A 69626-nucleotide genomic window follows, 5' to 3' on the forward strand; every position below is an offset into this window, starting at 1 on the left:
GCACCCCACTCTCTCGTTGGCTTTCTATCTCTCTCACTTTTTTTTTTTTTTTTCTCTATGTGATACCACATGTCCCTATCACAGAGACATGTAAGTTATTTTCATAATTGTAATATTGCGACATGGTCTAACTAATCCACGTGTTATAATACTGGCAGACGATGAATTTATACTCTTATGGTATAACATTTATATTATAACATGTAAATTAGTTATAAGATTGAAAAATTTATCTCTTTTTTTTTTTTAATGCATTCATGGTATAATTTAAAACTCGAATGACAATATGGATTTTTTATTGAGAAATTTATAGTGCAGTCCATTTTATGAGTATTTCTTATACTAAGACCGGTAGTGATTTAGGTTTTTTAATCAAGTCATTTTATTTTTCTTCTTTGATGACTTTATGTTATGTTTTAACTCCAGGATTTTGGGCAGAGTTAAAACCTAACATGCAGCCTCTACAAAGCCCACAAAATACCCTTCAAATCAGGGAAGAACTTTATTATGAATTAAAATAATTTTTTTTATAAATTAAAATAACTTTATTATAAATTAAAAAAAATTTCTTATAAATTAAAAGATTTTATTATGAATTAAAAAGATTTTCTTATAAATTTTATAACACCTCCGGTCTTAAACTGTTTTTCTAAACAATAATGCTAGTTGTCCCACATTATTTTTTTTCACATTTGTATCCCATCTAATGTGTCATTACTTTACTGGAAGGATATTTCCTTTTTCTTTTTTAGGTTTTATTTTTTAATTTTTAGTGTCCAATGTATGAATGCCATGTAAGATGGTATGAAATTGTGGTATAAAAATGTGGTAAGTGTAGCATTACTGTTTTCTAAATGACTCAAGCTTAATTATCCCTTTTTTATTTCCTCCTATGTTTTCTAGTTTTGAAAAGATGTACCTTGTTAATGTATATTTGTTTTGCATATACCTAATTAAGAATAAGCAAATAATATATTTATTAGATAGACGCATAATAAGATATATGACATATAATTTTTTTTAATTAGCCATAATTGTATCATCGCCATGTTTGGTCATTATTGCACTATTTCCTGATATTGGTCAATGATTAGTGTTAGAGTCCATGATTTTTTTTGTTACATAATTTTTTGTGTTTTTTTTTTCAATTTTGTTACATAATCTTAATAATCTATTTATTTACCTTCTCTTGACATTTTGACTAATACCAAATATGAGATACCAAGAGATAAATTTATTTAAATTTCTATAGTGAGAGTATAAAGAGTAGATAAGTGATAAAAGAATTTTTTAACTTCTTATTAGTACTCATTTATCTAGTCTTTTAAAATTAATCGTAGGATTAATCAAGTCAAAAATTGTATTTCCAAATAAAACTGCATTTTTCTTGGTATATTTGATACGATCAAATTGTCTCTATAGAGATTTGATTTAAAGAAATTGTATCTTTTAGAATTTAGATAAGTTTACGTATATGGAGAAACTTGGGGACCAAGCATATGGTATACTTGGGGAGCAAGGAAATTGTATTTTCTGATGTCATAGTATCACCTTCGTGATTTTCTCCAATAAAAATCAGGAAAGTGAAATAAGTCAAGACAAAGGCAATCTTGTAAATTTGACAAATATTGATTCCAATTTGAGCGATTAAATAACCCAAATCGCTCGGTACAATACGTTGCTCTTGCTGACTCGCGGCGCTGCATTTCCCAACAAAGTCGCTACTATCCCCACGCTCCTAGAGGCGCGTGAATCGGCACTGACTTGGGAAATGTACAAAGTCGGTGCGCAGTGTGCCATTCCCACCTAACCCCTGTTTAATAGGCCAGTGTATTACACTGCTGTGAAGTGTGTGGGAGTGTGAGAAGGAGTCAGGCCATTAACAAACTTCTCTGGCACAGCATGGCATGATATGCATGAATGGGGGAGATGGAATGGTCATGCACCATGTATGTGCATACCCCCAAGCCCATGCCAGCTCATCAGGCCCTTACCAAATATTGAATTTCCAAAAAGAAAGTTTTTATATCATATTTATTCTGATGCCCACAACCTCCTTTAAATGTAATTTTTTGACTGCTTAGGAAAAGGTGTATGGCCTTGGCAGCAGACAGCCAGAGAGAGTGAGAGCACACACTGAATCTGGAAGTCTGGCAGGCAGAGATAGAGACGTGAAGAGTAGAATATAGAGTGAGAAAGCACAGCAAACAAAGGTATCATCTATAATATCAAAAAATAAATTGTTTTTCTTTCTTGTCTGGGATTTTCGATAAATGGGTTTTTTAAAATCAATAATTTATTTGATTTTCGGCTATTTTTCTTTAATTTCTCTGTTGTTTGTATGGAGATTTGCGTCGTTGAATGGTTGAACGTCATTTTACTCTGTTTTTTATTTAATATTTTTAATTTTCCTGTCTTTGTAGTCGGTAGTCTGGACTCTGTAAAATCGATAATAACTATTTAACTACTCCCTGTCACGTCTTGCGGAGAGAAAATCGTGACCATAGATTCGTAATCCTCTCTCTCACTTTTTGACCCACCTTCTGAGCCTTTTGGGTTTTGCTCTCGACTATATCAAGTTCTCACTGCCTCATTGATTCTTCTTTTTTCTTTGGCTCTCTATCTCTCCCAGGGTATCAAGAACGGATAGGGGTTTTGTGTTTGCTCTGAGGAACAGAGAGTAAAAGGAGGCTGTGTAGAGAGATTTATGTCGGCTAGCTTTGATTTGGTGGTGATTGGGGCTCTGTTGCAGCTCTGGATTTTGCTTCTCTCCTTGTTCTTGCAGAGATTCAACCTGGTGTGTCTGTACGTTTCGATGAGTTTGAGACCAAAACGGTATGTGGGTTTTGTTAATTTCTTCCCACTCTTGGTTAAACCCTTGTGGGTTTTGTTAATTTCTTGTCACTCGGTTAAACCCTTATGGGTTTTTAATTTTTTGGTTGTAAATCTCACATGGGTTTTGGGTTTGCGTTTTGATTTTGCAGGATTTGTTCTGGAATACAGTGCTTTGTGGCTTTTCATATAAAACGATTTTCTTTTCTCTTCTTATTCCTGAGAGGGGATCTTACCTGAGACCACCACCCTGTTCTTTAATTTCTTCTTTGATTTCATTTTTCACTTTCTTTTGTCTGGGTAAATTTTGAGGGGTTCTGGAGAGAGTTTCTTTTTACCATTTTCTGAAAATGCCTGAGCCTCGGAAGCAATCTCTGAATCAACGAAATAGTAGTTTCAAGAAGTCTAAGAGTAACCCATTTCCTGCTGAAGACTCCAAAATGTTGATGAGGAAAGTCCGCATAATCTGTTGCGATCCTGATGCTACTGATGACTCATCTTCGAGCGAAGATGAAGGGAGGGCTAGAAATCATGACAGAAAATCAAAACGCATCGTTCGGGAAATCAATCTTCCTTCTGTTTTCGCTCATCCACATAAGGCCGTTGAACCCGAGACTTCTTCTCAAGACAGTAATTATGGAGGAGTCAAAACCCTTAAACCCAAGAAGGGGTTTTTGGCTAAACCCTCAAGAAAACAATCCTCTTCACCCTACAGAGGTGTGAGGCAGAGAAAATGGGGCAAATGGGCTGCAGAGATTCGTGACCCTTTCAAGTGTGTTCGTCTATGGCTGGGTACATACAACACCCCTGAGGAGGCTTCCAAGGCTTATGAGACCAAGAGGCTTGAGTTTGAATTGATGATGACCATGTCCTCAGCCATTGGCTCTGAGAAAAGCAACAGCAACAACACCTCATCTTCTTCAGCAGTTGTATCTAACAAGTCTTGCAACATTCAACAACCTGTTTATTCCGAGGACTCTGACTGCGTCTTGTCCCACAGGTCTCCGGCTTCAGTTCTTGATTTGGAGACTTCGGCTTCGAACAACATTCAGAATGGTGGTGCTGATTTGGAGAAAGAGGGTGTCCAGAGTGATGAGCTTGGAGAGGAGCTGCAGTTACCCGACTTGGGTTTTCTGGATGAGGCATTGGGGTCTCTCCCATTTGATCAAGAGCTCGACTTTGGACCAGAGCTTGACTCACTCTTGTTGGAGGATATTGGGCAGTACTTCAACGATTTCAGTAACATTGATGAGTTCAATGTGCAGATTCCTGGGTTTGAAGGTGATGAGCCTAGCAGTCTTCCTGATTATGATTTCGGGGACCTTGAAAAGGATGAAATTGCTTGTTGGATGAATGAACCCACCAACATACCATGCCTATAAGTTTTGCAGTTAGGAATGTCCAGTTTGATCTTTATTATTATTACAATTTTTAGTCGTTAATCTAAGAAAAATAGGTGAAATCTCAGGAACTGTAACATGGGTTTTTGAGAGAGTTGTTTAATGCGAGAGTTTAATTGTTTTATTTGTTAGAGATTGAGAGGGATGAGACTATGAGCTGCATTGTATTGTCAATGTGAGTCCTTGGGTTTTCTTGTGCTATTAGAGCCGTCCAAGGGTTCTCCAGTTGCAGAGTGGGTTTAATGGTTTATGTTTATCTGGAACAGAGTCTTTGCACATGTCCTCTTGTATCTTTATCCGTACGTTATTATATGAAATTAAGTTTTGCAATGAGTTATTGCTTTTTCGAATTCCTAATTCAGATTTCATTTTAAATGTTGTGCTTTGAGCATATTGGAATTTGATTTGTATAATTTTTATATCTGCAAGCTCATTTATGGGTTGAGCTTTAAGTGATTCATGGCCCCTGTGTGAATCGCTGTCTGTTGAAGGAGCACAAACCTCGTGCCTACTTTATTCTCATGTCTTTTCATTACTAATTTGATACCCAGGGAGATGGTGACTTCTTTTTTTCATAGTTACCGCTTCTCCTTATGTATGGGTATGGGATGCAATACACTGAAGTTGGACTAGTAATACTGTCTAGTATTGAAAGTATAGTATATAGGGGCAATAGGGCTGAGGCTGAGGCCCTAGGGTTTGGTTGTATAATTCTATTCTTCCAGCTCCAGAGACAAGTACTGAAGGTTGTACTAGCAGGGAAGAAGGCAGAGGGGGTTGAGGTGGGCCTGGATTGGATTTCTTTTGCCAAGCAAAGCATTAAGCATATCTTCAACAAGAGGCAGTAAAAAGATGTTATCCTGGAGGTCCTTTTGAGCTATTAGCTGTATACCAATTGCTACACACATCCACCTTTGGTCCTTATTTTGTGGCGCTACTCACTATATAAAGGGTGTTTGGTGACACAGCTTCAATGCGCCTGGTTCTTTGGCACGTGCTTTAGTGTTACTAGCATCACGTACCAGTTGCTACTACTAATTTCCACACTACATGAATGATTCATGCCTTCCTATATCCTTGTGGACCTTGTGTGCAATTGAGATGACGTTACAAGCACGCAATTGGGTTCTTCTAATTAATTGTCTTCTCCAATATGTTATTAGACCAAATTAATGGGCTTAAACCAAGTCAAATCCTGTTCAAGGTGGACTTTAGTGTTGACAATTCGGGTGAGAGAACCAATTATGTGCACATTATACAGTGAGGACGAGGACAGAGGACCTACATCATATCTATGAAGGATGCACCCCATAAAGTAAAATACCAAATAAATAAAGAGTCTGTGTGTTTGGTTCAATCTCGGACCTAACCAATGCGTTGTGAGTCACTAAGCTTAAATTTTGTCTTAAAAATCATTAGGCTTAATCAAATCATAAAGACTAATTAAAATCAGGCTGTGGATTCGTTGACTTTCTTTCAATTGGCGGATTATCTTTGTCATATGAGTTCTTTACAAAAGAAGGAGAAGAATCCTTTCCCATTACTTTTGAATAAGTGAACGTCCAAAAATGATTAATCACTAGTGTAAGGTTTTTTTGCACGGGCTGTACAGCCTGTAGGCCCTGTACCCTTTGTGAACTGAAAGGCAAATAAATTAGTCTGGTCAGGTCTGGTGCTTATCCCGTAATGTAGATGCATTATTGTGCCACTTGCTTTAAGCATCCTTATTTATAGCATAAGGTGGCGGCCCAAAAAAAAAATGTTTAGGGCTTATTATTGCCAGACGCAGAAAATAGAAGACTGTAGTTTATTTTTCTGGGTAAGGTTTTAAGGCTAAAATCTTTTCATAATGGCGGTCAAATAAGTAGATTTGTTGATGAAGTGGGTCAAGATGACATATACAAAGTGATATATTCTAAAATGGGTCTATGTGGATGTCACATTGTATTTTACTTCGCCTAATCAAGTCAATTGCCACTATTGGCAACATAGATTATTGGGTTTAGCTTCTGAAAAATTGGAGAATTGCACCAAATTTTAATTTTCTCAAAAGTGACAATATTTCATTTATTGTGTGTTGTTCTTTATTTTGAAACGCTAATGACGATTCTGTAATATATGGATAGTAACGTAATTTACAATTGTCTGAGGTTGAACTCAAAGCGAGGAATGTCTCTTTCTTTTGATACTCTATAAGTCTATATTAGAGGCAGCTGAGCACAAGTGGGTGATGGGATTTTATCAAAATTTCATTGTATTAAATGAAGAATGAAGGAGACGTCTCTGACCGTTGATCTTTGATTGGGAGAAAAACTTCGACCAGCTGTCTCCCAAAAGGCCAGGGATTTCAGATTTGGTCACACTAAACTGTTTTATGAAGACTTTTTGTCTTTGGTTTAATAGGGTAATGTTTATGAACATTCCAATTTAGGAACAAATTTATATTTTCAGTGCAATTGGGTTTTTCTTTGTGACCCTACTTATTCCTCTCCTCATGTCAAGACTTTGACCCTTAAACTCCATTTTTTGTCAAGTATGGCAGCTTCATTTTTCGAACTCTAATATTCCTCAACTTAACAATGGAGAAAAAGTGAAAAGAAACTGAAAGCCATGCATGTCAATACATGTTATTGAGCAAAGGTGTTTGTAGAGGGCTGAAATGATGAAACATAGCTCATCTGAATGCACAGACCATTTTCGGACCCATCAAATATTGTTCATCCTCTGTTTTCACACTAAAAGGGTGTGCCTTAAGAATGTAACTCTAGAATATAATCTAAAAAAGTGCACTTGGAGAAGTTTGCTGCATTAATGTGGAATTCACAGAAATCCTTTCTCTTGGAAACTTGTGATGCAGTCATCAAACATCCTTTCAAGCGTTTTGAAAGGAGGAAGCCCCAGCTGAGCAATTTTGCTGGTATCCATGCTATGTGGGTTGTTGTCTCCTTCCTGGCTGCTACACCTACAACATTGCCATAATATTCCATATTAAACAAAGCAAAACATCCAGATGCCACACAAACTATATAGGAGGTTGAGTTGCCTTTTCCATTATACTTGAGGACATGAGATAGTGTTTTTATACATGCTCTTCCACTTACTTGTTTTCATATGGATAAGATGGATATTTGGCTCTCAGCATCTCAACGATCTGTGACCAGTGTGCTACTGAGCTTGAACATATAAGCCTGCCTGATGCTTTGCTTTCTTCCATTGCCAAAATATGTGCAGCTACCACATCATCTATGTGCACAAATCCCACGGTGGTATTCGGGTATTCACCTCTTAAACCTAACATAGAAATTGCAAAACTCATTCACCCCAAGAGAAAAAAAAAAAAAAAAAGGTTAGGAACTTGCACAACGTAGTATTCTAACATAGAACTAGCTGCAAGAGGGCACTAATCTTCCATCTACTTAATGGCAAGTCCAATATACTTCTCGTCAAATTGGGATTTCCTACAACCAGTAGTTTTTGTCCTCCTTTTTGTTCCATTGGTGCAAGAGAGAGTAGTTTTTAGATAACAAAAAAAGCAGGGAAATTCCAAGTGCTCAGTTAATTAGCTTTTTTGAAGTACCCATTTCATGACAGAGAGCCAAACTGAATGGAATATCACTTTTAAAAGCCATGCAAGTGCTTCAAAAATTATTTACCAAAATAATATCAGCACAATCCACCATTCCTCCTTTTTTTTCCTTTGTCAAAATGATACATAATTAGGAATATTGCCTTCTATGCTGTAATAAGGGAAAGTGTCACTGAAAATTGGACTCCTAGAAAAAACAATGAACAAAAGGCAATCTTCCCATCACTTTAAACTTGTGGAATCATTTTGCTGATGATGGAAAAACTAACCTTTCATTATAGCCAGTATCATGAGTAGTGTGCTAGTTGGTTGTGGTGCTAGCAGAGGACCAACCACGAAAGACGGATTCACCACCACGAGATCCATTCCACTCTCCTTGGCAATTCTCCATGCCTCTTTCTCCGCTGTAGTCTTTGCATATGCATACCAAAGCTGTATGCAAACAACAACTTACACAATTAAGAATGCACTAATGCAACCACCCAAAATTAATAATGTTAGTCACAATTTGCATTGATACAACATGTATGTGTAATGTGTTAACATGGAGGGAGTTGTATTTAATTACATTGTAGTGTTTGCAGTATTCAGGGTCGCTCGAATGTGACTCATTGAGAGGAGAGACCTGTTGGACATCGTAACGATATCTTATTGAAGAGCAAGAAGAGGTGAGCACAACCCGGTTCACGCGTGCTTTTGAGCAGGAAGTCAGCACATTCAAGGTGCCCTTTATACATGGATCAATCAAAGTCGCCTGCCATATTAACCCAAGCAAAATTTTATCGAAGATTCAAGGTTTCCTCTTAGCCTGAATTTCATGACTCTACCACATTTTAGCACTCTGCAGTTCTGTAAGCATCAAATTTGCTCCCAAGAACCCAGTCACTTATTTGAATCACGTAATGGGCCTTAAATTGAAAAACAAATATGATTGAACAACCCAAAGAAAAGAGTGACAAGAAGACTCAAGTAAGAAAGTAATGACTAAATGACTATGATTGGTTCAAGTGGGCATTTGCCTGAACATTATCGTCGTATGGAACGAGCACAGGTGATGCAGTGTGGAAGACCCCATCAACGCCTTGTATAGCCTCGTCAAAGCTTCCCTCTACCATTAAATCAGCTTTCATTATCTTAAGCCTTTCCTTGGCTCCATCGAACTCCCACAGATAACCAACTTTCCTCACATCCTCTGCGATCGAAATTCAAAGTAGTAAAAGCGATGTGTATTGCAATTGAATTTACATGTATACATATACTAGCTTTTGAATGTTCCATGCACAATCATAATTGAACATATATACCTGGGTCTCGCACTGTGGTCCGCACAGCATGCCCCTTTTCTAGCAAAGCCTTCACTAAGTAAGCAGCTATGAAGCCTGTTCCTCCAGTTACACAGTATTCTGGCATCTTTCTTTTTCTCTCTCTGGTCGTGTGTGAACTTCCTTCTCAGAATTCTTTATCTATGAAATGGTGATAGTGATGGTTTCAAAGAATAAAGACAAAAATAGTGTCATGCGCAATGCATTTTCATTTGATTATTGGTTTATCTTGTCTTATGTGGAAAACAATCTTGGTAGATAACTCATTCAATCTACGAGGTGGCCATAGGCTGATTCATTACATTTTTAATATGAATAATTTTCCACCTACAAGTCAGTAAGTCACCACCCTTTTTTTCTGCCAAGAAGTCCTGGGTTAGAGGCTTAAATGGCCCGATCGAGTTGGCTAGTCAGCCCATTTACGTATAGTCTGAACCATGATCACTTCCCCAGCCTCTGGGTTTGGGCTCAACTGACCCAAATTGGGTTTGAGGCTCAGCCATCCTGAGTGGGCTTAGTAAGGTCATTGTCCAATAGACACTTCTCTTCATACATTCTTCATAGTTCGTAGTTTCATACTCTTTTTGTGGTTTAAACTTTAAACTATCTTCTCTTTGGAAGATGGATAAAGCTACTGATCCCAATAAGACTCTACTTCAATCACCTTCTAATGCATTAAACACATAACTGATAAATATATATGATTCATTCTTGTGCCATCCTTTTCTGTTTTTGCACCAACTACCAACCAATTTTAGTTCGACAAAATTAAGTGTAATTCACCTAAAATTTAGTTAATTCACAGTGCATCACTCTGACTACCCAAAAATGGGAGCAGTTGGTAAAGTGATATGTCCACTTTGCTATTTTGGTAATATGTATATTGGCAGAAGTTTGCGTGAAGTACTCAGATTAGTGTCATGAACAATCAAGTCAAGGCTTGAAACTTGAAAGGGCCTGTTTTTTTTTTTTTTTTTTTTTTGAGGGAAAGGGGTGGTGTCCTAAATTGTTAAGGTAGATTCGTTGAAAGCTGAAAGAGAAGAAAGTGGGGTGGGACATACAATTATACTTGTTGAGGTGAGATTGAAATTGAGATTGAGATTGAGATTGAGATTGGGATTGGGATTGGGATTGAGATTGAGATTAGAGGGTAAGAAAGGTGGTTGGGCGCTGGTTGGTTCGTCTCCCCAATTAGATCTATTTATTCGTGGTATAATGACAGCTACCAATGAAAATGCGATTGCAGTTTGCAGTCAAACTTGTTGGATTCAGTAGTATTCAGTTTTTACGATATCAATTGTAGTGATGTGAATCATGTGAGATTTGATAGAATTAGAGCATCCAACCCAAAACCAATTGGCAATGGGTGAAGAGGCCCAAGACTTATAAGCACATATGCTAAGCCTTAGTTTTCCGATGTGGGACATTGCTCCACATTACTCTCAACACGCCCCCGCACGTGTGGCGATATTTTGAGCCTTACACGTGAACAAATTATATTGGGTGACGTGAGAGCACGTGTGACCATTGGGCCTTACACGTGGATAACCTGGCTCTGATACCATGATAGAATTAGAGCATCCAACCCAAAACCAATTGGCAATGGGTGAAGAGGCCCAAGACTTATAAGCACATATGCTAAGCCTTAGTTTTCCGATGTGGGACATTGCTCCACATTACTCTCAACAAGATTCATCTGCCACATGTCTCAATCTGAATGCGGGACCATGACCCACAATCCACATGGTGATCACATACATGATTTTTATTCACACATGGTTTCATTGTTTTGCCTACACTCTCCAATCCATGCATGCATCTCTTCAATTAATCAGCGCTTTCAGGCTCTGCAATACGTAGCCCACATGAAATTGCATGTCCAGAAATGGAAAATAAACTTTGAGTTACAATCAAGAAACGTTGGTTATACTTTTGGATCCCAACATTTGTTGGTTCCGTACTTAACCCAAATGCTCTTTACTCATTTAAGGCCACGTTTGTTTGGTTGGACTAGACCGGATTGTGTTAAATAACCCAATAAACCTATGTTTGGTAAGACCCAATATTATTTTAAGTAAGACTATCTATCACCGGTTCTTCTAAAACAGCGGACTATACGTTGGTAAATAGCGATGGTTGAAGGTTTCAACCCTCACTATCTAAGAATTGGATTACGCCTTGCAAAATAATAAAGGACCTGGATCCTCTGCCTTGCTTCCCTGCAAGGCTGGTACCAGGTTCAATCTGAGCCTTTGAAAGACATAGTGTCAAGGGCTCATATTTGAACATGGTACCTGCCTTGCAGGGAAGCAAGGCAGGGGATCCAGTTCCAATAATAAAAACCTAGAGGTAGCTCGTGCGTTCATCCTTCATCTTTAGTTTGTGGGTAATCTTTTTCTCTCTCTCTCTCTATGCTTCTTTCCCTGGTAATTTTGTTTTGTTTTTTGTTTTTGTTGTCTTTTTTGTTTTCATTGCTACCATTCTTGAAACTATATTTAAAACTGGAAGCCATTGGTGGCCATTGGTGGTGGTCACCAATCTCGATCCTACCGGAAAAGCACGATTGCTGGCGAGGTTGACTTTTAGATTTCTCGTCCTTTTTTCATCGTTGGTGACTGGATGAACAATCGAAGTCCATGGTTGGACTTGACAAGGTGAGGAGATGAGGACCCAGGTAATTCGGAGTCACAATGTGGTTGGAAAACGCAGATTGTCGGCGGAGAGGCTCGGCTCTATTCTACGTCAGCGGTGATGGGATGGGCCAGCGAAGACCAGAGGGAGAGAGAAAGGGAGGAGGCGAGCAAAACCCGCCAAGAACCTCTGACATTGGTGACACGCGTCGGTGCAGGTGCGCGGAGGAGAGAGTGTAGAGGAGAAAGGGTGTCGGGGAGAGAGAAGAGAGAAATGTGAGAGAGAAGAAAAAAAAAGTGAGTGAGTGAAAGTGAGATATATGATTTAATGAAATCATAAATTTGACTTGGAGTTTTAAAACCCATGGTTGTGAAATGGCAAAATTTTTAAATTTGTTTATTAATTTAAAAATTAAAATAATTATAGCTTAGTCCAACCATACACCAAACACCAAACACCAAATACATAACAGTGTTATTTAGCTTATCCAGCTTCATAGTTCGACACATCACAAAATACAGGATAACAATTAGTCTAGCTTACTCCAATCTAACACAGTACAACATAATACATAAGAATAAACCAGTCCAACATAGTTGAACATAACAAACGGGCCCTAAGAGTATTAGATGGCCCCTGGCTTCTGTATCAACATTTAACATATATGAGACCAATTTGAAAGATTACATTAATGTGGAATAAACACAGTAAACAAATTTTTTTTAGAAATGATATCTACCTTCTTTTTTTATCTTCTTCTTTATTATGTTTATTCAACGGTGTATTTTTTAAAAAAAAAAATTTAGTTTTGTAGTTTTGATCAAATAAAATGACGATTAGATTCACCATATGTTTATTTGTTTAAAGGTTGATTTGAAAAATAAACGTTTCCTATCAAAAGCCTACACTGCAAAGTAAAAATAATAATATAAGAGAAAATCGATAAATATATATATATATTTATAAAGTAGATAGCATTACTTTCACTTTTTATTTAATTCTCTAGGTTTTCGAAATTTCTTGTTTTCTTTTGTATAATAGATATAGTTTTAAAAGTTTTAAGAGGAAATTACAGATTTAGTTCACTTATTTTATACCTAGTTCAATTTTAGTCCATAATCTTTTTTAAGTTCTATTTTGGTTCACTAATTGTTTTACTTGTTCAATAAAGGTCCAGATTTGTTTTCTCAAATTTGGCTTGCCTTTTACCTTATCAAATCTCACCCAAACTCAGCAAACATATATTTGTTTTAAAGCTATGCATTTCTTCTTTACAACCGTATAAAGATCATTCAAATTGGAGTTATAAAACTCAAGATAATTGACCCCAAAGTAGGATACTGGAAACTGCCAATTTTTCAAATTTCACCAAATCTCAATTCTCTTAGATTCTAATATTTCAAATTTGTTTTTTATAACTAAGAGATGATGAAATATAACTTATACTTCAATTATAATTGAAGAAAACATAACCCAAAGGATTTAAAGTCACAATTCTGAACCTTTATTAAACAAATGAAACAATTAGTGGAATAAAACAGAACTTAAAAAAGATCGTAGACCAAAATTGAACTAAGTATAAAATAAATGGACTAAATCTGTAATTTCCTCTAAAATAATATTTAAAAAGATATAATTAGAATGCTTCTATTTGCACACTTTTTTTTCTTCTTTTTGTACACCTTTTTCTGCTACACACCTGTTTCACTCTTTTAAAATTTGAATTTTCTCTTTAACACACCCTTCTCATTACCAAAATATCCAAAATTAATCATCTCACCAAATTCCTCATTGCACACCCCCCAATCCATCAAATTCTACACATCCCACCCAACATCGAAGCCACCCAACATCCCAGCAAACACACCCCATCCCCACCCCCGACCCCACTTCCCATCTCAGCCACCCCGCACCACCGCGTGCAGCACCACCACCACCACATATCTCTCTCTTTCCTTCTCTCTCATCCATCCCTTTCTCTCTAGCTTATCAACCCAGCCACCCCGCCAAGACCAACTACAAACGCAAACGAGCTCTGACACCTAACCACAACGCCAATGCTGCCACACTGTCATAGGCCGTTTGGCACTGGAGAGAGAATGGGAGGGTCGGCGCGTGGCTGGGTTGGGTTGGGCGCGGGGTAAGGCTAAGCTGGGAGGGCTGAGGTTATCGCCAAAGAGAAAAGCCAGAGAGAGGAGAGAGAAGCTAGGCACGGGGTTGGCTGGGAGGGTCGGTGCGGGGCTGGGTTGGGCGCGGGGTAGGGCTAGGCTGGGAGGGCGAGGTTCTCGTCGCTAGAGAGAGGAGGAGAGGGTCGGTGCAGGGCTAGACTGGGAGGGTCAGCGCAGGGCTGGGCTGGGAGGGCGAAGATGGTAATGTACGAGGTCGGAGAGAAAATTGGAGATAGGAGAAGAACATGAAAGAGAAGAAAGATGAGTGTGAAATGAGTTGTCTTTAGCGTCTTTTTACATTGGAATTTTAGAGTAAATTTGCTAATTAAGTGATTTGAGGTGTGAAAAAAAAAAGATGTGCAAATAGAAGCTCTTTATAATTATTGATATGAAACTATTGAACTTAAAAATTTGTATTAAGTGATTTATTTACCTAATTAATTTGATTAAAACTACAGTTAATAATCGATCCTAGAAACTAACAGAACTGTATCGTTGTTGTAAGTAAAACTTTATCTTAGGTGGAAATATATAAATAAAACTCAGCTGTAGCTCCAACTGATCTGGTCAACGTAAGTACATTGAAGAATTGAAATTCTATATTGAGTGACAGTGTGACCGTACTTGAATGACAAATAAATGGTTGGATTCTTACTGTGCGCACAAAAACGCTTTCGCTCATTTGGTTAATTTTAGGGAACATTTATATGTCCAGCTTTTTGGTCAGAATTAAATACGTTTTCTACTTACAATTTTTTTTTTTTGCTACGTGTTCCCTGATGTTTGACGTTTGTTAGCAATAAATAATTTTGTTGAGAGTAGTTTTGCTCACTTTCTTTAATTCAGTTGTATGCTCAATTCTTATCTAAAATGTTGACATGTGTTTAAAAAATTAACTATAAGTTAATTTATTATATTTAATAATTTATGATGTTATAATGATGAGAGAGAAAAATAATTTGACAACTCTTTTCTACTTTTATCCTTATTTTTTATTACTCAACTTTTTTCCACACCCGTTAATTTTTCTTTTCTCTTTTATTTAATTATTTATAATAATTTTTTTTTTTTTTTTTTTTTTTTTTAAGATTGTGAATTGAGATCAATCTTATAGAGTAAAATATAAAAAAACCAAATAAAAAACATAGTTTTCAAATTTGAAATTTATTCGTTAAAATTAGGAAAGGACTACAAGATCCAAAAAATTAATAATGGAAGTCCTTATCAGAATTCAGAAAAGTTGTTGAAGATTACATGCAGTAATATTGTGTCTCACAAACCTATAAACACCATACCAAATATTATATCATGCAGTTGCCATCAACGCGCTACCATACTCCATAGTCATCATATATCAATACAATAATTGTTGGCACCATTATCACTGTTACTACCACCATTACTCCATCATCATCCATGGTCGTCTTCACTATCATCATTAATTAATACCGTTAATTATTATCATGCATAATATGCATGCAATATATATGCGCAAAACAATTTGGTGGTGATCATTTTTTTACTAATCGAGCCAAACAAACCTAGCTACGTACATGCTTGATTTTCGAAACATCAACAGTTCATTTCTAAGTCTTCAATAAAATCTGCATTGCTTATTGCCCTTTGTTTGATGTGATGACTTGGAAAAGAATGAATGCGGTACAATACATATGGGTATAAAACAAGACTGTTCGATTTGAACCCACTAAGGCCCAAACTCAATGTATTTTGAGTAAGCGTCGGACCAGAATTAATAAACTTTGGCCCAAAACCTAATTTGAGGATGAAACATGAAATATATAACTCACATCCAAAAGGTCAAACTTTGATTTTTAATTTTAACATATATAATTCAAATTGCACAACAATGAATTATTTAAACATGTTGTGTGTAATTTCAACTCATAATTATAAATAACAGTCATGAAAATTTAATTATTAATGAATATTCATATAATTAATTTTTTTTTACTATTATATTTATAGTATTAGTTCCAAAGTGACCAAATTTGTAATTCAGGTAAAAAAAAGTTAGAAATTGGGGGTAAACATCCATGATCTATTTACCACATTAATTTATTGATGATAAATGTATATGTTTTTTCAGAAAAATTATATCCGGCTTCTAGGATTCAATTTATTGCATGTGACACCCAACATTTTTTTGTTTTTTTAGTTGGGGAGAGAGAATTGAATTTTGGTATATTGTGAGTAATTTTACGACTTTTTCAACTAAGCTATTCAACAATTGCGACATCCAACATCTTTTAAAACAGTTTTTATTTATGAGATTCTCTCTCAGTTAAAGAAATTTTAAATTTATGGTTTTTTTCATATTTAGTACCTGAATTTTGACCATTGTCTTAATGTGGTACCTAAACTTTTATTTGTCCCAATTGAGTATCTAAACTTTTATTTTGTGTCTAATAGGTACCAAAATGAATTTATGTTAAAATTGTCAACAAAAGTTAAGGGCAATATAGTCACTTCAAAAAATTTATATTTTAATTTTAATTTTTAATTTTTTTTTTGTTTGTTGTGTGTTTTTTTTAATAATTTTAAACATATAAAGAAAATAATTAAAATATACTTTGACTATATTGCCCCTAATTTTTATTGACAATTTTAACAAAAATTCATTTTGGTACGTATTAGACACAAAATAAAAGTTTAGGTACTCAATTGGGACAAATAAAAGTTTAGGTACCACATTAAGACAAGAGTCAAAGTTTAGGTACTAAATATGAAATAAACCCTTAAATTTATTCATCAATCGCTGTTAATTAATAATTTACATTAATTTTTTTACAATGTACACACGTCGTTATCTTATATGCAATATGCATGTACATAACTCAACCAATGACGTACGTGCAGATAAACTTTTTCTAAACGATGAAAGACAAACCTTTGCGCGGCTCAACACTGAGGGCATACGATTGGACTTAATTTATTTTTTAAAAGAAGCAAAGTTTTTATTTTTTGTCAAACTTCGAAGTAAAAGTATATCGATCATCTCTAGTTCACAATGAAATTCTCAATTAATTTCTGTCACTAATTAAAAAGCATTTCAATTTAAGTCACATGTACGATTAATTATTGGCCTACTACTAGTACGTATTTTTATTTCACTTTATCGAGAAAAGTCACAAATTAGAATCACACCTCCTCTAGATAAAAGAAAATTAAAATCATACAATGTGAAATCACGATATATATGAATTAATTAATGGATTGCGTATTTGTGAGTCATGATATATATAGTTCTGCGTAATATTAGGGATTAGCACTATCTTTTGTACTACATATATACTACCTAACTCAATGGCTTGTTTGGCAATATTTTTAGAAGCCTTAAAAGCGCTTTTTCTTATATTTAGCAAAAAAAAAAAATTTTTTTTTTTTAAATTATAAAAGCACATTCACATAAAGCGCTTTTTAAGTACATTCACAATAAGCACTTTAATTTTTTTTCAAACAAAAATTATTTCTTTCTAACAAACACGCTTTTTGTGAAAATGCTCCTACATAAGCACCCCTAAACAAGCCATGTGTCATAGAGGTAAGACCTAAAGAGGCATATGGTAAACAAAAATATATGGTGTTTGTATCATTTTCCTATATAAAAGTTATCTAATGTAGCAAAGTTGAGAATTGATAAAATTGCAAAAGGCTTTAAATGTTTGACAAATTATAGGAGCGAAATGATAACTGGGTCGATAAAACAATTAAAGATAGAAAAGGCCCAAAATGGTACTAGGTATGGGTTTTCGTTTAGTTGCATATGGAAAAGGAAGTTACGAAATATTAATAACAAAGTTAAGTGAGCGTTGAGTGACGTGAAGCTGCCCATTTAATCCCCTCATCTGCCTTCTTGATTGCCCTTCTTGATTGCCCGGTCCCGTTGCCTTTAAATCCCCACCTCCCTTTCCCACCTAATATCAACACTCTCAACCCCCTCTTAGCTCACTCCCTATGTGTCTATGTGTCTATGTATCTATGTATCCATCTATCTAACCATTGAACATTGAACACTGGACATTGAACATTGCTATTACTATTATTGTTGTTATTATCATTCGATTCGGTTTGGAACTTTGGATCAACACAAGTTACACAACACTAGAAGTCCAGAACGTACAATGGCTCCAATGTTGCCGGACTTCTCCAAGTCCGTGAAGCTCAAGTATGTAAAACTCGGGTACCAATATCTGGTGAACCACATTATCACTCTGACTCTGATCCCCATCATGGCCGGTATTTTCCTGGAGGTCCTCCGGTTGGGCCCCCACGAGATTCTGAAACTGTGGACGTCCCTCCACTTGGACCTGGTTCAAATCCTCTGCTCCTCCTTCCTGATCATCTTCATCGGCACCGTCTACTTCATGTCGAAGCCCCGCACCATTTTCCTGGTGGACTACGCCTGCTACAAGCCCCCCGTGACCTGCCGCGTCCCCTTCTCCACCTTCATGGAGCACTCCCGCCTCATCCTGAGCAACAACCCCAAGAGCGTCGAGTTCCAGATGAGAATCCTGGAGCGCTCCGGCCTCGGCGAGGAGACTTGTCTGCCTCCCGCCATTCACTACATCCCTCCCAACCCCACGATGGAGGCTGCCAGGGGTGAGGCCGAGCTCGTCCTATTCTCGGCCATGGATTCTCTCTTCGAAAAGACGGGTTTAAAGCCCAAAGACATTGACATTCTGATCGTGAATTGCAGTCTCTTCTCTCCGACCCCGTCTTTGTCCGCTATGGTGATCAACAAGTACAAGCTGAGAAGCAACATCAAGAGTTTCAATCTGTCGGGCATGGGGTGCAGTGCGGGACTCATCTCCATCGATTTGGCTCGCGATCTTCTTCAGGTACATCCGAATTCATATGCGGTGATCGTCAGCACAGAGATCATAACTCCAAACTATTACCAAGGAAAGGAGCGGGCGATGCTTCTGCCCAACTGTCTATTCCGCATGGGTGGGGCCGCTTTGCTTTTATCCAACCGCCGCTCCGAGCGAAGACGGGCAAAGTACCGGTTGGTCCACGTGGTCCGAACGCACAAGGGAGCGGACGACAAAGCGTACCGGTGCGTATTCGAGGAGGAGGACAGGGAGGGCAAAGTAGGAATTTCGCTGTCCAAAGATCTGATGGCCATCGCGGGGGAGGCCCTCAAGTCGAACATCACCACAATTGGGCCGCTGGTGCTGCCGGCGTCGGAGCAGCTGCTTTTCCTGCTCACCCTCGTGGGGCGGAAAATAGTCAACCCCAAATGGAAGCCGTACATTCCGGACTTCAAGCAGGCTTTCGAGCACTTCTGCATCCACGCGGGGGGGAGGGCGGTCATCGACGAGCTGCAGAAGAACCTGCAGCTCTCGCCGGAGCATTGCGAGGCGTCCAGGATGACGCTGCACAGGTTCGGGAATACGTCGTCGTCTTCGCTGTGGTACGAGATTGGGTACATTGAGGCCAAAGGGAGGATGAGGAAGGGGGATCGGGTTTGGCAGATAGCGTTCGGGAGTGGGTTCAAGTGTAACAGTGCGGTGTGGAAGTGCAATAGAACCATCAACACGCCCATTTCCGATGGGCCCTGGGCTGATTGCATCCATCGGTACCCAGTTCATATTCCTGAAGTTGTCAAGCTCTAGACACCTACACAAGCACCCACCTTAATTTCTTTCTTTCGTTTCACTTCCTAATTAATTATTTGCTAAAATCGATCCATCGTCTTCGTCATTCTGGATTTGCATTTACACCTACTGTATCCCCTCCTTTTCTTTTTCTTTTTTTCAAATTTCTTGCCCATGAATTTGCATACAAGCTCAAAATATGCCTTTTATGTATTAATTAATATATATCGTCTTTCATGTAATTCAAACACAATCCAACTTATTACTATATATGAATGGAGTTTCAAATGGATCATTACTTCATTAGCGTATTAATTCATTTATCATACAAATGAAAGAAAAAGAAGAATGAATCAAGAAACTCACTATTCGGTGTTTAATTGCATCAGTATATAGAATATTTGATTGAGCCGGAGATATATCAATCCTGTGTGTCAGAGATGAAAATGTTACTTATATTGGCTAGCTACAATTTAGTACTTAATTAGTGATAACTTGATTATAAGGTTTCGCTGTTTTGAATTTTGATCGATCATCCGAAATAATTCCCATAATTGTACGTGGCCGGTCTGATTAATTCTACTTATAAAAAAAGAAATGTTTAGATCGAACCAAGCTAGACATGGCATTATATATGTATTTCTATAGATACCTGGCTAGCTCTCTAGCTAGCCTCTCTAGAGAGCTAGCCTCTCTGTATAATGTGCAGCAGGATGATCGATGAGGATGATTTTATTTGATCTTGCCATTAATATATATATATATATATATGGCTTTAAATTTTGCCTTCCACTTTAGTCATTGTCATATATAGATATATGCGCGCTGCATGTACGTGTATTGATTTTGGTTCGTCTTGTTAGGCTTTTCTCTGCATATGGCATTGGAATTAGCTAGCGAGAGGCGTCCAAACAACATTAACTGGATCAATCCCCATGCATGTTTATCTACATGACATGACTAGCTAGCTAGCCAATATAGATTGACTTAAATAATATATAGTCTGTCTGATATTGCCAAATATTCTTTTATATATCGTATTATATATACATCATATGTATTAATGAGTGCCATGCCGTGGATATGCCCGGCCGGATTGGATTTGGATTCGATCACTTATGGGTACGTCTTTTATTTGGATACCCCCCACCGCCAAAGCCAAAATGTCGAGTTTCCCAGAATAAATTGGGACAACCACCGCTGATATTGATACGTACAAAAGAACCTACTGTTTGGCTGCAACAACATTTTACTTGTGTCAAATCAATATCCTCCAGCGGAAAACTACTTGGCTGACCCAATAATATCGCTCTTGGCTGACCATATAATAAAGGGATTTAATTCGCCGGTGCAATGAAGAGTCAATATTCCAACTGTATGTGTATGAAAGTTATGACGCAATGTGTTAATCTATCTTTCCAAGCAAATTAAAGGGTTTGCATCAAAGTACTTTGTCCACCACATTACAACAAGTCAACAAAACTAGCTAGGAGCATCATATAATGGTGATCTACAATGCTTGCAAGTGTAGAACTAAAGCCTGAATTCAATTATGTCAAATTGATAATATTACACGTCATTACATTGTTAATCACGTCTTTCAAAACATATGATCATTAAATTCCATAATTCTAAAAGATGATAGAAATAGTATTATTCGAAAAATCCTCCTTCAAGACAATATATTGTTCCTACCTGAATGTCCACTTTATAGAAACATGCCATGGTAACAAAGTTAATTTGGAGGACCACCAAAAAGGGATAGCTAGGTAGCTCATTAATTAACTGTTGTACTGCGATATCCAAAGTGCAGCTAAGGTGGTCCTAGCTAGAGTTCAAGATTAGCTTTATCAACCCCATAGTAGGGTAGGTTGCTAGGCAGTAGACAATATATGTATTACATACCGTGAATGTATATGGTATGCATGCATAAATGAATTAATAATATCGCTAGGAGAGGAAAAGCTAATTTCTGGCTGGCCTAAGTGTGAATGCATTTGAAGCCTCAACTTTCTGGTAAGAAAATACTAACAAAAGCAACATCGATCCCAGGCCTGAACACGAAGAGTGGTTTCTCAATTCTCGTGACTAAACGCCCAGAAACAGGCAAGAATGTAGTCCCCTCCAATTTTATGCGCTGATCGATTTAGATACAAACAAGGTCAATGTCGATGTATGAATTGCATGGTCCTTAATTAATTAATCAATATCTCATCCAAGAGGGAGAAGGTATTGTAAGTTATAGTTTAGAATTTAAGAGGTATGTGAATCCCTTACATTAAGAAAAATAGAACCAGAGATTCTCCCCAAGAGAAATAAAACTTTGGTTATTTACTCGTAAAATGTTGGAATGCTTTTTTTTTTTTTAATCTTTTTTCCACTAAATGCTAGCTGGTCCATGCTAGCTAGACTGTGCATTAATCATGTGAAGATGAAAATGGTTGTAACTTTTCGATCATGAGTTTTGATGAGTCGATGACAATAATCAATTTATGCAACTAAATGTCAGGGAAAGTCGTGGCCATGACAATTGTGCAATCATGATTGTCGATAACTTGATATTGTAATATTGTATTGTACACCAAGATAGATTGAAGTGGCCACTAGGGAAGTAGGGAGATCGATGATTAAACTCATGAATTGACTGCGTTAGGAATAGATATTCATAATTCATCTCCATCCTCCAATCCAATATCTTAACTGCTACAAGTTTCAATTTATATCGATCGGCCATTACATTCATTCCTGGAATTATCTTTAATTTCCTTGTCTGGGCCAATTGAAAAGACTGAATCTGCCAGCTTCTACAGTGTATGCATACCAACATGTACGTATATATTGGTGAAGTGACTTCAATATTGTAACAGGTGGAGATCAGGAGAAGAAAATAAATATGTAGGGGTACACATGCAATTAATACAAAAGCTACTCATTTACAGACGAGACTGTGAAAACCAGCATGATATGAACTGGGGTCTCTGTTGCATACACACATAAAAGAATATATAAAATACAAACTGAGGCAAATTATAAACATAAAAAATGTCTTTGCACGTACCTAATATATTAACTCCAATATTTAACAGGTGCCCTAGCTTGTCCATATATATTGGCTAATGCAATATGTATGCGTCTTTCTATATGCAGCATATGCTGTTTAATTTGGTTCGATTCACTGTCAATTAATATAGCCAATAAACCAACAGAACTAATACTGTTCATGTCCTCAGATTGAGAGCAATACTGGAAGCCACTGCGCGCATTTACTCACTTCCAACTAGCAACTTATTACATGCTGATCATATATATTAAAATCATCAGTAAGTGAAAGGGGCAATTCAATTTCACAGAATTTTCAAGAGGAAATAAAGTAGTGAGTATATAGAATGTGAATTATATCATACTCTTCTACACATTGTGGTGCAGAAGAAGGGACAGATAGCTAAATAATTGAAATTTGGCAGTGACTTAATTAATTATACGCCATCTACATTGCACAGTGTAAACTGAACTCGTTAATATTTTTGTGTGCATAATATTAGGAAGAAAAGTACCACTAAATAAATAGTTAATTAATAATTTACCATAACTTATATTATCGTTTAAGTGGCATACTTGATTAACGTTAGCAAAATTACATTATTTTGTTAATTAAAGTTTCTATTATATTCTTTAGTAGAAATCCGGTTTCAATTAATATGGCAGATAAAGGTTTGACATTAAGTAAGAGGTAGGTTCTGCAGCAGAGTACCAACTACCAACCAATTAAGAATTAACGTACGCAAGCTGCACCTGCAGAGCACCATTTAATAACTCGATCAACACCATACTTAATTGGTCATTATCGATCTTTAAACTCGTCCGTGCTGCAGCCTAAACCAAATTAAAGTTTAACAATACCGGCCAGCTACAAAATTTATTTCTTCTTTTCGTCATTCATTAAAAAAAGAAGAAGAAGATTCATTTACTTGAAATTATTGCAGTTGAAGAGATGAAGGAGGCTGGAGGCCATCCGAATGCATTAAATTTCCAACCCAAAAATATCATAATTTGATTTTGATAGTTTTAGTCTTTTAGAAGAAACTTCAAATATATGCATGCAATGGTCCAAACATAGCTAGGTTCGTTTACTTTTCATTGGCTTATTTATTGTTTCCATCAAATCAGTGATCAAGTCCACGCTGGCAGGGTTAGGTGCAAAACTCATAAACTCGGAACATAATAATCTATGAGAAAAATTTATATTTTACTAGTGTATACATTTTATTCTTATAATATATAAATAATAATATAATTAGCATGTAAGGATATATTGTGAGAATGTGAGTGTATACATGAAAGTCTTTATCAACTGGACAACAATTGGTACACACAATTTCACTTATGTATATCTATAAAAAAAAAAAAAAAATCAATGATATAATTATGTCATTAATATTGGAACCAAGTAGATCTTTTTTTTTTTTTTTTTTTTTTTTTTTCATTTTCTTGAAGAGCAGTACATGTACATGGGGCGGCCTAGTTTTAATTGCAAACATGGCATGTTACTTTCCACAGATAGCAGCCTGCAAGGGTACGTGATAGAGACAAGTCATGGACTCATACCATGGAATATGGATTCACGCATCAAGCCATGCTGCCAACTCATTGGGGTTGCTGCCAAATATAAGAATAATAAATAATTATATAATGCTTGAAAGAATTTATATTTTGTACCCTAAATTTATTTATATTCATAGATCTTAGTGTATTATCTCTCAAAAAAAATAAAAATTCTTAGTGTATTAGAAAGATGGTACACGTACAATGTGGATACCATTGTATTCTTCCGAGCTTTACTCATAAATAATAATAAAAAAAACTTTATTAATTAGTAATTACTAATTAGTAGTGCCTCCAATTTGCATGTTGAGACATGTACCCAAAATCTAATGGTATTATTTGGGCCTGCTGGAGTAACTAGACGGGACCGATCTTAGAGACTAAAGAGTCCAGCCCATGATATTGGCGTTGTTTGATCGTCTTATGTAAATAAAAAAAATCTTTTAAGAGAATTCCTATTTGGAGATTGGCGAGGCGGCCAGCCACCCATGGTGGTCTCGAGAGCGAGGGAAGTAGAAAAAGAAAGAGAGAGAACAAGGAGAAAAAGAGTGGGAGGGAGGAGATAGAAAGTGAGAGAGGTCACCGACAATGCCTTGGGTGGGGGGTAGAGGTGTACAATGGGCCAGCTTGGTCCGACCAGGCCCGTTTAAAGGTGATCCATTCGTGCTGTGTTTGGACCGGTCTAATTATTTTAAGTTTTTATTATTGCTTAATAAATCAAATAGTTTTTAATGCCATTCTATTTTCTATCAATTTTTTGAATTTTTTACTGTTTTATTTCATTTTCTATATAATATCATCACCAAAATCAAAATAAAAAGTTGAAACAAGGCTAATAGTAAATTTATTTTTTTAAAAAAAATTTAAAATACTAATATAAATGGGCTGATCCGTAACGGATTCAAACTGGCTCAAACCCATAACGGGCTCGGACCGAGCTAATCCAGTCCAACAAGGGCTCAACTCAAGCCCTTTGCTAGATTTGGGCCGGCCTGGCCATTGTACACCTTTAGTGAGGGGGAGGGGGAGGGGAAGTACGGGTGTTCAGTTTTCCTTTTTTTTTTTTTTAATAACTATTTAGGCCTTTCATTAATAAGGTTATAAGGGTATAAATATAAAACTATAAAATGATATTTAATTAAGCCACCGCCTGTTTAAAGTTTTTAAATTTTAAAATATCCCTAAACATTCTTAACAACTAAAAAAAACCCTAAATGCTATTTCTCTTAATTAAATAGAGATGGCGCCGTCCTCCAGCGCCCTTGATTGTAGGGGCATTGTTCTCCAGCTGCCACACAGAGCCTTAAGTTTTTCTCTAAATTAATGTGAAATCGAAGCTTGAGATTCCTTGCTTGCAAAACATAGTTGACCTTTGAAGAAGGTTGACCCAACTGTAAAGATAGAGTCGATGATCTGTCGGTCGAATGGCACATTTTGATCGGAATGACACCTAGTTGGTGAACATCTAAATGGTAACGTTGAGTTGACTGCGAAGAGTCCCAAAGAAAACGGAGGAAGAAGCTTATTGTTTTCCCAACAAACCCAACAAGCCACCAACCCCCTTTCATCGATTAAAACCCTCATTCATTCATTCATTCTGTTTTTCTCTTGTAACTTTGTTCCATCCATCCAGTATCTCCAGACATGGGAAACAAGAAGGCTACGACGTCGTTGGAGGAAGTTATAGACAAGGCAGGAGGCTGTGCTGTCGTTGACGGCGGATTCGCTACGCAGCTCGAGACCCACGGCGCTGCCATCAACGACCCTCTCTGGAGTGCTCTCTGCCTCATCAAAGACCCCCACCTCATCAAACGGGTTCTTTCTCTTTCTCTTTCTCTGCCCCATTCCTTCTTTGTTGGATCTTCAATGCGATAATGTTGGGTTTGGTTTAATTGCTCAGGTCCATTTCGAATACTTGGAAGCTGGCGCCGACATTCTCGTCACTTCATCTTACCAGGTTTCTTTCTCTTCTTAATAACATTACCAACAATTCTGGGATAATATTTGATTTATGCTTCCAGTATGCAATGCTAGCTAGTGTAGCATTTGAATGGAATTCAGGGAAAGTATAAGCATTTATATGGTTTTGGGTGGGATTTAACAAGTGGATGTGTAATATGGATATATATATGATTACAATGCCTCCCATTAAAGAATGCAATAAGATCAGAAACTGTACAAACACAAGTTCCCCTTTTCTCCTACAACATATTATCAATGCTGTGGGCCAAAGATGTGCCTTTTTTTTTTTGTAGGATTTCTTATGTGCATTAAACACATTGTGTATTTCAGTGTCTTATCATGCCTCAGACACTCAAGATTATAGAATAATATTACTTTTGTGTCATTTCTCCAAAGACAAAATGGGGGGTCTCTTCTTTGACTGTCATATTTTGCATATTCACCTTTACTGGTTTATTTTGGCAGGCCACAATTCCTGGATTTTTGTCCAAGGGACTGTCTACTGAAGAAGCAGAGTTGTTACTGAAGAAAAGCGTCAATTTGGCAGTTGAAGCTCGCGATAGTTTCTGGGATGCTGTGCAGGTGACTCCTGAACATCATTATAACAGGGCTTTAGTTGCAGCCTCCATTGGAAGCTATGGAGCTTATCTTGCTGATGGTTCAGAATATAGGTACCACTTTGATACAAAACAAATTTGGTAGTCATTGATGCACTGTTTCAGTCAGATTATCATTTGTACACACTTTGTTGAATTGCATAATTTTGATGTGTCAATCTTTTCAGTGGGGATTATGGACCGCATGTGACTCTGGATAAGCTGAAGGATTTCCACCGACGCAGATTGCAAGTTCTTGTGGAAGCAGGTCCAGATTTACTTGCATTTGAGACCATTCCTAATAAGCTTGAAGCGCAGGTTTGTGCTTATACCAATCTTGTTTTGCCAGAGTATCATGTATTATACTTTCCACTTGATAATATCTTGGTTTTTTAAAATGTTTGCAGGCCTGCATTGAGTTGCTTGAAGATGAGAACATTCAAATGCCATCTTGGATATGTTTCAGCTCTGTAGATGGTGAGAATGCCCCATCCGGAGAGAGTTTTAAGGAATGCCTTGACATAACAAATAAAAGTAACAAAATAAATGCCGTAGGAATAAATTGTGCACCTCCTCATTTGATTGAAGCTCTCATCTGCAAATTTAAAGAGGTAATTTCTTGACTTCAAAATAATTGACTAAGGCAGGAAAAGGAGAAAAGAAAAACTGACAATCTAACAAAGATGTTTGTTTCTCCAGTTAACCAATAAAGCCATTGTTGTGTACCCTAATAGTGGTGAGACATGGGATGGCAAAGCTAAGAGATGGCTGGTGAGTCAAAGTTGTTTCCGAACCTCGTTCTCTCTTCCATAAACTGTACTCAGACAAATGCATGCCCAAATCCTCAGACACAAACATTATGATGTGTAATATGTTGATGAATTTTTTCTTGTGTTGAATGAACAGCCTTCCAAGTGCATTGATGATGGCAACTTTGAATATTTTGCAACAAGGTGGCGCGATTCAGGAGCTAGACTCATTGGAGGCTGTTGTCGGACAACACCTTCCACCATTCGAGCCATTTCTAAGGTTCTGAAAGGAAAGTCCCAATGATTCAGCAACAGTGACGGTTATAATTAGGAATTCTTAGGTTAACCAAAATTTGGAAAGATTAATTTGGCTACAAAATTTCTTTTGCTTCGGTATTTAGAAGCTATGGCTTCAACAAATTGTCTTATTTTGGCAGATGAAAATTCTTACGAGAAGCTTATTTTTAAGGGAATGCAAAGTTTGTTATTGAGTTGGTTGGTAGAAATATGTCATGGAGAATAGTAAATATTGCTGAGTCTGACTATGATATAACAAAACTAAGTTATTCTTAATCGACCAGCAACTTTGCAGATTGAAGTTTAATCTCCTCACATCTCTATTCTTTTCAACTCCTAAGTTTAAATTCATCTCCCCAGATGTTATAATGAACAATGCGTAGGAGCTATTATCAGAAACTAACGCAAAAACCCACTGGCAAATTCCATCTTGAATCTTCTATACAATCAGAAACAGCTTTACAACTGAGTAAAAGAAACTACATCACTACATAAAGTATGAACCCCACCGTTCATTTTAAATAGTTGATCGTCTATTATAGGAAGAAATCCAAGGGCTGGTTTCAGTACGTTTTTGTTTTTAGTCGTTAACTTAGTTTTTTATCTTGTGACTCAATATGAACTTGTATGTTAAGTTGTTAACTACAAAAATCAGAATAAGAATCAATTCCGTGTAAATTATGCAACAAGCTGCCATAAACCACATCCTAACAGGGTCAATATGAAGGATCGATGATGAAAATTTTGACCATTTATCTACCCAAGGATTCACTTTGTTACATTTCTGTTACCCTAAGAGCCCCTTTCACTCTATAAAGAGGACTTGAACCCAGACATGCAAACCAAATTTTAGAGAAATCCATATCTTTATGGAAAACTAATGCCAGGATCCACGCTTATCATAAGGTCCCCAACCACCGCCATAGCCATTTCCATATGAACCACCTGAATATCTCATATCAGGACTTCCGTTCATCATTCCATAACCGCTGGCACCTATACAAATATGAGAGGAGTCAAAAGAAATTGCCTTCCAAAGGTTCGCTGTGTTAGAAATCCCAGATTATAAGCCCCGTGAGGCACTAAAGATGTGCGTATGTGTGTGTGTGTGTGTGTGTGTGTGAGAGAGAGAGAGAGAGAGAGAGAGAGAGAGAGAGAGAGAGAGATCACCAAGTCCTCGTGTCCTCCTGTCTGCATTTAGTTGCTCCGCTCATAGCTTCTCTATTTCATGAACCATGGAAATGAGGTTCTATTCCATTGCTTGCTTTTGTTCAACTTGTACTTCATAGGTTTTCCTCTCATATTCATAAGCTCTCCTACAAAAGTAATGCAAAATCAGTTCAAATATGCATACAAATAAAGCCTTTGCTAACGTATCTGAACATTCATCAAATATCATCCTAATATGTGTCACCCATCTCCTCAAAAGGCAAAAGAAGAGCAAGATACAATTCAGGCTGCAAAACTAGTTAAAAATTTACTATCAAACGATTCAAACCTGGTATCAACAAGCTCTTGCCGCATCCCATCAACATCAGCCCTCATGGCAATTAGTTGCTGATTTTCAGCTTGCAATCGAGATGTCCTGTGTGAGACCTTGGACTTGGGCAGACAATTCCTGCCGTAAAGCATTTAATTTCTGAACTTCAGATCTCAACTGCATAACCTCTGCCCTTAAAGGCTCAGAAGGACGCAGATCAGCTTCAAGCTTCAATCCTCTCTCAATCAACTCCCTAGACTGTGCCTCTTTCTGGGCCCGGAGTTTGGGTATGACCTGCTCCAATCTATGAATCTCATCTTTTGCATCTGTCAATTCCCTTTGAAGAAGGGTATTATCATCATTTACAAGCCGATTCTCAGCAATAATTCGCTGCATTTCTCTATGCTGCATTGCAAATTCTTCTTCCAAAGCTGCGGGGTGAATAGACAAATGCCCTGGCCCTCGGCTCATAACAGGCCAAGGATCATCACGGAACCCTCGAAAACCATCAGCATGGCGAGGCATACGATTTCTTCCTGCCATGTCAGAGATCCTGCAATAATGATGTCATCATCAGCGTGCATTTCAATATGACCAAGCAAGACATAAAGTAAGACAGAAGATGAAATATCATCCTTGGTCCAACTGTCCAAGTAACAAAGCTGCTGAGTGCTGAAACAGAAGAATCAATGGAAATATATGAAACATCCTTGCATATCTGTAGTCTGTAGATTCCATGCTTACTTGATTATTTCAATAACACCATTTGAGATTCATGGAACATTCCAATGGCTTCCATTTCCATCAAAATCAAATCATGGATCAATACTTTATAAGTTAACGAAGCTCAAACACGTCAACTAATTGTGATCCTAAAATTTCCTCATTAGAAGGACTCAACTAAATGAACTTAACTAATTGAACCCCTGTCTTTTACTTTCAAAGAGAAATGTCAACCTCAGATATCTATTAACTGAGTCAATTCCTACAATTAAAAAAAAAAAGAAAAAGGATCAGATGTCCTCAAAGCAAGTACTACTACCTGAAGAAGCAAAAACTTGAAAAAGAAAACCCTTTCGCTTGAAAACTAGTACTGCTACCTGAACAGTTTTACCACTTATGAACCGAGTCAAAACTTTAAACAAGCACCAAAAGTTCATATTAGCAAGCCTATAGGGACCGCCTTCAGTGAGCCAGTGACTAAATATGAACAGTATACATACAACCTTCTCAACCCAATTGGCCTCTTTCAGTTTCAGCCAAGTTGTCACTAAAACTTACCACGTGTTACATTATATTAATGGTGCCTGGTGTTTTGGATTAACCTCAACTCCATGTCTGCATTCCAATCTCCTGGAAGTAAGAACCTCTGCTCTGAGCCTCTGACCATAAATGAATTAATAAAATAAGTAAAGCCCACCCTCTCCATTCAGCCTTGTCACCACTTGCTTATATCGCACAATTTATCTTCCATATTACGATTCACATGTCAACTAGCAAACATGCTTGCTTATTTGCACTTTACAATCGCATAAGCAAAAATCAATAAAATGACAAAAAGAAAAACAGTACAATTCTCATGTTTAAGTCTAACTAAGTGGAATTCAGCTCTATTCAGAATTTCAAGCAAAAAAGTAATGGCAAAGATAACATATATGATACATACTGCAAAGAGCCAAAGGCACGACGCCGTTTCAAGTAAAAACTTACTAAGGAGGAGCGATGGTCAGATTGGGAGCCGCTTCAGATTGAGCGTGAGCCTCAGATTCTTCGACGGAATAATGCCTGGCTCAGTCTCAGTAGCTCAGCACAACACTGGCAATCGGATTTCTCATTGACGAAATTACCCTTCTTGTCTCTTCAGGACCTTCAGGTTACATACAAAGTTACAAACAATTCTCAGGTTTCAATTGTAATGGGTCTAAACCTTGTTGTGGGCCTTCTGGGCCAAATGAAAAAATCCGTATTGACCTTGGGCTCAGTGTTTAATTTCCACAGGGCCTTGTATAATCAAGCCCAAGTCCCCACCACACCACAGATATTAGGTTCTTAACATCTTACGTTCGAGTGAGATTTTATTTTATTGTTTTTTCAGCAATAATGCTAGTTGTCTCACATTTTTTTTTCACATTTGTATCTCACTTGATGTGTCATTACTTTACTGGAAGAGTATTTCCTTTTTCTTTTTTAGGTTTTATTTTTTAATTTTTAGTATCCAATGTATTAATGCCATGTAAGATGGTATGAAATTGTGGTATAAAAATGTGATAAGTGTAACATTACTGTTTTCTCAGATAGTGACAATTTATTTTACTTTCATATTTGACTATTTACTTTCCATTGTTTTTTTGAAATGATGTACTTTATTTAGTTAGCATCACATAGTTAGATTGGGCCAATTTCAACCAAAATTTGCAAATCATAAAACATAAGCTTATGCTTCGCTAGAAGATGCGCCGCCTAACATGAGTACATAGAAGAGAATCAAAAGAAGCAAGTAGAGAATGGCTTCATCCAACAAGTTACCATCAATTGCCATTCTTTGATTTTAATATTCAATAATGCCAAGAATCTTAATTTTGAATCTCAATTCAGGTGTCAATATTATGCGTGTTATGAAATAAAATAACCTTAGAATGAATCGTATATAAATCAATGAAATACTACCACGTCATTTAAAATTCACTTTTAAATTTTGAATTTGAGACCCTTTGCACTACTTGCTAATTTTTGGTAATTATGCTTGCGCAATTAATAAATTATCCATATTCCAATCAATAGGCACATTATATATTCATGCTTAAACTGTGGTGCAACAATTTTTGAAAATTTGTTAGCACCTAATTAATTTCATATTGTTTTAATTAATCAATTGTCGTTTCAACGAGTTTTAAACTCGAGACCTCGTCCGATAAAAGTAGACTTGAGTATATATTGGAGACTTGGAATTGGAATATGTATCTACTACAGACAACACAGCAGATGTGCTCACCAACGGGCTTCACAGTCCTTTACATCTTCAGCATTGTTGCAACCTCAGGCTTGGTACCCTCGCTGAGGTTGAGGGGGATGTTAAGTGAGTGATTAGTGTGCAGCTGTCACATACCAGTTGTCAAGGTTCTATTAGTGTAGCTATTAAAGTCATTAGTTTGTAGTGAACCATTAGGATTGTGACACGTGTTATCTTTAGTTACTGAAATCAGTATGTTAGAGTTGGTTAGTTTGTTTTACTGGTTTCGTTTTCATCTTTATGTATAAAGCCTGTGGCTTCTCTTTTCTTTGTAAGCAAGCATTATATTTCTTGAAAATACACAGAGCTTCATCTTTACCATTCTTTCACTTCTTGGAGCTTCTGTTATCATATATTCACTAAACTATATGGTCATTGGTTAATTTGGTTGAACATCATATAAGAATATTTTTTTAAAAAAAGTTGGTAAAATAGTTAAATCTGTAAAACATGTTCCCAAATGTTTTATCCTATATATCTTATCTTGTATACTGGACAAATATACATAAGTGAGGGAGATTCTAAATTATCATAGACAGAGATAGAAAGGGATGGGTAGAGACCCTACAGAGAGATAGGCACATGTAAGTCCTTTTCATTTTTCAACATACCCACAGAAATATTATGTCTTCAAGAAAATTCCATCGTCAATATTGCGGTAATCTTCTACTTGGGTTTCAGTTCATTCTCATGCCTATCGATGATGAGATCTCCACATCAGATTTATCAATTTGATCATATGCTTACTTTTATCTACCAGATGTTAAAGTTTGGTTTAAACCAATAAATGATAACTCTCAAAGACCTATCTTTTCCAATTTCCATCATTTGTCAAACTAGCTCGTGCTAAGTAATTCATATTCCAAGTTAACTCGGTCTCTTTCTATTCACATTTAGGAGTAACAATACTTATCAAAATGAATAAAAACTTGTATCATAGATTATGTATAACATCTTTAATAAAAATGTAAATTACATATAAAAGTTGTCCATATTTATTAAAAATGTAGTGTATTTAGCATTATTCAGATAAAATGAATTAACGTTGATGTTTTTAACAAGTATATTCAATGCTCAATATTGTGTTTATTTGGATTTGCATTTCAAAAAACCATTTTCGAGTTTATTCCAATATATGTTGGTTGGCTTTCTAGGGTGAGACCTGACATGAGAGTGAAAAGATAATCTTTATAAGACGTGGAAAGTTTTTATTGGCTACTTAGTTATGCCAGCAAAGACTTAATGGACATAGAAATCAGGGGAATGCTATCACCTTATCCACGGACTTTTTTATTTAATATTCTTATTTTACAGTGTATTTTTATAATCAGAATTGTTTATTTTTTAGATAATCGTTTGGTCATATAATTATTATTAAATAAACAAATAGTAAATCAAATTGCTACTAAAATTATCTATTATTTTATTACAACTACATAATTAAATGATTTTCAATTTAGTTAATTTTTTACAGAGATAATTTTTAAAGTAAGATTTAAAAAATGAACAATTTCGATTATAAATTTATACTGTATAATAAGAATAATAAATAAAAATGTTAATGAAAAAAGTAGATTAAGGAAGGTGGATAGTATTTCTTTGAAAATAAACCAAAAACTTTGAGAGTGGACATGTGGATAACGGGGACCGCAAGATGAAGTACTGGGTAATGGGGCCGGGGAGAGAATCCAACAAAAGTCTCATTTAAATTGAGGGAGGAAAAGTTTGGGCAGAGAAAATGATAGCTGGGATGAAGGAGTTGTGATCCATAGTAGCACTAAGAAATGAGAAATCCGTAGGATGTGAGAAGCAGCCAATGAGAAGGCGAGGATTCGGATCAACTTTGGAAGCTCAACCAATTAAGAAACAGATAAGGCCTTGGTGTGGGCCCAAAAGTACAATCCTCTCCCAAAAGTGCAATCCAGGAGTTGGCCTTCGCTGTTAAAAGCGCGCTTTTGTGGGCCGGACACCCTCTACTCTCCATCGTCCCACGGAAATAATTGCACATTCAGGTCGAGATCAAATTTGGGCTGCCGACGATCGACCGATGATTGATTCGAGCAAGAAAGTGGCGCACGCGGTGGGTGGGAAGACCGCGAGAGCGTGCGACAGCTGCATAAAGAAGAGGGCTCGGGTGTACTGCGCTGCCGACGATGCTTTCCTCTGCAAAGCCTGTGACTCCTCCGTACACTCCGCCAACCAATTGGCTGGGAGGCACGAAAGGGTTCGCTTAAACACGGCGTCGCTCAAGCCCTCTAAAGATGAATCCGCGGCTTCTATATCTGCAGTACCCTCATGGCACCGAGGTTTCACCCGAAAGGCCCGGACACCACGCCACGCCAAGTCCGTGAATAGTCACCACAAATCCCAAGAAGCTGTCCGGAACCCATTTCCGGTGGTACCCGAAGTTGGTGCGGATGATACCTCGTACGAAGAAAATGAAGAGCATGATCATCAGCTTCTGTATCGGGTTCCGATTTTCGACCCCGTTGTTGCGGAATTACTGTGCACTTGTTCTGCTAATAATTCGAATGATCAAGAAGAAGAAGAAGCTAAGAATACGAGTACTAGTAGTGTTGTTTCGATGTTGCCTAATCATGGTACGAATACGACTCATGATGATGGGGGAATGAATTACTCATCATCAAATGGGTTTCTTCCGAGTGACATGGATCTTGCTGAGTTTGCGGCGGATGTGGATAGCTTATTGGGAAGGGGGCTTGATGATAACGAGCGTTTAGGCATGGAAGGGTTGGGCTTGATGGATTGTGGTAAAGAAAAGGAATGCGGTAGAGTGGTGAAGCTCGAACAAGAGAACGAGGTCACAGAAGGTGCTATTTTTATGGATGCGTGTCAGGCGGAGACAGAGATTGATATGATAAAGGAACCATTTGTGTTCAACTTTGAAGACTACGAGGAGGAGGAGGAGGAGGAGGAGATCAAAGTGGGAGTGGCGGAGATGAATCTTGATAGTAATGGAGATGATTGTGAGGTGGAGGAAGATGCAAAGAGTAGCAAGAAGAGGAAAATATTTTTGAGGCTGGACTACGACGCTGTCATTACGGCCTGGGATACCCAAGCCTCTCCCTGGACCTCCGCTCTTCGCCCGGATTTCGACTCCATTTTCTTCCCTTACTGCATGGTTGGTATTTCTTCCCCTATATTTATTTTTTTACAAAATTACCATTAAATATTAAATTATAAATATTTTTCAGTAAAACACTAATTAAAGGACTCATTTTTTTATTTTCTGAAAGTTTATACCTAAACTTAAATGACAACTAAAAATTTAATACCAAACTGAAACCACATAAAGTTATAAAAGTTAATTAATTGTCATAAGTATATGTAGTTTTTGTTGTTTAGAGCACATACATATTTATGTCGATCATTAGAATTCATCAATCATAAACGAATCAAGCTCTCATTAAAACTTTAATTAGCAATGAACCCCCTCTAGCAACTTTATTTAAGCCAATTGTAAGACGAATGCTTTATACATGTGTTCACCACACGTTTTTCACAAAAGTGACATCCACACGTGACCCTGTACACATGCTCAGCTTGTTCTTCTATATATATACAAAAAACTAGAGGACAAGAAATAAAGTTAGTGGTCTGCTAACATTAATTAGCAGATCGACAGAGTTAGTGGTCTGCTAATTAATTAACGAGATTGTGAATCTGAATTTGCAGGGAGCTGAACTTCATTACCCGTTTGGAGATTTGAATGGGGTTGGGGTGCACTCAGCAGTGGGCGACGGAGGGAGAGAGGCGAGGGTGTCAAGGTACAGAGAGAAGAGGAGGACGAGGTTGTTCTCCAAGAAAATAAGGTACGAAGTTCGAAAGCTAAATGCTGAGAAGAGGCCTAGAATGAAAGGGAGGTTTGTCAAAAGATCATCCTTTGCAGGATCATCTGCTAATTTTCCTATGCTTGCCAAATGAAATCACCCTCTTGGCCTCGTCAGTCCAAAGTTTACTTGCAGTAAACTTGAGTTTTGAAAACACATCCAATAAATATATAATTGTCTAAGCTCAAAAGCTACCTCATTCTTCATGTCTTAGATGCAGGCCGGCTCTGTAAATTTTTTTTGTTGATTATAACATGTTTTATACCTAATTTCTGTTTTTAATTTGTATTTTATACAAATAAAAAAACAACGAAACTAGTAATTACATAATTTTTAATTTCAAATTTATGTAAACTTGATTTTTTAATCCCAATTTGCCTCCAAACCTGTGTTACAAACTTGAAATATCTCATAGAACATTTCTTATGGTCGGCTCATTGAACTATTTTCATGGCGCTTCCATGCAAGTGTTCTTACTTTGTCACAAGAGTCAGAAACCACCAACACATTAGTAAGTCATCGACTTTTTCCTTTTACAATGTTTAATCATCGAGATTTTCCAATTCCCATGAAATTGTAATTAGACTATGAAGTGCATTATTGGAGCTTGCAGCAAGTAACAAGTAGGCCTTGTTGAAGGAAAAGGGCATGTACTTCATTTTCTAAGTTTTGGCAACAACGAAAGGGTATTTACATGCAGTGTGTGAACATGGAATCTTATAGTATCATCATCGATCATCCGCAGGAATTAATCAAAGAATCTCATAAACCGAATAAGGAATCAAAGAATCTCATAAACCGAACAAGGGAAATAAAATGGGAAAGAAACACATACAACCACAGAGAAAGAGATCGAGAAAGAGAGGTGCATGTTCATTTATTGAAGATCTGATACAAATTATAATGGTACGTTTTTGACTAATTTTTTTTCTTTTGCACATCATATCATGTATATGGGTCGCCCAATGCAAAATGTGTGTACAAGTTGTTTGAGCATATATATCTCTCCATCTGTCCTTGTGTTTTACACCCAATTTTACACGGCCTGCCTACATTTTCAAAAGTAAAAAAGAAAACCCAAAATATCAAAAAGCAGAACTCCAAGCCAAAGTAACCAATTCGGAGCTGCGAAAAAAATGTACTTGTTGTATTGCATGAAGCACACTTGTATTACTGTCCGAAACTGGAACCCTCCACTTGTCACTAGCTAGCTCTCACAAACAAACACAGATCGAGAATTGATGATCGATTAGATTCGAGCCAAGCCAAGAGTGAGTTCCAACCCTATTTCCTCATCATGATCATCAGCTTGCTTATCATTAAATTTATGAAGAGCCTCCGGGTCGGCCCGGCTCGCCAAGGAAGAAGAACCCTCCACCGTTTCAACAGAGAACATTCTCTTCTCCTGATCTCCGCTGCTACTCCCCCCATTTCCGAGCGGACTCGGGCACAACTCAGTGAGCAGCGAGTCAAGCGGCATTTTGGGTCTGCAGGCCGTCGTGGCGGGCCTCTTGAACCGGTTCCGGGATTTAACCTGCAGGTTAAGATCATGATGTTGAGAAGTTGAGTCCCCCCTGGACACGTGGCGTATGTCGCAAGCCGATTTGAGAGGAGTGTTGTTAGGGTGTAGCGCACCCGCATGAGTTCCCGTGATGGGTGACCCTGCAAGCACTGCATCCACGGCGGCTTGGCATTGGACCCAGTTCCCCGACCCGAGCAAGCCCACCGACCCGTACGTCGGGTTGACGATGCGTCCACAAGCATCGTATAACAGGGACTTGAATATAGCTGATGAATAAAAATGAGATGAATACAAATTGAAATGAAAATAGTGGGAATTAGAAAAAGAGTAAAACGGGTTTATGTATTGTTACCAGGGCGGAGGTGTTGGGATCCTGCATTGATGAGGTTGAGGAGGCCAGCACGGCCATAGAATTTGGCGAGGAAAAGAGTGGCATTGGCTTGGGAATCAGGGGAGTTGATCCACTCAATGCAGGCTCTGATTTCACAATTCTCACTGCACCCTTTGCGGAGGACTCTACACCCATTGCAGCTCATCCTCATGCTTAATCAATTAATTAAGCCCAATTTTTGTAAGCTAGAGACGTCCGGAAGGTGTGTACGGAAATGCAGTGTGGGAGGGGGTGTGGGGTGTATTTAAAAGAAAGAGTTGGTGAGGGCATTCTGGGAATTCTGGGTGAAGCGCAGTGGTTTCTGAGGGAGTGTGGGATCAAAACCAGGGGTTTGCTACTGCCTTTTGCCAGTTTAGGTGAAAAGTGCTCAGGGAGAAGTGGAAAAAAGCAGCCGACTGTTTTGCGTTTTCTTCTTTTGGCATTACCCTGCATGCACGATTTTATTACAATCCAAACCATGCTCATTGCTCGCTGTATATTTGTGTAGATTGTCAAGCTACTTTATACATGCTTTTCCAATGCAATGTATCATATAGGGTCTACTATCCGACTCATAAATGTGATGGATTCCAGGATTTAGTGACCAACAATTTTTGAGTATTCTTAAGTCAAATTGATTCGCCTCTAAGACTATTATTTCCAAGTCTTTTTCTTTTGGCAAGAGAAAAAGAAGGGCTCAAAATCACTACTCAACTCCTACTTCCCTAACCTTTTTTAAAACAAAAAATTTACTATGATTTTTTTTATTTTCCTTTATTTATGGGCACTGGAGTCATTTCAGAACTAGCTGCAGAATGGCAGATACACTTTCCAAGCCACAGAATAAGACATGAGAGGGAAAGGTGGAAGTCATGCAAGCTAACTGTAAATGAAAAAGTTTTACAGGGTTTACTTTAGGGTAAGAAAATCTCTGGAAACAAAAACAATTACCAGACACGTGACACGCACGAGTGCCTGATAGATGCATCACTGGCAATTGGGCATTTATATGTAAACAAAGAAACTCAGATACTCCTGGTTTTTTGGAGTCCGTACAAATAGGGCAAAGCCCAGTAGTAGGTTGGTGAACCAAGTTGAGGAAAAATGTTTGGGTACGGTACGGACAGGTGGTTTCGTTATGTGGGCTGGGCACGGTGGGCGGCCCAATGTATGCGCCAGTGGTTTTGAGAATTAATGCAAATTGGACATTAGCTGGGCTTGGCTTGGAGCTATTGCGTTGTTGAGTTGAGCATGAATGGCATTGCATCATCTATCGGATTATTTTCCTTATTTGGTTGCCCTCGTTAGGGTTGTTAAAAATCCAATTCAATCTGCTTAAACCGACCAATATAATTCATTTTAATCCAATCAATTTCAACGATTTTGGTTGATTAAATTGGATTTATAATTTAAAACATTGACATAATTAGATCATGCCGAATTTTTCCATGAAAATCCAATACTCTACTTTAATTGGTTTCATACATCTTTTGTATTGTAGACATTTGAAATATAAAAATTATGAATAATCTAAATCCTTCGGTAGAATATATTTGGTACATTGTGATTGTATAGCTAAAACACTTTTCTTTAGCATTCAATCTACGTTTCATATTTAATTCTAATAAAAAGTGAGATTGGATTTGATTTGATGATAATTTTTTCATGTATTAATATGTTTTTTCTTTCATTTGAAAACTTGATCATCCAATCCAATTAAAATTGGGTTATAATCAAAACGGATAAGATTGGATTTGCTAAAAATCAAGGGCTTAATTCAAATCGAACACCCCTAACCCTCACATGGTTAACTTCCTAAATGGTTAAATTATGTTAAATGCATTTCTAATTTCCATTTCTTCATTGGATCACCAAACACTCTCAAGTCTTTAGTCATGTCCCAACTAATTGTTGTCTTCATAATATTTTTATGCACAATGTTAAATAAGTTTAAGTTCAAATCACTTCTTCAAATAAAGAAACAAGATATATATCAAATGACGATTGATCGGATTGGACATAGTTAGCTTCCTAAATTAATCTTGCAACTGTGCCATGGTTTTTGTTAAGAATAAAGCGAGGGAGACCGTAATTTGGGTACCATACATACTTGTATTACTGTATTAGTAGGACTGACCTAATATATATATATATATATAATCCAAAATGTGGTCTCTTACCACTACTCTTCTACTAAATTGCTGACTTCTTAAGTTGATCAGGCTAAAAATAGTCATTCTATGTGAAAATACATGTCCAGCTTTTTGGGAACCGTGTGTAGTCCACTGTATTTATACTGTTGAGTTTCAGACATAGCATGGGCAGGCCTAGTGAATATGCTCTATCAGCATTTGCATGGACTCTGTCTGTTTATATGCTATCGGAACCCACAATTAACGATCTACTTTACCCGTGATGAGTTTTTCATGACTCTAACCCAACATCAGTTTAGGGCCATTAAACATGGCCCAAGGTCCAACCGCTAGGACTACTAGTTTTTATTTTTATATTCGGAGGTTGAAGGACCTCTCCAAAACTCAAAAGTATATTGGATCAAATAGCTAATTGGTGCTAGTTTAACTTTAAATCCCTTATAAACTTGTCCATGCCAGATAGTATTCCATTCATTCCACGTCACTTGAGTTGAGATTTGATAGTTTTGGTTTATTACAATATACATATTTGAGTTGCTTACTTGAGCCTTACAAGACTCTAGTAATTAACTAAACAAGTAAGTAAATTAACTAATTAATTTCTGGATTGTTAGATATTTATTAGAATCTTACCGTATAGATAATCCTGACAAGATATTTAAGTAGAGAGCAAATCCGTCAATAATTGTTGGACTTGGATGGCAACGCAGATAGGCCTTAGGCTGGGCCAGCTCCTACCCCATGTGCATTCTTCTTCTTTTTTTTTTTTTTGACCAATATGCATTCTTCTTCTTCATAAATGGGACATAGGCAGATGTCCACATACAGGTGTATTAACCTAATTTGCTCATACTGCTGGTCACTTATATGGTACCTTTTTTTTAAGGAATTATATAGTATATTTCTTAGCATACTATTATTTATACAGGTTATTAATTTATTAAAACCAGTATTATATGCATTGGCCAAAAAAAAAAAAACCAGTATTATATGATTTAAGGGGGAAAAAATATTTTTCTTGGCCAAAAAAAAAAAAAAGGGGGAAAAAATATTTAGCTCAACCATTCAAACTTGGGCATTGTTGAACTTGTTTATTACAACTATGATCAAAACCCATCCATTATTCATCAAAATATAATCATTCTTAGACCTATTTGACTTGGTTTTGGATTTGGGCCCAAGAAAACAAATAGTATTCGAGGGGAAAAAAAAAAAAAAGAGTAAAAATGTGGAGCAATTAATGCATCGATGAGCTAAATTGTCTTAACGAATGAATGATGATATTAGATTCCACATCCAAAAGACTAGCAGACAAACAACCCGCTTACGAATCAAAACCTATGTACCACCTTCGCCGCATAATACGTGGCGCTTTGTCACATTGGTTTCTCTGCTACTGCTGTTCTCTCTCTCTCTCTCTCTCTCTCTCTCTCTCTCTGCAGCCTGCCTTATAAACACCCAAAATAGCAGAATACGAGACCATTTGTTTGTTAACTCAAAACTCAAACCCAACCCCCATATGCAAACAACAGGCACTATAAAACCGAAGAATTAATATCATCAAAATTACTAATTATAATTACTTAACAATAGATAGGCAATTAACAACAAGCAATTGACTATTAATTTCCACCTCCTTCAATTTTTCTCTGTGTGGTACTCGCCATTGGGTGGTGGTAAACTGGTAATTGAGGTAACTTTGTCTCGATGTTGTATAAGCAGACAAAAGGGTTTGCAAGAAAATCACAAGTAGTAGAATGTCACACACTTTCTGTATTACGCTACTTTACAAAGACTAGAGTCCATCCAACATTCAACTCCCAGCACCCTTTTTACCAGTTTAATCATCATATCTCTGTTACGTACTTACATGTGATCTGATCTGATCATGATCAAAAGTATATAAAGATGATCAAATCCCACGTTTACATGCAAATCCCACTCTCAGCTGAAAATTAATAACTATACGAACCTCAATATATTTAATTAATATTCAATTCATTTAAATTAAATTAAATATAAGTAATTATTTCCTTCTCTAAATATAAGTAATTAATTAATACGAACCTCTGAAATACCACTTTTCTGAAAAAGCTAGCTAAAAAGTTGAATATACATAGGTCTGAGAAAAGGCAGACTAGCTTGTTGGAATTTTAGTCTAAATTATGAAGTGTTTCTTGTTAAAAGAGTGAATGCAGAGTCAACGCCTAGCTGATCAACGCCTTAAATAATCATTCAGACACCTTAACTAGAAAGCTGAGTTGATCGATCAATGTCACAGTACTGGGCTGGTAAAGGCATCAAATCAAATTAATAATGAATATTATAATAAAATAGAAATGGTTAAGCTTTCTGAAAGAGGAGAGGATTGTGATGGAAGATATATTGAAAACAAATTTACCAGTTAAAGAAATATTAATAGAGGAAGGAAAAGCTATTCTGCCAAATACAGATATGTAATGCAGATCGAGGAAAAACTCACCACATACGCCAAACACAAAACGCTAATTTATGATACACCGGAAAGGCAAAGTTGCGACTACTGGCATGGGTCGTCTCATCTGGGCAGAGCAGTAGAATATATATATATTTTTATGAGTAATTTGAGATTAGTCAGTAGCAAAGCTTTCACCAAAACAGCATTCACTTTTCATTCAGACTAGAAAACTAGAGTATACATTCCCGCAATGGGGCTGTCTTTGTATTGTTTCAGTGTCTCTGCTACTCGATCTTCCTCATCATCATAGATTCTGATATTCATATTCGATCTTCTTCTCAGTTCTCAGAACAAAAGCTCAAAATGACAAAGGACCCAGGATCTTCAAACTAGTACTAGTACATACACAGAGATTCTAGCACCTGGCATATATGGCAGTACAAATTTAACCAAATGAAATGGATTCTCAACTTTTATACACATCTAGATTCATCATCGATCGATCATATATTTGTGGATCCTCCATTAATCGAAACAAACTAATTAATGAAACTAGCTAGGATACCAAAATACCCCCGGTTTTCCCACTTAACTTGGAACCTAACCGACCCATCAAAACACCCAAAATATAGGATGAGAAAAACGTGGGTATTTTGGTTATAATTCAACAAAAAACGAAAAGAAACAAATCAAATAAATTTAATTACTAGCTAGTTGTGGAGAGGATCTGGGCAACTGGGCACTGTTCGTTTGCTCTCTTTAAATCCTTTCTGGGTTTTGTTGAAGTTTGAAGCTGCTGATCTTCCATTGAAGTAGTTATGCAACAGCGCCTCTTTGCTTTTCTTACCTTCCTTGAGCGTCACCATGTTGCTCTCATCTTCATCACTCTGTTTCTTTGATATTCCATTTATATTAGCAGCAGGTTGTGGGAATGTCCGTACTGCCCCTGCTTTGCAGTCACAGCAGACCCAAATCTGCAACACCGAGATGATCAACACCACCACCACCACACAAGACTGCAAGACCCTCCAGCCGCCGGCGACAGACATTACCGGATTACTACCTACCCACCTACATATATAAAGCACTCTCTCTCTCTCTCTCTCTCTCTCTCTCTCTCTCTCTCTCTCTCTCTCTCTCTCTCTCTGCGTGCGTCTTTCTTCAAATCATCACACGAAACACTCTCTTTCTTAATGAGAGAATTTTGATTCCCTGCTAGTGTTGACTATTGACAATATTTCAAACTCCAATTAATTTCTCTCTCTGGGCTATGACTTGTGAGCAACGCATTGAGGGCTATTGTAATCTGTTATGTATAACAAGAGTCTTGAGAGGGAGAGAGAGAGCCTCATATGCCCCCACACTGGCCCACGTGAAGAGAAAACAGCAGCAGTCTACGTCAATGGTCACTGTAAATTATTATATTTATTATATAGTGTGTGATTTAAAAATTTTAGAGCCATTTTTTCATTAATTTAGCACCGATCGTTAAGCAAGTTACTGAACTAGTACTGCCACTATATACGTAGCTACGCACCATATATTATACCAACGCATTAGCTTTGAAATCTGCATGTCGGTGACGCTGTAAGACTCCAAATTAGTTACTAAGATTTAAATAATTAAAAAAAAAAAAAGACACGCGCCTTTATGAGGATGTGGTATAACTATGCAAATCTTAGGTGGGATTGGGAGGCAAGGACCACAGTCAAGCAAGGTTGAGACAGTGAGAGGCAGTCATTTCCAGAGATGAACCACGCGGGAAGGGTAAGAGTGGGTTACACTCTCCAATTGGCAAATTTGGGGGTTTGAATTAATTTACTTGGATTAAATAAATAAAGCATTTGGAGTGGAGAGATGAAGACTGAAGAGTACGTGAAGAGAAACATTACATTACATGGGATGGCCGAGGAGGAGATTCGCCGGGAATCCCGCCACGGTGTTTAAAAGACGGACATTTTGTGTTTTTGTTGATGTACTTGTAAACAATGAAACACGTGTATAACAATTTTCTTCCGTACCATCCTAATTAAGCTTTTATTACAATTATTACAATTAAGTGCATAGCATGGTGTCAAAATTTGATCGAATCTTGCCATTTCCTTCCTTCAACTTCCAAATGTGAATTGTCTCACCACTTTAATAATAATGTCACAAATGGGTCAGGTTTCAATTAATGTCCCAAACATGTAGCAATCTTTTGGTTGTGGTCATGGGGATTGTTGAGAGTAATGTGGAGCAATATCTCACATCGAAAAATTAAAACTTAGCATATGTGCTTATAAGTCTTGAACTTCTCCATCCACTGCCAATTAATTTTGGATTGAATGCTCTAATTCTATCAGGGATGACACAACATGTATAGCTAGATCATGTATATTTGGAAATGAACACATATGCATTTTCTAGGCAGAATTTGTGATATGATGTTATATTTTATTCTGGTATGTATGATTATATGAAGGGTAATTTAAGTGTACCTTGGTCAACATTGTCGATTGTCATTAGCTAGCTGTGATCATCTTGTTTTTCTTCGTGGTTGAATATTTATTGCTAAAGCCTAATTAAGTCAACTGCTAGCTCGATATCATGTCTTGGTATTAGACTATTAGGTGATTTTAATGGCCAAGGGACACAGCTTAGCCAAAAAACTGTCCTGCGATCGCTAAAGGCCCAAAAGAGGAGTACGTTCAATACAACAGCACATGTATAATGTATCTTTCAGCTAGCTAGCATATATTGGAACAAATAGACTCAAACCTACTTATATCACTGCAGGCCAAGGCCAGCTGCTTGCGTTTCATTATCTAACCATACGCACGCATTTAAAACAATATGATGAACATATCTAAATCATGATATTATGAATTTTACATGTTAATATATGGCTAACATACAAGTCATTGTGATCAATTTATCATGAAGGATTCAAGATTGCAAGAGGTATGTCTTTTAGGCATCAACCAAAATTTAATGGGGTCCTTAGTGATAGAATTAGAGCATCCAACCCAAAACCAATTGGCTATGGGTGGAGAGGCCCAAGACTTATAAACACATATGCTAAGCCTTAGTTTTCCGATGTGGGACATTGCTCCACATTACTCTCAACACGCCCCCGCACGTGTGGCGATATTTTGAGCCTTACACGTGAACAAATTGTATTGGGTGACGTGGGAGCACGTGTGGCCGTTGGGCCTTACACGCGGATAACCAAGCTCTGATACCATGATAGAATTAGAGCATCCAACCCAAAATCAATTGGCTATGGGTGGAGAGGCCCAAGACTTATAAACACATATGCTAAGCCTTAGTTTTCCGATGTGGGACATTGCTCCACATTACTCTCAACACTTAGGAGACAGGAAAAAAACAGAACAAGGAATTGGTTAAAGAGAAAAAAGATGGTGGGGAAGAATGCATTCGGAGATATATATAATATCATTTGAAGGCACAGGCACTGCATAATCACCAAGTTGCACATTCGGATAGGCATCACTCAATTATTAAACCAATTAAGCTTAATCAAGATTTCTTGCAAATTATTTCAGGGCACTCAAACTCGATATACAATGAATTTATTCATTTTGTCTAAGATATATAACGAATTTGTAAATTCTGTTATTAACGAATGATACAAGATGTTTCTCTTATAGAGTTATAGGATCCAGATTCTTTGTTTGTTCGGGAAAATAGAGAGACCCAGATCGAGAAGTGTGATAAAGATTAAACCAGAGGACCGGACTCTGGAGTAACAACCATTATTTTATATAGTTGAAATATTTGTAATGGGAAAAGAGAAAATGTCCAAATTAGTGTTCTTGCCGATAGAATTGATACAGAAAAGGTACGTCTACTGCTGTTTAGGAATTGTCACTTCCATGGAAAACTCTGACGAGACTTGAGCGACCCATCACATTTAAATTAACTTTCAATTCTACTTGGTACGGTAAATTCCAATTATTAATCCTGGACAGTACCCCATATTGGTAAATTGATTCAAAATCCAAGGGCATTATGGTAATGAATAGCGCGTGACACACAATCGGGGGAGTGCCACTATTAGTACTAGCTGTTTTTATCATCAGAGTTTGAACTCTGGTATTGTTTTCTTGGTCTTCCTCCTCCTAGAAAGAGGTTCAGAAAAGTGGGTTTTGTTTTGTGGCTGGAAAAAAGAAAAAAGGTAATAGACCTAAAAGAGAAAAAATCCATCTGAAATCTGATCCTCTCTGCAGGCAATAATAAAGTTGACAACTTTTAGCTTCTACTTGGACTTTGTACTCACACTCACTCCTCTTTGGTGTGCTTTAGCTTTTACTATTTCATTTTGCCATTTTCTCCATCCTACAACCCTTTTGTAGTTTTGTTCTCTCACCCCCCGGCTTTTATTGCATTTGCCACTTTCTTCTTGGCCTTAGCCCCTTTTTTTTTTTTGGCCAGGAGCCCTTTAATTTCACACTCACTTACTCTCTCTCTCCATCCTACAACCCTTTTGTAGTTTTGTTCTCTCACCCCCCGGCTTTTATTGCATTTGCCACTTTCTTCTTGGCCTTGGCCCCTTTTTTTTTTGGCCAGGAGGCCTTAGCCCCTTTATTACTCTCTCTCCATCCTACAACCCTTTTGTAGTTTTGTTCTCTCACCCCCCTGCTTTTATTGCATTTGCCATTTTCTTCTTGGCCTTAGACCCTTTTTTTTTGGGCCAGGAGGCCTTAGCCCCTTTAATCTCTCTCTCTCTCTCTCTCCTGTAAATTTATGGCACATCGCTAATCTCATCCCAGACTAGTCATTACAAACTCAGTATTTTATAGTGAGTCCTGAATGGTGTGGGTAGGTAGGGTGCAAACCCTCAACAAAAAATGAACTTGAAAGAGATCAAGTCAGGGCTGAGTAGTCTTTGGAGGCCAAAGATTGGCCTCTTGAAGTTATACTTAAAAGACTACAGATGATCAGATTCAGTAAAGCCATGGTTTTGTTGTAATGACCATAAAAAAACAGCCTGCACTGAGGACATGTCCTGTTTACCATTATCATATCATCCATAAACAAGGATCAAAAGAGAAAGCTAGATCTATGAGATTTGCAAGTGCATTTCTCAAATGGTCAATCCATGTATCCATAAACAATATCATTATGCCCTATCATTTTTCATTCCAAGCTATTTAGTTAAATAGTTTGATTTAAAACTGTATTTTTCAAAGTGAGTTGCCAATCACCAGACCTTTTTAACTCTGCATCTTGCCTCTGCAAGCATTCATACAGACACTTATATATCATTAGATCAAATAAATGTAATGATACACTTAATGTAAGCTATCACAGGCATCCCAAACTCATAACATCAAGATGCAAAACTTGGAAGCTATCTTAGTCCCATTAGTTGATTCTATGCATACCCAGTCATACCGACAGTTGAGCTTGTGCGATTTGCTTTGTGAGATGTGGGAGGAGTAGTTGCCTTGGTGAAGTACATGTAGTAGTACACGTTGAGAATCATAGTTGCAACCACAAATACTGCACCAGCAATGAAAACACCTTTTCGCAATGTATCACAGGAGAAGTTCTGAGCATATATCATTCCGCGGTACTTAGTGTGATAGGCATTTTTTTTAGCACCAGCAATTAGACATGCTTCTGCAACCAGAAAAGTTACCCTGCAGATGCAGAAAATGCAACAAGTTTTAAAACTGAACTGGCGAGTTATGTGAAGAAGAACTTAGATCAAGTATTCATCCTAATGCCAAGTGCAAGTGAGTAAAAATTCAATCTAGGTAGCCATTAATCCAATGTCATCTGATTGCTACCCTGGCACCAAGCGGAGACCCGATCAGATGCTATGATTTAATATGATAATTGATAAGTTGTCTATCCCTAGTGCAGAATGCAGGATTTAGAGGCACTTTGGAACTCTCACCATGATGAGATAAAATATATAATAGTCCAAGCTCGATTTCCACCAGGGGCCAAGGGTCTTCCAAAACACATGAACTTTGTGACACCCATGAGTAGCGATTCGCCTGAGAGAAGAAACAAGAAACCACCCACTCCATAACCAGTTGCAACATCTGAGTTATAGACACAGTAAGTTTCATTCGTTCGATCATCTTTAACAATTTCACCCTGCCAGGAAATGAAGAACCTTTATAAGTTGATGCTACAAAAAGTTGACCACAAGCATCACAATTCAGCTCAAGATTCCAAAATGTCAACATAGATTTTGCCTGCGTACAGAACTAAACAAAAAAGTTTCAATTCCAGTTTACTGCTGGTCTGCAGAGGATATATGCATATGCAAGCTTACTACTATTCTCGAGGGTTACATAGGAATAATGTGCTTTACTTGCTACTACGTAAAGATTTTTCCAAAAAGCTACTATCTGCTAAAGATTTTAACATGAGCTAAAAGACCCAACTGATTAATGTCAATGCTATCAAGAATTAGATACTTCCGTTATAGATGCTTGAATATGATTTTCTGTTAAACATATCTTAATTCTGTATTTTTGTAATGGACATTCTATTACTTTTTGCTTGCTACGTTGTTATGAAACAAAGATAGAGACCTATCCCTAGCAACCAGTTCTCTCTCGATAAACCAGAACAGATAGCCTCAAGTCTAAAAACCTCATCATTAGTCCTACGAGAAATAAGTTTTATAGAAAAAAAAAAAATTAAGACAAAATTAGTCCTTTGACGCTTACACTCATTTGAGTACAATTTTTTAGATGATTAAAAAGTTTTTTCACTGTTTGGAAAACATGAACGTTTGAAACAATTGGACTACTGCAACATCACCAAACAAAGACAAAAATTGATTAACTAAATGGGACAAGCATATTGTAGTCACAATCCCCATGTGCTTCTAACATGGCAAGAAAATGATATCATAATTAATGAATGAACCAATTACCAAGTAATGGTTAGGAAACCAGACCCAGTGGACTAAAAGAGAATGAGAGAAATAACCAAGAATCAAGCAGAATAAAAAAAAATGAAAAGAGAAATTTTAAATTTCACCCTCTCCTTCAACTTTCTTTTGAATTCCACCTAGTTTTAAAGAGAATCATTAGAGGCGACCAAGGACTATTACGTATATTCTTCCACTCTCTTTTCTCCTCATCTTTACACCAAAAGAAGGAAAGAAAGAGGCATCTTTTGTATTCACCAGGGGTGAAACAAACAAAGTATGGGAAGTGACAAAATGTTGTTTAAGCTCAGTAGACAAAGTGCCTAACATGGAGAAATTCAAATTTCTTTGGAAATGAAAACCCCTGCATCTTGTTTTTGTCCAATTCAATGGAACATGATGGAGCACTTGATGCTTTGAGTTTTCAAAATGTAGAGATCGAGCAACCATATGCAGAGCTAATGAGGGTCAGAAATCATAATCAATTAAGGCTGATGAAATAACTTAAATTAATTAATCATTTATGGTCAGCAATGGCCAGCAACTTCTACACAGTTTTAAGTAATGATAGTTATATGAATAAGCGGAAACTCTTTAAGCAAAAATCTCAATAATCTCTTGAATGTTACAAGATCACAGATCGACAATAGCAACAATTCCCTTAAAGGAAGAAGGATCCACGACAGGCATCAAAAGCAACCTTCTTTATTTAGCGAAAGTAATTCAGTGAAAGTTTTTGAAATACGAATGGCATATAGAAAACCTCCACCCTTGTAGAAGCTTCAAGAATTCTACACTGAGTGACATTCTTTTCTTCATGGTACTGTTTTGGTAATTGAGTGACATTCAGAAATCAGAATCCTTATTTGTGCATACACTGCGGAAACCCCAAACTTAAAACTCACTCTAATAAAACTCATTATCAACAAATCCAACTAAAAAATTATCAACAAACCCATTTTTAAAAATGCACTGAATACAGCCTCTATCGCATCCCAGAAACCCTAATCCTTAGCAAAGCATCAAATACAGAAGTAACAGAACACAGGATCATATGAGAAATAAGCACTAACACAGAGATCAAGATACAAAACAAAGACAAGAAGATGCCTCCTCCAAAACTCAAACTTCAATTACAGTTCTAACAGTAAAAAGGAAAGTAGAGAGAGAGTGTTTGAAAAGGGTAAAAAGGAAAAGAGGGGTTACCACACTTCTTCGTCTCTCAGCAGCAATGGCGAACCCAAAGGCGACTAAGCACAAAACCACCACCAGAAGGTGCACCAAAGTTGAGCCCTTTCCTTCTGCCATGTCTTCCTTTGGTCTAGACCAGATGCTGTAGCGGCGTGTAGCCTCTGTACTGAGTTGAGTTGAGTCACACTGAGTGAGTGAGTGAAAGAACTAGCAAGTGACGACTTACTTTCCACGCAGTGTGTTAGTGCAAAGCATGCTGTGTATGAGAAAAGGAAGTGTCTTAGAACCACGCGACTGTCATAGAGCGTTGAACACACGTTACAGTCAAAGAGAAAGACTCCAAAGTACACCAAACCCGTTTCCTACTGGTACAGAAGTGTTTGCCACGCGTGGAAAGAACAGTGGTCATGCAATTACCATGAAAAACGAGGAGGCGGGTTTAAGTTTAAAAAGCATAAAGTTGCTCCCCGAGCGTTCCCACTTCTCTCTAGTGATTTACAAAAATGGAGGACTTTTTATTTTTTAATTTTTACTAAATAAAAAATATGGGAATTGAAAATCACACATCGTAATTTCCTAAAAGCTACGCTGGGTAATTTGGGTTCAAAACTTCGAAGTAATGTGTATAATTTAATTAGGCATGGGAGCTCTGCTTTTTGTCCAGAGGCAAATACGTCTGGGTAGGGGTGGGCACGGTGTGGTTCGGCTCACTTCACCCCGAGAACCATGCACAGCGCCATAAATTTTTTCTCGGTGTGGTTCGGTGTTGTAAACCGAACAAATTAGAGAAAAACCAAACCAAACCAAACCATTGCAAAGACGGTTTGGTTCGGTGCATGCACGGTTTTAAAATAAATACAACCTACTTAAAACAAAGTTAAGAACCTACTTAAAAGTTAAATCAAATACAACCTGCTTAACACTTAAAAGTTACTAGTTTACTACAACAACAAAAATAACTACAAGTCTACAACCAAACAAAGTTAAGAACATGCTTTCTTAATTTCTTTAGGCATTACAAGCCAACCAAGCAAAGTTAAGAACCTGCTTTCTTAATTTCTTTAGGTTTGTCTGATGACTTGAATCACTTGATGAGTGAATGTCTTCTTTTTTTTTTTTGTTGGAGAGTGAATGTCTGAATGAATATGTGATTTACTGATTTTGTCATTTTTTATTTTTGTTTTTGGTCTATTGACTTATTGAGTATTGACTCTATTGACTCTATTCTAATATTACAGACTTTACACTATTAATTATTTAATTAGTTTAATTTAGGTATGCCACTGTCTAATGAGTGATGAGTGATTTCTAAGTGATTTTGTGATTTTTAATTTGTTCTTTTTGTTTTTGGTCTATTACAGTATTTATGCATTACTCTATTTGTTTGGTTTTTTTTTTTTTTCTGTTTTAGTTATTTGGGGTTTCGTTTTGGGTTTGGATAGATTGGGGTTTCATTTGGAGTTTTGGCAAATTGGGGTTATATCTAATATAAGATTATAATCTGTAACTATATATATTATATAATCTATTTGTTAGTCTATTTGTTTGGTTTTTTTAATTTATTTTATTTGGCATTTCGTTTGGGGTTTGGAGAGATTGGGGTTTCGCTTGGGGTTTGGGTAGTAGGGGTTTCATTTGGAGTTTTGACAAATTGGGGTTATAAGTTATAAGTTATATCTAATATAAGATTATAATTTGTAACTATATATATTATATAATCTATTTGTTGGTCTATTTGTTTGGTTTTTTTAATTTATTTTATTTGGGGTTTCGTTTGGGATTTGGGAAGATTGAGATTTTGTTTGGGATTTGGGCAAATTTGGGTTATAAGTTATAACTATATATAAGATTATATATAAGTATATAACTACTATAGAGTAATTAGTATAATATATATATATAACTATATACTACTATAGTATATACTAGTCTACTACTATAATTATAGATTACTTATATAGTTATATATAACTATTGTAGTATGAATACAACTATATACTAAGTTACTAACTATATAGTTATATACTATGCATAAAACATTATTATATAGACTATAGACTATAGAGTATATAGAAATATAATACACTAATTTTATTATATAAGATATAACTAAAATTATATACTAAAACATTATTATATATATAATATTAAACTCATAGGGTTATATAAAATATATTTTAGGGTCTAAAAATAAAAATGTATAAAATGTGTATAAAATGTGAACAAAAATGTATAAAATGTGCATAAAAATATGTAATTATATTTTTTTAAAATTACTCGGTTTGGTTCGGGTTAAATGAGCATAAAACCAAAACCGAAACCATCCATATACGGTTTGGTTTGGTTTTCTTTTACGGTGTTGACTTTTCGGTCAACTCGATTTTTTTTCGGTTTTTTTACGGTGGGTTTGGTTTGGTTTTTCGGTGCGTCGGTTATTATGCCCACCCCTACATCTGGGGCCCCACTATACATTGTTTGTAGTTCCTAGTTTCCTACACACAAGTATTTCCCTAGTATTACCCCCCACATAAAAGCACCATAACTTGTTCAATAATGCTAGTTATCCCACATTTTTTTTTTTTCACATTTGTATTTCACCTAATGTGTCATTACTTTACTGAAAGGGTATTTTTTTTTTCTTTTTTAGGTTTTATTTTTTAATTTTTAATGTCCAATGTATGAATGTCATGTAAGATGGTATGAAATTATGGTATAAAAATGTGATAAGTGTAGCATTACTGTAACTTGTTTGTAGTCTCTGCATAGTCACAACCAGTCACAACCAGACAAGCGTCTGAATTTAAAGGAGGGCTGAGGGCATGACCATGAGGCATGAGACGAATGTTGCATGATATGGTCGCCTTTCTTTCTGATTTTGCAAGCACTCCCTTCAACCTTTATTCAGAATTATATAAAAACCCATAAACTCTTCCCATAATTAGGTGGTATAGTTAGTGCCTACATACTTTCTTTTTTTGTAAACTATATATATGTACCGTCTGGCTAAATTGAAGTGCAACATTTGATTAAGGGACATCAATACATAGAAATGCAAATTACCCAATAACGAAAATAGAAAACCAAATTGGAAGTTTGGAACCTTCCGATTTTCGACCATTTGTTCTTTTCCCTAAAAAAAATTTAAAAATTAGAATAAGCAATGGTTATTCCTTTTTAAAAGGTGCTTAAAGCTTTACATAGAGTTATAAGTTTGTATCCCAAATTTGTATCCATATACATGTGCGCGATTATATAAAATTCAAATTTGATATATAAATTTAAGGTCTATAACCTTATTCAAAAGATAATCAAGAATATAAAAAGACGCTAGTCTGTTGCAGTAAAGGCCATATAATAATAACCCAGTGTTGACTGAACTTGACTAGCCCAATTATGCAATGTCCATAGAGTAAGTCCAATATCATCTAAATATATGTCAAACCAGGGCTTGGGCCTTGCACCCATTTCCACACCTGTTGATGGATGGTACCACTTATCTCTTCAATCTGAAAAACAAACAAACAGAGCTGTAACTTCATGAAATCAAATATCGGAGGTACGTACTAAGTGGCAGGGGTAGTTCAACTTGGTGATGTGACATTATTGCGAATCATATAGCAAGCCTTACTTACGTAATTCCCATAAATAGAGAAAACTGAATGTTACAATCCTTTCTGAAAATAGCACCAAGAAAAATATCTCAGGCTCACAAAAAATCAAGAATCAAAATCAGGCAGAGTAGGAACTTACACCAATCCCAAATAATTCACTTCTTGATTCTTGGATTCAGATAAGATATTGGTGCATGCCACGTATCACAACCTGTGGAGTGTAGAACGATAAGCTTGTGGATTCAATTTTTCCTGATTATGTGGTCCAGCGCAATCCAAGGGCCAAAACATGTTCAAAAAAGTCTAGATGAATTTGACACCGCTAGATTGGAGCCTTGTCTGTATGGTAACAGAAGCTTGTGCATTTATGAGAATTTTATTATCAGTAATCCTACACTTATCACATTTTTATACCACAAATTCATGCCAGCATTTATACACGCTAAACTGACCACAGGGAAAGACCTCAAACTGACCACAAACGTAGTGGTATACATAGCAACGAAAGATATTTAGAGAGGAAACATGGCTTCTTCCATGATGTCATCAGCGAGCGTTGCCTCCCGGCTCAAGCCAGCATGGTTGCACCCTTCACTGGGCTCAAGTCGACCTCTTCTTTCCCAGTCACCCGCAAAGCCAACAATGATATTACCTCCACTGCCAGCAATGGTGGAAGAGTTCAGTGCATGAAGGTACACTCACTCACTTTATTTCATTAATGTGTACTTTGGGTTATTTTGCAGATTAGATTTTGTAATGAAGTATTAATTTGAATAGATTGAGTGTAGGTGTGGCCTCCAGTTGGAATCAAGAAGTTTGAGACTCTGTCTTACCTGCCTCCACTGTCCGCAGAGTCATTGGCCAAGGAAGTAGAATACCTTCTCCGCAACAATTGGGTTCCCACCTTGGAATTTGAGTTGGAGGTAATGCTTTCTTGGCTCTCTATATATCTCGCTCATTTTGCTTACTATAAATTGTTTCTTTCATTTCAACTAGTTATAATCTTTCTGAAAACGACCATCTGTTCTTGGTCAACTTATCCACTACTAATTTTCTCAAACTACCCGTTCTCACTTAGTTTTTACCCCTAAACAGGTGCTGGCTAAACAAGTTACGTAATTTTGTACAAGGGCCAATTTGTAAAAACTATTAAAAGGGTATGTGTAACTGGTAAGTATAGTTGACGCATGGTTAATTCCATTGTGAAGCAATGTTATTTTGTTGTGGTTTGTACAACATTACTCGCGAGTGGTGAAACAGTAAACTCCATTAACAATGTTTTATGTATGGATTGTGTAGCATCCATTCATTTACAGAGAAAACGGGAAATCCCCAGGGTACTATGATGGTCGGTACTGGACAATGTGGAAGCTGCCCATGTTCGGGTGCACCGATTCATCCCAAGTGCTCAAGGAGCTTGAGGAGTGCAGTACCTCATACCCCAATGCATTCATCAGGATCATCGGATTCGACAACGTTCGCCAGACCCAGTGCGTCAGTTTCATTGCCTACAAGCCCCCCGGCTTCTAAGTTCTAATCCCACCTACGCTTTGCTTTTCCTTCAATACTTTCATGTTAATTTAGATTGTTGTTGTTGGTTCATTCGTTTTGTAGCTTCCAATTTTTTTTCTTTTCTGTTTATTCCTTTTTCTCCTGTAATCCTCCGTTTATTTCTCTGATTTGATTTCCATCTGAAACAGAGCTATGTGAATGAACTTCACAATCTATCTATGTTAATTTCTGAATTTCAAATTACATGTTTAAGTATACCCAACAAAATGAAGATGATGATGCATGTACTTATACCCACTTAAAAGCTGTAAACCAAAGAATTTCAGGAGCATCGATCATCAAATATGTATTTGCATGGTGTGATCATAAATGCCAAATTGGTTGGTGTTTGCAGTCAAATGCATTCCATTGAAAAATAGTGGTCATAATTCCGGCCATCTGTTTATACAAACACTAGATGATCATATATAATACAGAGAAGCTACAATTACAAACAATTGCAACTTGATGGTATTCTGTTGAGCCAAATTGGAATACACAGTCGAATGAACAACATAAATCTGTGTGTGTCTCTCATATTGATGGGTTTGGTACCTCCTTGATGGTCCTTAATCCCCAAATATCATCATCCCAAACCCCATAACTAAACAACCCATAACGAGCTTCACCCATAAACTCCACGTCCCAAAATGGCAACCAAATTGAGCCCCATGACATTTGCTCATCCACCACACCATTCAAGCAACCCCAGTACTCCTCCTCATCCCCAACCCCCATCCCATGATTCTCAGCCCTGACTAAACCCATTGGCTCATGATCTCCACCAATATGATGAATATCCCTCCTCATCACTACCTCTTCCACCTTCCCCACCTCTTCTTTCCCCTTCTTCTCGACCCCTCTCTTGGCCTTCTTGCTTCCCATTGCCATTGTTGTTGTTGTGCCTTCAAACTTTGTAGCTTCCATGGCAGCACCACCATCCACACGTCTCTGCCTCTTCATTTCTCTTGGTGTAATTGGGGGGCTTAATTTCACTCAACGAAGAAAGCTGGTTTGGTTTTTATATAAGCAGTAAGCCAAACCAAAAAGATTTATGATGGGCTTCGTGAATGAGACGGCAAGAAGAAGATACTGATGATGGTGGTATATATATATAAATTATTTATATAAGATGGGAATTAATAGACGGTTGTTTTGGAACCTGGACTGCTTTTTCATTAGAGATGGATGGAGCACACAGGCCACAGAAAGTGTGAATTTTTGTAAAGCGTGTTCACGTAGCTCTTGTCGAGAGTAATGTGAAGTAATGTCTCATATCAGAAAATTAGAGTTTAGCATATGTGTTTATAAGTTTTGAACCTCTTCACCCATTGCCAATTAGTTTTGGGTTGGATGCTCTAATTCTATCATGGTATCAGAGCTTGGTTATCCGCATGTAAGGTCCAACGGCCACACGTGCTCCCACGTCATCTAATACAATTTGTTCACGTGTAAGGCACAAAATCTCGCTACACATGTGGGGGCGTGTTGAGAGTAATGTAGAGCAATGTCCTATATTAGAAAACTACAATTTAACATATATATTTATAAGTCTTGAACCTCTTTACTTATTGTCAATTAATTTTGAATTAAATGTTATAATTCTATCACCTCACCCTCCTTGAGCTACCAAAGGTCCAAAAAGGCCAAGTAGGCAAGTAGTGTCCAATAAGTAATGGCTTTCGTTTTCTCACTTCCGAGTTCCAAAGGGCAACTGGGCAACTAGCTTCTCACGGAGGCAGTCTGTCTGTTTGGTTATTTGGATAGGACCATTCTTCTGAATCTGCATCTGACGCGCTCTGTTCAATGAATTTTCAGTGATAAAAGGGACGGACTAGGTTATAAAAAAATATTTTCAAAATCCAATATAAAATTGCATTATTTAGAGAGAGAAAAATATCAAATAATCAACAACGAGACCAGTCGACCAGATGGGTTCACTTAAGTACTTAACCAATGTTATCCTGCACTGGGAATTGAGCTCTAGCGAGGTAACACTTGGGCTTTTAAAGATTTATTCTGCTTTTATTTTTTTTCTTTTTATCAAAAAGATCTTTTCATTTGTGCACTCAGTGACAGTGTGACACTGACTCCCCATCAATTTTCTTTTTGATAGTTCCCAAATATTGTTAGAAGATATTATTGTCTGTTGAAGAATAAAAATGTGTGTGATTATATTATCAGTTTGGCAAGTAGAAGCTCCAGTTGTTGGCAGCAAAGGGGAACAAGATGCCCCACTTGGTATTGGAAAAGGACAGTTTAGCCCTTGAGTGGTGGCTAGCCGACTAGGGAGCAAGTTGGGTCAGCACTATACGAAAATACGAAAGAATTGAGAAAACACAGTTGGGGTAAACTGGTCTTTCTGTTTTATGTGGACAAAGAGAAGTATCTAATATTCTCATCCTCACTGTGGAGTGGTATACAAATATTTCACCCTGGTCGTGAGATGTACTTATCGTTAAGATGAATGGAGGGGTTGATTGAACTGGGATCTATGTTTCTTCTGTAGCCAACTGATTTTGGGGAGTCAATCACATTCAAGAACCCATAATTGACCCTTTCTTTTGTTTGCTAATGAATCAACCCATTTTTCATTACTCAAGATTTGGATAAACCAACTCTATCCAACTTCTACTTGGGATAAACTAATAACATCAAGTGGAGTGCAGGGATATTTGTGACATGCAAGATTAATTCCAAGATACACTTTTTAGAATGTGCACTTGAGATTTGGTTGCTTAGAGGAGAAAATAAACCGAAAAAATAAACCCGAGTAACCTGTATTGTTCACAGAAACAGTGGTCATAGAATAATATATAATGTTTAAAAGAATGTGGTTTGCCAATACTAGCAAAGGACAGCTGCTCACCGCCCACCACCCACCGCCTCCGTCAGTAGGATTGGGATTCAGTTATTTGATATTTTCATGGTATACTCTTATTCTATATATATATATATATATATATAGGTCCTTGTATGATTGCCTTTTAGCATTGCTAATGGCATATTGGCATGGCATGTGCTCTCATGAATGTGAAAATGTGGCATGTGGACCAGCCATTGATGTTTACCCTTCACAAATGATCGACAATGCACCCAAGGCTTCATCTTGGGACTTGAGAGGCCAGATGAATAACTAGTTACTTGCCAAGTCAAATAGATCTTTTCTCACCCAAAAAAAAAGAAAAATACATCTTTTCATGCACTGTTTAAATACTATATTACAAGGAACATTCCAAAAATGAATAAAAACTTAACTTTGTATTTCCCAGCTCTTTACTATTTAACAAAACAATGAATCCAGGGAAGAAAATAAAATAAAATCACAAGATAGATAGGTTTCGTTGAGATTATGGAGTTTCGAGATAAACTATAGAAATAGAACGCTCAATTTTTCTTCATGTACATTTATATGATTCTTTTTTTCGATAAATATTCACAAAAATCATTTTAGTATAATGCGTTTATAAAATTTGAAAAATTAAAGAGGTTATCTCCTTTACCTATCCTCAAGACCGGGTCTAAAGAAATAACTTATTTGTTTACTACTGCATTAAATATGTAAATAAAGAATATAAGAAATCAAAGCCTGATGCACATGCTTTATTTCAGAAAATCTTAGAGATGGGTCCTCACTTTTGAATAAAAGGGGAAAAAAAGTAAAAGTTACATAATTTCAATGACATAACCACCAAAGTGTAATGAGGAGATTTGTTGACAATGCACTACAGTGAGATTGTCTTTTCTTTTTCCTTTTTTTCCAATTTAAACCTAAAATTTACCATTTTACCAATTTATTCCAATGACACATGAGCTCATGGGATGAATAGTCATAATGTTTAAGTGAGACTACAAATACCCAGTGTAACCAATAAATTAAAATTTTAACATATGTCAGTCTGTCTTTGATAGACGTAAGGAATTAGTCTGATGTGCGAAAGTTGGTTTATAACACTTCCTGCTAAAAAAAAATAAAAAAATTACAGATTTGGTCTACTTATTTTATACATAGTTTAATTTTTGTTCACGATCTTTTTTAAGTTATGTTTTGATCTACTAATTGTTTTACTTATTTAATAAAGGTCTAGATTTGTTTTTTCAAATTTATCATGCTTTTTACCCTATCAAATTTCAACCAAATTTAGTAAACATATACTTGTTTTCAAAACTATGCATATAATCTTTACAACCATATAAAGATAATTCAAATCATAGTTATAAAACTCAAGATAATTGACCATAAAATATGGTACCTGAAACTATCAATTTTTTCTAAAAATTTTTCAGATTTTTCAAACTTCACCAAACTTCAATTCTCTTTCATTATAATACTCCAAATTCATTCTTATGACTAATAAATAATGAAATATAACATATATTTTAATTATAATTGAAGAAAACACAATAAAAAAGATTTAAAATCATAACTTAAAAAAACTCTTGGACAAAAATTGAACTAGGTATAAAACAAGTGGATCAAAATTGAACTATTTACAAAATAAGTAAACCAAATTTATAATTTTTTTTTTTAAAAAAAAAACATATGTACAATTATAAATATTTAAAATTCTAGACATTAGTGGCAAAAAAAAAAATCCTAGACACTAAATTTATGAATCCATCTTACACGGTTACACCTAATTATAATACATGAATTAAGTACAACTATGTACCAATGTTACGTCTATATACAATAACTTTTTTCATTCTTATCGGTAACTGGACTTGACTTAGCTTATTGGAAACCGGTGGATTATATGGGTCCCACTTACTGGTATGGGTGCCTCAAACAATCTATTTATTTTAACTAGGGAAGAGCCTTCATCGGACAATATTTAAGGAGTATTTAAATCCACATAAGGCCTTCTACAGTGGGGGCTGTATCTGATCCCTAATTCTATTTTTTGGGTATAATTTGGGAATAACCCATGTACAATGGGCCGGAATCTTAACCCCAAAAATTTTTAATCCCCAAAACCTATCCCCAGTTTTGGGTATAAGCTATACCCAAAACCAAAACACATGCTGGCCTACCAAAAATAAAAAACTAAACACTTCTCTCATTCACGTGATGGCAAGCCGCGGGACCCACTGGAGCTTTGTCTAAAGTTGATACTCCCACATCAGCTGACAACTCCTACTCATGCATGCATCTTCATCAATTGCCAAATGAGAGAGCTTTGGCTAACGGCTCCCTGTCAATAGCCCAGAAAAGGTGGGCCTTGTGTGGGCCATTTCAAAATGAATGGTCAAGATGTGTGTTCCGTTGAAGATCAACGGCCCATAAATTTAGATGTTATTTTTGAAAAAAATAATAATAATAAATATAGAAAAAAGTCGAAAAAATTGTCAAAAAATTTCAGAATTTTATTTAAAAATTTCCTTTAATTTTATAACGGCTAGTACACCAAAAATTCTATATAAACCTCATTCTTGTTATTTTTTTCTTCACATCTTTCTCTCTTTTACACCACATTTTCATCAAATTTAGTGAATTCAATATGGTTAGAGGTCTTGGTTGGGCCAAAGATGAAGATATTGCTCTAGTTCAAGCTTGGCTAGAAAAGTCTCCAAATTCGGAACTCGGTGCACAACAAAAAATTATGTATTCTGGGCCGAAGTTTACATTGTTTTTCAGCATAATTTGGGCACATCAACGGGCAGAACGATGGGCGCAATTAGATCGCGGTGGAAGGACATTGCCGCCTTTTGCAACAAATTTTATGCCTCGTTTTTGGATGCCGAAAGGAGACGTCAAAGCGGTGCGAATTCAGACGATGTGGTAAGTTTTATTTTATGAATATATTTTTAATTGAATGTTGTATGTTTATTCCATTGTTGATACTTGATAATTTATTCATGTGCCATAATTTTTGTAGTTTGCGGACGCACTTGAGATATATAAAGACAAGAACAATGGAAAAAAGTTTAGCATGCTCCACGTTTGGAAGGATTTAAAAGAATGCGTCAAGTACTCAGCTGCAAATTCAACTGTGCGGGTCAGAGATCAGGACGCACCGACCGATTACACACCGGATGATCAAGATGAGACTTGCCTTGATACAGATGATGATCCACCATCATGGCAACCGGTAGGTCCGTCACGCCCAAGGCCACTAGGAAGAAATAAAGCAAAGTGAGCCAAGGCAGCTGATCCCCACCAAATTCATATGTTGGAGGCAATTGACGAATATAATGATAGGTCACGTGTAGCTGAGGAAATGAGACATGACAGAGAAAGGGCGAGGCAAGAAAGAGAAGTGGCAAGAAACATGGCATGGGAAGCAAGAGAAAAGGCGAAGGAAGCAAGAGAAAGGGCGAGAGAAGCAAGAGAACAGGTGAAGCTTGAGAGGGCGATAGAGTGGGAGGAAGGTCAGATTATGGACAAAGACTTGACAAACATGAATGACATGCAAAGAGAGTATTGGGGATCAAAGCAAGCTGAAATAATTGGAAGAAGACGTGCACGTGCTACCTCTAGTTCAGCCGGATACTACCCGGATATGACCGACCTCAACCAGTCATACCCAGGGTACCCTCCAAATAATTAATGGATTTGAATTATGTTTTTATTATGTCTGAGATGTGAATTATATTTTTATTATGTCTGAGAGTTGAATTATGTTTTTATTATGCTTGAAAATTAAATTATATTTAGGATTTGAATTATTATGTTTAAAATGACTATTCCCCTACCGGTAGGATTTGAATTATGTAATGGATTTGAAGTGACTATTCCCGTACCCTGCATGAAGTGACTATTCACGTACCCTGCATGATATGACTATTCACGTATTCTGTGTGAAGTGACTATTCACGCACCTGCATGATATGACTATTCACGTACCCTGCATGAAGTGACTATTCACGTACCCTGCATGAAGTGACTATTCACATACCCTGCATGATATGACTATTCACGTACCCTGCATGAAATGATAGGTCACGTACCCTATTATTATGAACTATCTATAAATTGTGATAACTTCGTCAATTAAAATTCACATAGTTTTTATCTATTCAGGATAATTTATCATCCGATCAAAACTTCGATGAATCCTTTCAACTACGCATCGTCTTCATCGTCATCTTCAAGTCCTCCCGAGATCGAGTATGACGATTCCGATACTAGTTACGAGAGGGTAGAGGAAGGCAGAAGGCTGATGGGGTGTGTAATTATGTCCATGGGGCAATCAGTCGTCGCCCCACGTCCACGTCACGGTGGTACATGTTCTCGTCGGCGTTACACACGTCGGGATAGGGAAGGCGCTCACGAGAGGCTGATGCAGAATTACTTCATCCCTGCACCGATAGAAGACACAGTGACGTTTCGGAGACGCTTCCGTATGCATCAACCCCTATTCAACAAGATTATGAACGATGTGTGCCTCCATGATGATTGGTTCCAATCTAGGCCAGATACCCTCGGTAGACTTGGTTGCACACCCCATCAGAAGGTGACTGCGGCATTGAGAGTGATGGCGTATGGCCAACCCCTCGATGGGGTTGCAGAGCTACTAACCATTAGCCAGGGCACCATAAAGGATACACTATATAAGTTCTGTCGAGCCATCACCCACTTCTATGAGGAGGAGTATCTCCGCAGACCTAACTTGGAGGATATGAGAAGACTCATGCGAAAGGGGCGTCAGAGAGGATTTCCATGAATGATTGGAAGCTTAGACTGCATGCACTGGGTGTGGCAAAATTACCCCATGGCTGAGCAAGCTCACTATCGTAGGCACTATCATACACCTACCGTTATTTTGGAAGCAGTTGCCTCATACGACACGTCGATTTGGCATGCAAACTTTGGATTTCCGGGTTCTAACAATGACATTACCGTGTTGGACTGCTCACACCTTTTTGATTGGGAGATATCTGGAAGAGCCCACAAGGGAAATATAGTGTCAATCATGTGGAATTCAAAATCTCATACTATCTTGCTGACGGGATCTACCCTAAGTGGGCGACTTTAATTTCATCAATACGCAATCCAGTTTCGGAACCTCACAGGTTGTTTGCGAGGAAACAAGAGGGCTTCCGTAAGGATGTGGAGAGGGCGTTTGGGATTTTAAAAGCCCGATGACAGATTATCAAACGACCCGCTCGTTATTGGGATATGGATGATATGGGTTATATCATGAAAGCGTGCATAATATTGCACAATATGATTGTCGATGATGAGCGACAACAAGATGATCCAGCCTAGCAGGAGTTTAACGTGGAAGAGGCGATTAGAAGAGCAGAATCAGAGTATGACGGCGTGGAACCAAGCATACAAGGTGGGCCTCCATCATCTTTACCTAAGGAGAATGTCCATCGCAATTTGATTAGAAATAGGCGTGTGAATGAACACTTGAAGGAAAATTTGATTGAGCACGTATGGATCCAAGCAGGAGGCGCACCACATGCTTGAGGGGCCAATGTTGTTTAGTTTATGTGTTTGTGGTTTAATTTATGTGTTTGTATTGTGAAATTAAATAAATTGTATTGTGTTTAACGTTTTTAATATTTTAATATTAATATATTAATATTGGTGTCATTTTGAAAAGCTAATTAAATTATTAACAATGATATAATATTCTTGATCATAAAATATTTTAAATATTTAATTAACGGGCACTTAATCAATTTTAAAATTAAGTAAATAAGTTAAATATTAATATCATCATATTTGGACATCAATACCATTGTGTTAATGATCCCCAAAATTTATATTTTTACACTTTTTGATTCCTAAAATTGATTTGGGTATTGAATATTTGAAAATTCCCATTGTAGAAGGCCTAACAAGATAATTGAAGAGAAATTTTGTCGCTATCCAATCAGGGATTCAGTATCTGCGTTCGATTATTTATTTTATTTTTCTGGGTTTCGAAAAGACTAGTTCAATTCTTTTGTCATTTTTGTCAACTACATTACAGTCGTCAGTCGTCACGATGCATAGGGGAAATTTCAAACGGGTAAAAATATGAAATGGTTTTTGTTGTAAATTGGCCTTGTGAGATGGGATGGAGCCAAGCATTTTCCTACCAATTTACAATCTGACTTAACCCACTTGCAAAATTTCAATGCATTGGAAACATACCCAGAGCCCAAACAATGGGTTTATTTAAAAAATACAACGGTGGTCCATTCAAACATCAATTAGCTTCAACAACTTTTCAGAAACTGAGAAACCAGGTCCTCTCTGCAGCTCACAGCCAGATATAGATGCCTCACCATTTCGAATAAAGGTGCGTGGGAAAGCAGATCATATACCAGATCATACAGATGAATGATCCTTTGAGGCTGCTTTTTTTAAAAAGCATGCATAATAGATTCCAATTTTCGAATGATTCAATTTCAAACACACTTGTCCACATACCTAAATAAAAATCATCCATAGCTCCTGAATCCCGATCAGGGCTAAAAGCCAAAAGCTTGGCAAAGCACAATTTGGCGTGATGCTTAAGCAACACGGGGTGTATACAGATGATGATATATTTCCATCATTTATTTATCAGCGAATGAATGGAAAAAGCAGAAAAGCACAGCAAAGCAACACAACAACCAATGAACATCAGAAGATTAAGTAAAAACAGATGATGATATATTTACATTGTAAACGACACCGTTTATAGATTGACTCAACAGCAACTTGAATTTGTACAGATTCCATTCATAAAGCCGCTCATTGAAACCTCAAAACCACCTAAATGGAAACAAAATGAAAATTTTCCCACCATAGACTCTTACTTGTTTATACAAAATACAAGGGGGTGGTACAGAGAATCTTCTCCTAACTCAATCCCACCCCCCTCATGGACTCTTGACCTAAACATTGACCTATGACCCTCTTTCATTATTTGGTTAACATTTCATTTACTTACATGACAGACACACACTTGATTTACACAAATCCCTCAAACATATATTTACACAAGGCACAAGGAGGAGGATGATCTCCTTCCTTGGTTCCCTCTCTGAGAATTTCAAAATTTCATCTCAATGCTATCAAACTTTCGTGATTGTTTCTTTAGAAATTCTTATGTACCTTTGACTGATTGAAGAATTGGGTTCTCTATGCCAGGGCAGGGATGCTGCAATTTCGACGATCCCTGTCCAGGCAATCGAACCCCTCGACCCTCACTGCTGGTTTGCTCCCAAAATTGGCCCGAACACACCCTCCTTTCCTCGAAGACGAGGAGGGAGAGGAAGATAGACCCGACGGGGCAGGGTTTGGCGACAGAGGTGAAAATGGGGTGAGCTTCTCATCCCCAAATCGAGCGTCCTGAATTAATGGGTTAGCTACTCTGCTCGGCGGCGACCCGCTGAAAAATGGGTGCGGCGGGGCTATTTCTGTACAAAATTGTTCAACACCGTATGAACCCTGCACAAAAAAATACATTAAGAACCATACAAAAATACATGCCCACATATTGATTCTCCTTGAATTATCGCAATTGGATTTGATTATGAGCTTAATTTTTAATGTTAAACAATTTAATTGCAGATCTGGAAATTTTTAGGAGCGTACCTTTGTGAGGATGTTGTCCAAAATATCAGACCCGGCTTTTGAATCGGAGAACTCCGCTTGGTGGCTGAAATTGAATTAATAAAATAATTAACAGCTATACAAAAATTCGAAAGCCAGACCAAAAAAAGAAAGAAAAGGAAAAATACAATTGGAAATGAATTGAATTACCCGAGATGCCATCTGAGAGATCTGACGGGATCGTGAAGGGTGGCGTTGAGGAGGCCCAAACGACGAGGCTTGGGGCAAACGACGGGGTCTCGTGAAGCCCTCATCTCTTCGCAAGCTGAGAGGGCGTTGCTTTGCTGTATCGCACAGTGATTCATCTTTAAAACGGCGACGTAACACCTGCTGGTCAAACACAAACAAAATCATTCATTACTTCTCTAATAGATCCGATCTGTAGAGCCACACAATTAAGCATACGAGAAAACAAAAAATCGTAACTGAAAATGATTCAAATTCTTTGCTAAAGGGTCACAGATCTGGAAGACTCGTATCAATTTCCAAATAAGCAAAACAAATAGATTCAAAAGAGCACCAGATCCACGAACGACAATTGGAAATCATCACCCAGGCTTTTGACTGAAAATATAAGTTAAAAAAAAAAAAAACAGAGCAGATACCTTAAGTTGGAGTGTAGAGAGCTTAGCTGGTTGAGCTGGTGGGGAGGAGTAGTATAGAAGAATTATTAACAGAGAATTGGGAGTAGAAAAGAAAATTAGGCCAGGGTTAGGGGCGAGACATGAAAATGAAAGAAGGTTTAGAAAGGAGGGTCTCCACCCGATTTATAGAACCACAAGCGAAAACAGAAAAAGAGAGAGACAATAAAGAATCATTAAAAAAATAAAATTGGACTGAGAGAGAGAGAGAGAGTTGGGTATTGGGCTAAACACCCACAGCTAGAGAGAGAAAGTAAGAATAGAAAAGGGAAAGGTAAGAGGTGTGGGGTGTGCCAGAGCCAGACACAGGCTCTCACTTTCGCCCATTTGGGGATTTTTAATTCAACGTGCTATTAAATATTATTTTTTAATTAAATATCTTTTTCTTGAAATATATATTTTTTTTCGGTTTGCAATGTTTTAAATTTTTAATAGACAGAAACATTTTATGGCTTCATGCAGGCGGTGCCTCCCGCGAGAACTCCCATCGATATTAGCACCAACCCCCATTGAAGCTAACTTACTTTACTGTTGCCCTATTTTTTTTTTTTCCTCAATTATAAATACACCTACTAACTATTAGAGATATTTTAAATTGATCTATAAACAAAAAAAAATTTCAGATTAGTACATTAACTAATACAAATTTACAAAATTACATATCCGTTATAAATTTCGTTAATAAAAACGTTAAATATCAGTGTAAACAATACTGAAGTGAATTTTTTGAATGATGTGAACACTAATTTAAATTATATGAATTAATGATGTTATATTTAATTTTATTTTTGGAGAATTTAAAAGTTTTGTTAGTTTTTTTTTAATCAATATGATATTATTCATCTATGCGGAGTAAATTTGGTATTCACATCATTCAAAAAATTTATGTCATCGTTGTCTAAAGTGACATTTAGCTATCATTTTTTAAGAAATTCATAATGAATGTGATATTTTATAATTTTTTATTAGTTAATGGATTAATTTAAAATATTCTTTTGTTTATAAACCAATCTAAAATACCACCTATAATTGGTGGTTACATTTTGTAATTGAGTCTTTTTTTTTTATTTTTTTTACTTAGACTAGTTGCAACCCACGTGTCACGTGCATCCGATTTCCTTTCAAAGATACTTACTCTATTTTTGTTTTTAAATTCAAAGATACTTACTCGGCTATTACACATGGGGTAGACATTTTTATTTACTATCGAATGACAGTCTTACACGTGTATCCTAAGGAGTCATTCATTAATTGCTGTCAAACTCTGATTTGTTACTAAGAGAAAATATGATTTCCTACATGTACAAAGGTAAAGTGTGTTCCTTATTAAAAAAAAAAAAAGAGTTATACTGTGTTCTTTAGTAAATACATGTAAGTATATTTTCCATTAACAATGGATCTAATCTCATTAGAAATGTACTGTTCCACTGTTTGATATTTAATCAATTCTCAATCTTGTTTATTTTTAACAATTAAAGAATTGTCAGGTTAATTGTCATATCATTAAAATTTGACATTTTGTTTTTATGTCCATAGTATAATTATTTTAATGACGTCTAAAATATTATTTTCAAGATATAATATTTAAGTCTTTTAAAATCCCTGGCAAGAAAAAAAAAAAACTTTTAAAATCAATATTCAAATTCTTCTAAAACTAAAAATTAGTATTCTTGTTGTTAGTACTAGGAATAAAGACTGTCACGTGTCACTTTTCAATTACACCACGTGGTAGAGAATAAAAAGAAAAGTTAACAGAACAACCTGAGTGACATCTACATGACCGAAAGTACCATATCTCGGCCAAGATTATTTATACTGCCGTCGAGACATACTTGAGCCGAAGTAACGAAGTAAACCAAGAGGATCTCATGACGTCATAAAGGAAACAAGATTTGAAAATGTATTTTCATAATAGCTGGGAAAAGAACAAACGTGACATGCAGAAAACTCGTAATAATACGAGAATTAGGTAGGGCAAAGAGGGATCGAAGTGGGCCCTACACATGTAGGAGCATCCCTATAAGGCAATTGAAAACCCTAATCCTAAAAGGACTATAAAAGCCAAGCTACAAATGAAATGAGATTATCATCAAACCCCCACAGAAAACTCAGATCTCAAACCAATTGCTCTTTGAATATTCAAAGTCCTTTTTTGTCTTGTCAATCTATTTTCTTCACTGTTCTGGCTTTTAGGTAGTCATTGCCACAACCTTGTTGTATTTTGTAACCTTGTTATTTGTCTTTATTTCATCTTTCCTTAAAAATGTAAACCTTTGTTATGAACAATGAGAAAAAGTTATTGTTCTTTATTGTTTTGATTTGAGTTGAATATGATTTGTTGCTTAGATATATTTCTCTTATTCTTTTGAATAGCTAAAACTTTGTTTTATTTTATGAGTATTGCACGCCGGTTAAATCTATCTACTTCTCAGATTTATTTACTTTACTTGCACTTTATTTTATTTGTTATATAAAACTTTTAAAAACTTTTTTCCTTACAAACATGATATGACTAGAGATTGAAATATGGTCAGATTTGTGATGAGAACCACCATCAGTTACCAACATCATCCCTAGTATATTGTATTTACTTTTTTATTTAGGA

At 36.8% G+C, this 69626-nt stretch overlaps 12 protein-coding genes and 1 pseudogene across 14 annotated transcripts; 6 read left to right on the plus strand and 7 right to left on the minus strand.

Annotated features, from left to right (window-relative positions):
• Nucleotides 1-2466: 2466 nt before the first annotated feature.
• Nucleotides 2467-4565, plus strand: LOC147295438 (ethylene-responsive transcription factor ERF118-like). The gene is made up of 2 exons (XM_086231851.1): nt 2467-2835; nt 2985-4565. Exon 2 carries the CDS (start codon nt 3183-3185, stop codon nt 4212-4214), a length of 1032 nt encoding a protein of 343 aa, XP_086087977.1. The 5' UTR covers nt 2467-2835; nt 2985-3182; the 3' UTR covers nt 4215-4565.
• A 2258-nt stretch (nt 4566-6823) lies between these two features.
• On the minus strand, nt 6824-9281 carry TKPR2 (NAD(P)-binding Rossmann-fold superfamily protein). Its single transcript, XM_086232035.1, has 6 exons — nt 9123-9281; nt 8838-9010; nt 8387-8572; nt 8088-8250; nt 7334-7523; nt 6824-7194 (listed from the first exon to the last, which is right to left on the minus strand). The coding sequence occupies exons 1-6, from the start codon at nt 9226-9228 to the stop codon at nt 7053-7055; spliced, it is 960 nt and encodes a 319-aa protein (XP_086088161.1). The 5' UTR covers nt 9229-9281; the 3' UTR covers nt 6824-7052.
• An 8620-nt stretch (nt 9282-17901) lies between these two features.
• LOC147295440 (3-ketoacyl-CoA synthase 6-like) lies at nt 17902-19663 on the plus strand. Its single transcript, XM_086231948.1, has one exon. It carries the CDS (start codon nt 18082-18084, stop codon nt 19573-19575), a length of 1494 nt encoding a protein of 497 aa, XP_086088074.1. The 5' UTR covers nt 17902-18081; the 3' UTR covers nt 19576-19663.
• A 5753-nt stretch (nt 19664-25416) lies between these two features.
• Nucleotides 25417-27984, plus strand: HMT-1 (Homocysteine S-methyltransferase family protein). The gene is made up of 7 exons (XM_086232157.1): nt 25417-25974; nt 26060-26116; nt 26587-26792; nt 26906-27035; nt 27125-27328; nt 27417-27488; nt 27624-27984. The coding sequence occupies exons 1-7, from the start codon at nt 25804-25806 to the stop codon at nt 27768-27770; spliced, it is 987 nt and encodes a 328-aa protein (XP_086088283.1). The 5' UTR covers nt 25417-25803; the 3' UTR covers nt 27771-27984.
• A 212-nt stretch (nt 27985-28196) lies between these two features.
• On the minus strand, nt 28197-30928 carry LOC147295442 (protein FLX-like 3; annotated as a pseudogene). The gene is made up of 3 exons (XR_015120667.1): nt 29262-30928; nt 28934-29079; nt 28197-28759 (listed from the first exon to the last, which is right to left on the minus strand). The product of XR_015120667.1 is annotated as a protein FLX-like 3 (transcript).
• A 3291-nt stretch (nt 30929-34219) lies between these two features.
• Nucleotides 34220-36303, plus strand: LOC147295443 (zinc finger protein CONSTANS-LIKE 16-like). The gene is made up of 2 exons (XM_086231559.1): nt 34220-35395; nt 35950-36303. Exons 1-2 carry the CDS (start codon nt 34301-34303, stop codon nt 36196-36198), a joined length of 1344 nt encoding a protein of 447 aa, XP_086087685.1. The 5' UTR covers nt 34220-34300; the 3' UTR covers nt 36199-36303.
• A 365-nt stretch (nt 36304-36668) lies between these two features.
• On the minus strand, nt 36669-38584 carry LOC147295444 (LOB domain-containing protein 40-like). Its single transcript, XM_086231560.1, has 2 exons — nt 37979-38584; nt 36669-37892 (listed from the first exon to the last, which is right to left on the minus strand). The coding sequence occupies exons 1-2, from the start codon at nt 38166-38168 to the stop codon at nt 37354-37356; spliced, it is 729 nt and encodes a 242-aa protein (XP_086087686.1). The 5' UTR covers nt 38169-38584; the 3' UTR covers nt 36669-37353.
• A 4712-nt stretch (nt 38585-43296) lies between these two features.
• CLE27 (CLAVATA3/ESR-RELATED 27) lies at nt 43297-43635 on the minus strand. The gene has a single exon (XM_086231261.1). The coding sequence runs from the start codon at nt 43633-43635 to the stop codon at nt 43297-43299; it is 339 nt and encodes a 112-aa protein (XP_086087387.1).
• Nucleotides 43636-47802: 4167 nt separating this feature from the next.
• On the minus strand, nt 47803-50936 carry LOC147295446 (sodium/hydrogen exchanger (DUF1218)). The gene is made up of 3 exons (XM_086233392.1): nt 50694-50936; nt 48495-48700; nt 47803-48234 (listed from the first exon to the last, which is right to left on the minus strand). Exons 1-3 carry the CDS (start codon nt 50793-50795, stop codon nt 47967-47969), a joined length of 576 nt encoding a protein of 191 aa, XP_086089518.1. The 5' UTR covers nt 50796-50936; the 3' UTR covers nt 47803-47966.
• A 3863-nt stretch (nt 50937-54799) lies between these two features.
• LOC147295447 (ribulose bisphosphate carboxylase small subunit, chloroplastic 2-like) lies at nt 54800-56048 on the plus strand. The gene is given in 4 exon segments (XM_086230753.1): nt 54800-54848; nt 54851-54981; nt 55078-55212; nt 55589-56048. Coding segments are annotated over 4 exon segments (531 nt in total). The 5' UTR covers nt 54800-54814; the 3' UTR covers nt 55820-56048.
• A 161-nt stretch (nt 56049-56209) lies between these two features.
• LOC147295448 (uncharacterized) lies at nt 56210-57012 on the minus strand. Its single transcript, XM_086230754.1, has one exon. It carries the CDS (start codon nt 56801-56803, stop codon nt 56375-56377), a length of 429 nt encoding a protein of 142 aa, XP_086086880.1. The 5' UTR covers nt 56804-57012; the 3' UTR covers nt 56210-56374.
• A 5880-nt stretch (nt 57013-62892) lies between these two features.
• Nucleotides 62893-63507, plus strand: LOC147295449 (uncharacterized). The gene has a single exon (XM_086231262.1). The coding sequence runs from the start codon at nt 62893-62895 to the stop codon at nt 63505-63507; it is 615 nt and encodes a 204-aa protein (XP_086087388.1).
• Nucleotides 63508-65413: 1906 nt separating this feature from the next.
• LOC147295450 (uncharacterized) lies at nt 65414-67272 on the minus strand. 2 transcript variants are annotated; one of them, XM_086231601.1, is made up of 4 exons: nt 66986-67272; nt 66531-66710; nt 66363-66426; nt 65414-66215 (listed from the first exon to the last, which is right to left on the minus strand). In XM_086231601.1, exons 2-4 carry the CDS (start codon nt 66683-66685, stop codon nt 65907-65909), a joined length of 528 nt encoding a protein of 175 aa, XP_086087727.1. In that variant the 5' UTR covers nt 66686-66710; nt 66986-67272; the 3' UTR covers nt 65414-65906. The 2 variants fall into 2 exon arrangements, with proteins under 2 accessions (XP_086087727.1, XP_086087726.1); XM_086231600.1 differs by having other exon boundaries at nt 66531-66707; nt 66986-67270.
• Nucleotides 67273-69626: the final 2354 nt, after the last annotated feature.

This window comes from Dryas octopetala, chromosome 2 (genome assembly GCF_963921425.1).
Source record: "Dryas octopetala chromosome 2, drDryOcto1.1, whole genome shotgun sequence".
NCBI classification, from domain to species: domain Eukaryota; kingdom Viridiplantae; phylum Streptophyta; class Magnoliopsida; order Rosales; family Rosaceae; genus Dryas; species Dryas octopetala.

Bases quoted from the DNA above. Each gene is read 5' to 3' on its own strand.
- LOC147295438 (XM_086231851.1), top strand. From the start codon at position 3,183: ATGCCTGAGCCTCGGAAGCAATCTCTGAATCAACGAAATAGTAGTTTC.
- TKPR2 (XM_086232035.1), bottom strand. From the start codon at position 9,228: ATGCCAGAATACTGTGTAACTGGAGGAACAGGCTTCATAGCTGCTTAC. The intron at 8,573-8,837 runs GCAAATGCCCAC...TTAATATGGCAG, and splicing joins CATACGACGATAATGTTCAG to GCGACTTTGATTGATCCATG. The intron at 7,195-7,333 runs GTAAGTGGAAGA...GCAATGTTGTAG, and splicing joins TCTTATCCATATGAAAACAA to GTGTAGCAGCCAGGAAGGAG.
- LOC147295440 (XM_086231948.1), top strand. From the start codon at position 18,082: ATGGCTCCAATGTTGCCGGACTTCTCCAAGTCCGTGAAGCTCAAGTAT.
- HMT-1 (XM_086232157.1), top strand. From the start codon at position 25,804: ATGGGAAACAAGAAGGCTACGACGTCGTTGGAGGAAGTTATAGACAAG. The intron at 25,975-26,059 runs GTTCTTTCTCTT...TTAATTGCTCAG, and splicing joins ACCCCCACCTCATCAAACGG to GTCCATTTCGAATACTTGGA. The intron at 27,329-27,416 runs GTAATTTCTTGA...TTGTTTCTCCAG, and splicing joins TCATCTGCAAATTTAAAGAG to TTAACCAATAAAGCCATTGT.
- LOC147295443 (XM_086231559.1), top strand. From the start codon at position 34,301: ATGATTGATTCGAGCAAGAAAGTGGCGCACGCGGTGGGTGGGAAGACC. The intron at 35,396-35,949 runs GTTGGTATTTCT...CTGAATTTGCAG, and splicing joins TTTTCTTCCCTTACTGCATG to GGAGCTGAACTTCATTACCC.
- LOC147295444 (XM_086231560.1), bottom strand. From the start codon at position 38,168: ATGAGGATGAGCTGCAATGGGTGTAGAGTCCTCCGCAAAGGGTGCAGT. The intron at 37,893-37,978 runs GTAACAATACAT...TTTATTCATCAG, and splicing joins ATCCCAACACCTCCGCCCTG to CTATATTCAAGTCCCTGTTA.
- CLE27 (XM_086231261.1), bottom strand. From the start codon at position 43,635: ATGTCTGTCGCCGGCGGCTGGAGGGTCTTGCAGTCTTGTGTGGTGGTG.
- LOC147295446 (XM_086233392.1), bottom strand. From the start codon at position 50,795: ATGGCAGAAGGAAAGGGCTCAACTTTGGTGCACCTTCTGGTGGTGGTT. The intron at 48,701-50,693 runs GTAACCCCTCTT...ATTTCCTGGCAG, and splicing joins CTGAGAGACGAAGAAGTGTG to GGTGAAATTGTTAAAGATGA. The intron at 48,235-48,494 runs GTGAGAGTTCCA...CTGCATCTGCAG, and splicing joins ATATATTTTATCTCATCATG to GGTAACTTTTCTGGTTGCAG.
- LOC147295448 (XM_086230754.1), bottom strand. From the start codon at position 56,803: ATGAAGAGGCAGAGACGTGTGGATGGTGGTGCTGCCATGGAAGCTACA.
- LOC147295449 (XM_086231262.1), top strand. From the start codon at position 62,893: ATGAATCCTTTCAACTACGCATCGTCTTCATCGTCATCTTCAAGTCCT.
- LOC147295450 (XM_086231601.1), bottom strand. From the start codon at position 66,685: ATGAATCACTGTGCGATACAGCAAAGCAACGCCCTCTCAGCTTGCGAA. The intron at 66,427-66,530 runs GTAATTCAATTC...ATTCAATTTCAG, and splicing joins TCTCTCAGATGGCATCTCGG to CCACCAAGCGGAGTTCTCCG. The intron at 66,216-66,362 runs GTACGCTCCTAA...TTTTTTGTGCAG, and splicing joins TGGACAACATCCTCACAAAG to GGTTCATACGGTGTTGAACA.